The sequence below is a fragment of the Sardina pilchardus genome, chromosome 1, assembly GCF_963854185.1.
Source record: "Sardina pilchardus chromosome 1, fSarPil1.1, whole genome shotgun sequence".
NCBI lineage: Eukaryota > Metazoa > Chordata > Actinopteri > Clupeiformes > Clupeidae > Sardina > Sardina pilchardus.
In genome coordinates, this window is record NC_084994.1 from 12,832,140 (window position 1) to 12,897,257 (window position 65,118).

Here is a 65,118-nt window from a genome sequence, read left to right on the forward strand (position 1 = left end):
CTCACGTCACAGGTGTCTTCAAGAGACAGGGGGAGAGAGAGAGAGTGAAGTACACGCTCACGTCACAGGTGTCTTCAAGAGACAGGGGGAGAGAGAGAGAGTGAAGTACACGCTCACGTCACAGGTGTCTTCAAGAGACAGGGGGAGAGAGAGAGAGTGAAGTACACGCTCACGTCACAGGTGTCTTCAAGAGACAGGGGGAGAGAGAGAGAGTGAAGTACACGCTCACGTCACAGGTGTCTTCAAGAGACAGGGGGAGAGAGAGAGCGTGAGAGAGAGAGAGTGAAGTACACACTAACGTCACAGGTGTCTTCAAGAGAAAGGGGGGAGAGAGAGAGAGAGGTACACGCTAACGTTACAGGTGTCTTCAAGAGACAGGGGGAGAGAGAGAGTGAGAGACTAGACAAGAACATAGGCCTACTCAGAACATAGGCCTACTTTGGACATTTTCACATGTGTCCGAGAGAGAGAGAGAGAGAGAGAGTAGAAGACACACTGGCCTTACAAGTATGACACACATTTAAAGTATGTTAACAGATGAGTCTACTCATTATTGGAAATTGTAGGTACTACTAACACTGAACATCTGATGTTTTTGGTTTAACAAAATAGGCCTACACAAGTTCCATATAAAATGAGATGTCATTTGCACGTCTAGGCAACAAGTTGTGCAATAGCTAAAGGACCTGCGCAGCAAATTCTTTGCATTCTCGCTCTGTTACATACTTGTGCTGCTGTTATAACCTTATTAATTTTAAGCGTGCCATGGTTTGGTAAAAGGTGCCGTGATGCATGCAGGTTACCTGATTTGATCTCGACCGGTGTGGCAGAGTCTACCTCATGTTTAGGTTTCCCCGGCGGCGGCACCCGTATCGGAATGATGAGAGGCACGGTGACGCTGCCTGCGGTCATGTTTGTCAACGAGACCCCCTCACCAACTAACACAGCTGAAAAAACAACGCATTTGAAGTTTTATGCCCGCAAGTAAACCTATTAAACGAATTCAAAAGACAGCTCGGGAATGTAGACCTAGCTGATGGATTCCGACATGCATAGTCCACGCAGCAACACATTGCTTAAGTTATAGACGTCTTCCAACTGGCCTTTCATTTCAAAATGTAGCCTGGCTATCACGAATGCAGCCTACGTTAACGCTTCATCAAGAAACCGCAAGAACAAAATAGTAGCCACATACCGGCACATGCAACTTTGTATCTGAAAGGGGGGAAAAAACACCCGATGCTACGTCGATAGCGTTGCAACTGTTGCCCGTCAGTGAAGTCTACTGTTTTCGGTCTCTCGTAGCAACGCACCCAACAAAACTAAAATCAGACAGCAGCATGCGCGCATGTCATTGGTGGATCGCTGGCCTACTCATAGGCACCCTAGCAACAAGCTGAACCAATGGCTACATTTCATCAGTTTGGTTTAATTTGGAGAGCTCATGTTTTTAGAGTGAAAAGTCATGTCCATAGCATGATGACATTGTATTTATTGTCAGACTATTAACCCATTTTTTGACAAAAATATTATTATTAGCCTATTATTCTAAAAATATAAGCAATTGCTGTTTTTATGCTTTAAGTAGCCTATCATGCGCACAGTCTAAAAGCATGCATTAGGAAGAATTATGCCTTTGTTATAACAGACAGTCAGGTAGACTGGAGAATAGTCTATTCTAATAACTGCTGCCATACAAGTAGGCTACATATGGAATTAGTTGATGTTTGAAGGGTGAAACAGGGTACATCATCAGATCAGCTGAAGGACACACAGAGACCAAAGAAGGAAACACTTCATTAGATCAGCTGAAGGACACAGAGATGAAAGAATGTTGCTAATGTGTGTCAGACAACCAGGTCCACCACAGGAGCCTGTACTTCTCATAATATTATATAATATTATAATGTTATAGGCGTCAGAGAAGCTGTGTGTGCAATGAGGCAAGAGCTGCTGATATGAAGACAAAGTTGTGATCAGGCTAGTATGATATCGCACAGATATGAGGGTCACTTTCAAGTGTCCTCTTTATCAAAAGAAGAAAAGCACATTTTATTTTTCTGTACCTATACTGTAGGCTATATGGAGACGTGTGTTTGCTATGAGACTATGTATCTTCCACAGCAGTGAATATTGTATCGTTAGGCTACTTTATATTTGTTGAGGGTAGAAAACACAAGTGATCAATTTGCCACATGCAGACTTTATTCATGAATATTAAATCTCCTTAAATTTGTTCTTAAAACAAAAGCACCACTTCAGAAAGCTTTGTGAATCCGGCCCTGGGAGAGCTTACAGTCTACTGGACCTAAATGGTTCTCATGTTTATTTTAAGGTCAGCCCTCCACTACCAGCAGTCATTGATTCTCTCAGGTCTGGAGTAGTCTGTGCACAAAACACAATCTGTGCGTAAAACCTACGCTGCGGCCCCAGTAAAGGCCCCCAAGAAGAGGGCGCCCCAGCCCAATAGAACTGGTCCAAGTGTGTCGGGGTGGACCTGCTTCAGGACCTTGTACACAATAGATGGCATAGCTCTCCTTCCTGGATTTTCTGCGCTTCTTTCCTCCCTTTCCTGCCGTCTAGCCGTGTTATATGGCTTTCTTGAGCTCTTCTTGGGAGCTGGTTTGGCTGGATCTGGCATGTTGATTTCACTACTGTAGTTAATGGAAGTGGAGCTATTGGGGGGAAGTTGCCTGGTATATGTGCCGGGTCATATGCAAATGGAGGCCTGTATCACTTGACACACCCAACACTTGAATGTTATGTAATTTCCCCCTGGAGCCAAATACACCAATACGATTGGTCATTTTGTATCGAGGGGGGCATCACACACAAAATGTCAGTTCACACCGTCTTATTATGACTGCCACGCATCAGGTTCATAACTCACATTGCTGAACGTAGGGAAATTCAGCAGATCCAAGCTGATGCTTTTCTTTGCATGCAGACCCCAAAGACGGAGTTGTATTTCGGATATGTCCCTAGATGGCCACCGTTATTTTAAAATGGTGCATGTAGATGGAGATTCAACCCAAGCTATACACAGTATAGTATATACAGTATATACACTAGGGTTTAACATGACGTCGGTCCAATCTCTGTAGCTATAACAGCTTCAACTCTTCTGAGAGGGTTTTAGGAGTGTATGGGAATTTTTGACCATTCTTCCAAATGTGCATTTGTGAGGTCACACACTGATGTTGGACGAGGAGACTCAGTCTGCACTCTAATTCACCTCAGAGGTGTTCTGTTGTGTTGAGGACAGGACTCTGTGCAGGCCAGTCAAGTTCATCCAGACCAAACACTGGTGCACAGTCATGTTGGAACAGGAAGTGGCCATCTCCGAGCTGGGCTTGGCGTCTTAGTTCCAGTGGAATGAACTCTGAATGCTTCAGCATTTACCAAGAGATTTTGGACAACTCCATGCTCCCAACTTTGTTGGAACAGTTTGGGGATGGCCACTTCCTGTTCCAACTTGACTGTGCACCAGTGCGCAAAGCAAGGTCCACAAAGACAGAGTTTGGTGTGGATGAACTTGACTGGCCTGCACAGAGTCCTGACCTCAACCAAACAGAAGAACTCTGGGATGAATTAAAGCGGAGACTGAGAGCCAGTCTCTTCATCAAACATCAGTGTATCAGTGTATCACAAATGCGCTTCAGAAAGAATGGTCAAAAATGCCCGTAAACACACTCCTAAACCTTATGGAAAACCTTAGAAGAGTTCAAGCTAAAGCTGCAAAGGTTGGAACAATGTCATATTAAGCCCTCTGAATTAAGAACAGGATGTGACTGAAGTTCATATGGGGGTCAAGACAGGTGACCCAATACTTTAGGCAATATGGTGTATATGTAAATGACCATTTCTAAGACAATAGGTATGCTTTGAACTGGTAGTGGTGGGTAATTTCATGAATGAGGGCATATTTATGAATGGGACATGTTGATTTTGTTAGCAAACAAGTGAAAATGTTACACAGTGTCCTTTTTTATTTATAACAATCTCTGTTAAAAAATAATTTCATTACAAATATTTACTGATACAAATGTATTTTTTTCTTTTTTTTTTTTTGTCATGAAGCACTGTTTAGAATGTACGACGGCGTACTTTTTTTTCAGAGGTGGGGGGACAATATTCCGAGAAAAAAAGTCACAAATTTGCCACTTTATAAAGTCGCAAATTTGCCACTTTATAAAGTCGAAAATTTGCCACATTATAAAGTCTGTGTGTAACAGTGTAACCGGTCGTTTCTGCTCTGCGTTGTGATTGCTTGCTTGATAGAGTATGAAAGCGTGACGCCGACACAGCTGATTGTATTCTCTTTTTGATAGTTTACTGGAAAATGTTGTAGGGATGGGATGTTATAGGATATGGGGAGGCTGACATGTCATTCCAAACTCGGGTCATTTATTTTCCTGACGTTGCACATGCTAGTAGTAGCAGGAGGTGTCCACTTGAAAAACAATAAACTCACTGCTAAATCAGTCAATCGCTCGTCCACTCGTCAATCACACACTCTCTCGCACACACACACACACGCACACACACATACACACACGCGCACACGTGCACACACACACACACACACACACACACACACACACACACACACACGACAAGAGACACAGGGTAAACAGACACAGCAGTCCAACAAGGGGGCTAGCCTACAGCCTCGGCGCTACACTTTTCCCAGGGTAATTTTGAGCACACAATAAAAGGAAGCAACCCCCAACAAATACATTAGAAGTATACAATTTGCTAGGAATTCGAGATGAATTCAACCAATTAAACACAAAAACCCTGCCTGGCTTATAGCCTAGCTTCCCATTTGATCCAGCAAATTTCCGACTTCATAAAGTGGCAAATTTGCGACTTTTTTCTCAGAATATTGCCCCCCCCCCACACACACACCTCTGAAAAAATACGTGGCCCTAATACGGCGTCGTAAGAATGTCTGTGTATTTACATGTTACTTTAAAACATATTACTTCAAATAGTAACGTAATGAAACCTGTACACAACTGAAAGGGAAAGCTAATGAAAGGATGACAGGACTGGAAAACAGAAAACTCCCATTGAGTATACAGTATGTGTCTTCAACATCACACTATGCACACTGTGAACACATGTTTCATGTTGAATACAATGGGGGTGGATTCATTAAACTCCATGTATTTGTATATGTTTACAGTTTGGATGTTTCTTCAGTTTAGAGAGCAGCTGCCGTACTGAGGGTCCAGGCCGATTCTTCCCCAGCCAGAGATCTCTGAGGGCTGATGGGTTTGATCTCAGTGCTGATGCTAACATTCTGAAACCTTCAGCTGTTATACTGCAGCGCTGCAGGCTGTAGGAGAAAGAAGGAAACAAAAATCATTAGACCAGCTGAAGGACACACAGAGGCAGAGGTACTAACGCTTTTAAATGAAAAGACGAATGAGAAGCGCCCAGTGACCAAAGAAGGAAACACTTCTTCAGATCAGCTGAAGGACACACAGAGACCTAAGAAGGAAGTTGTTAACACCTCATGTGTTCTGTAAATGCTGCACATGAAACTGCACGTTTGAGTGTCAAATGTTTAAGCAGTTCAAACTGTGTGTGAGAGAGTGAAATGTTTTAGCAGGAGAAATGGATGCCAATATCCAAAATGTGTCATCAATTTTGCAATAACCTATTAAATGCTATTGTCTGTGGTGTGTGTGTGTGTGTGTGTGTGTGTGTGTGTGTGTGTGTGTGTGTGTGTGTGCGCGTGCGTGTGTGCGTGCGTGCGTGCGTGCGTGTGACTAATAGAGAGGCATATACTGTACAGTGAAAGTGAAAAGAGGTGATTATCCCTGCACAGTCATTTACAGGGCCAAGAGTAGGTGTGTATGTAGGCTGTAAAGAGAAATAGGATAAATACTTCATCTTAATTTCCATAACAATAAAATAGTACTGTATTCATCTATTCAATATAGATTGCAGGCAAATAATACAGTATGTGCACATGAATGCAGATGAGAGAGAAATTAGTTTTATTCATGACTTGAAGCTGCAGCAGGAAAGTCTTGCAGATTGAGGGGAATTGGCCACCATTTTGAATGTTTACAAATCTCACGCCCCTCCCCCGACACTACCGAGCACCCTCCCATTGAGTTTGTGCTCGTTAGTGACTGTGTACGAACTGTGATTGACAGTCAGATGTCACACAGCCCTGCGCTTATTGGACCAGAAGAACCGGGAGCGGTGGATATTTGCAAAACAAATAACAGGCTCTAGGTGGAGGTAAAAGTAAACCGGCTGATTTATGTTGTGTTTTTGGAGTATACTGTCGGTTTCAGTCAATATGATCAAAAACATCTTGCCTACTGCAGCTTTAACAGTAACCCTGTGTGTGTGTGTGTGTGTGTGTGTGTGTGTGTGTGTGTGTGTGTGTGTGTGTGTGTGTGTGTGTGTGTGTGTGTGTGCGTGTGTGAAAGAGAGAGAGAGAGAGAGAGAGAGAGAGAGAGAGAGAGAGTTAGAGAGATGAAGGAGAAAAGGCAGAGAATTAAGAAGTGTTTGAATGTTAACCGATTTCATGTGAATGTATACAGTAACACATGTTTTTGTGTAAAGTTTTTCAATTCACTGAGCAACTCAGTATTGGTCTTGTGATACTCACTCTAGTTTCTCCAGTTTACAGTTGGGATCCTCCAGAAGAGAAGAAAGATGCTTCACTCCTGAGTCTGTTGCTTTATTCCCCTCCAGATACAGCTCTCTCATGTGTGAGGGGTTTGATCTCAGTGCTGATGCAAGAGCTGTGAAACCTTCCTCTCCAATGCTGCAGTTATTCAGGCTGTAAAGAGAGGTAGGAGAAATACTTCATCTTAAGCCCTATTCGCACGGGATTAGTATTACCTGTGGACCTTTGGTGATTTGTGATAATTGCGGAGAATGCCTGAGATCTTAGTCCCGTGCGAATGTGCCATGTCTGTAATTTGTGAAGTAAAAATTCCGCCGCAAATTACCTACTGTATTTCGCCAAACACAGACGTCCGGTGATAATACTAATCCCGTGCGAATCTGCATCTCAGTGATTGCTACTGCAATTGCATATCTTTTCTACTTTCTGCGTTGTTTTCGGACGTTAGCATACGACATATCCGGGTGTAATGTCAGTGAAAATAGAGTGATTTACAGACTTTGCTTATCCCGTGCGAATGCGCTGCAAGTAACTCAGAGGTGGGGCGATAATTTGAAAATGACCAGAGGTCCACAGGTACTGTAATACTAATCCCGTGCGAATAGGGCTTTGATTACATTGCATGGCAATGCAATGTACTGTTATCCCTGTTCTTCTTATTATCGGGATTATTCTTCTTCCGACCAAAATCAACGATTTATAACACTAAAACCACTTAACCGTTTGACGCAGGGGGTCAGGATTTGACTAATTAGCTTCGCCGATTAGCAAGGCACTTCCTCGTCACCATTTTCCAGAAATACATCATGTCCGGTGCCGTTTTCCCTGCGTTTTCCTCATGTTGATTGGTGGCTGTTCCACTCTCAGCTCATGCACGATCTTAGTGTGGGCACGAGCTCTCCTTCTGTACCTTACGTCAATCAGTAACCTGGCACTTCATTGGCTAAGTAAAACGGCACCGGAAACAAGCCCCTTGAAACCAAGGGGGCAGGCATATTCCCGGAAGTACAAACACGAAATGAGCTGGTGATCAACGCTCTGCTAACTCCCTTGGACGGCCATAGATTTCAGATTTTTTTGCGATCCCATAACTTCATGTAACATGTGCCCTTTGTCTCCCTTATAGCTTCTGTGTATTCTATATAGGGTATCGAAGGCAAAAATAATTCACTTCTTCCCCGTATATTACGTTGGTTTCCCGTAAAGAAGTATATTAGCATGTCGGTTGTAGGGAAGCTAACGTTCGCCCGTAATGTTTGGATAAGAAGCTGAGTGAGCCTGCACGAAAACCATGACGGAGAGTCATTCGCAAGATCAGTGAAAATGCGTGTAGCCTACGGTAGCCTACTGTTTGATATGGTAAAGCATTACCTAGAGGCAAGTACACATAATAATAATATTAAAAAACGAACGTTAACAATTTCAGAGGTTTTCGATCTATCAGACGAGTTACAGCAGGCTAATGTCACGAACTGAGTATGAGTCTGCGCAGTACGACGGAAAGTAAACGGAATTTTGTTTCAGCCCCCTTCCATCGAGAACAACGGAGTCTGTTTGTCCATTTCTTTTAGGTCTATGCTTGAAACGCCATGTTGAAGCCTGAAAAAATCGTTCAATTTTGGCAATTTTCACTAGCCTAGCATTCTCATTGAAATGAATGGGGGCGGGACTTGTTCACTTTCTCCAGTTCTTATAATACCTCCATGGTTCGACGTCATCTAAGCACTCCTACAAAGATCTTGTAACGGAGATTTGACGATTGTATTTTTGACATTTGTGAACTTCATACTTTTTGAGATATTTACGATAAAAGAGTTTAAAATTCCCATAGAGTTTACATTGAGACCCTTTGGCAGCAAAGATTAATTGTTACGTCAGTGCTCAGCTGTCAGTAATCAAGGATCTTTGCTGCGCTAAACACAGTCGTTTCAAGTACAAACTGCATTGCTATCATTTTCACGTTTGTTTGTTAGCAAGCTAGTCGTCTCAGCTATAGGGACTTGCCAGCCAGGCAATCATTTAAAGCTTTCGGTATCATTCACAAATTAAAAACCTTTGTTAACAGCTTATTGTACATTCCTATTAGGACAACCACACACCTGGAGACACTTCGAAGAACATACTAGCTCATCCTGTAATATAGCCTACATAAAATATCCTACTGTAAGCTAACGTTACATTTGCTAGATATCCTACCTGTTGCTGCATAATCGTTGATTGGCGTTGTTTGAGATTGTATTCCGTATTCCAATGGTGTCTAAGTCTATAGCCTATGGCCTAGGCCTACTTTTAACCTGCATTAATATGAAGGCTATAAGCTATCCTACCGGTCGTTTCACTGTAGGCTTCTCAAATGTCAGCTCTTGCAACTCGTTTGAAGTTGGCAACTTCATTTCAGTCTTTTAAATTCTAATAAATGAAGAGTTATTTTCCATAATAGCCTATCCACAATTTTGATGCATTTTCATAAATCACTTTTTAAATGTGACTTCCCAAGTAATTTCAGTGGGATTGTAATTGGGTTATTGTTATTTATCTATTCTTCTGTGTTGTCTTTTTAACTATAGGCCTAATACAATGTTTACACAGTCAGCAACCTTTTTGCATTTACATGCAATGGTAATTCCTTCCATGGAATTACATTTTCTAGTTACCATATTACAATCAGTCAGTACTATAATTCCTTATTAAATACCGTTGTGTGGACAAGTAATGTTAACCAATTTCTTGTGGATGAACACAAGAACCAATTTCTTGTGGATGAACAACATCAACGGGTGTCTTTGTGTAAAGTTTTAAAATACACTGTCAAATTCACTGATAGTAGCTCAGTATTTTGTCTTGTGATACTCACTTTAGTGCCTCCAGTTTACAGTTAGGATCTTCCAGAAGAGAAGAAAGATGCTTCACTCCTGAGTCTGTTGCTTTATTCCCCTCCAGCCACAACTGTCTCATGTGTGAGGGGTTTGATGTCAGTGCTGATGCAAGAGCTGTGAAGCCTTCCTCTCCAATGCTGCAGTTCTTCAGGCTGTAAATAGAAGTAGGAGAAATACTTCATCTTCATTTCCATTACAATCAAATAGTTTTGCAATTATCTATTGAATACGGTTGTGCAGGCAAATAATATGTGCACATGGATGCAGATGAGAGAGGGGACTTGGCCAACATTTTGAATGTTTACAACTCTCATGCCCCTCCCCCAACACCACGAGCAGCCTCCTATCGAGTTTGTGCTCGTTAGTGACTGGGCACGAACTATGATTGACAGTCACATCTCACACAGCCCTGCGCTCATTGGACCAGAAGAAACGGGAGCGGTGGATTTTTGCAAAACAAATAACAGGCTCTAGGTGAAAAAAAAAAAACAGTACAGATTCTCAGCTCCTCCACGTGTGTCTTAGACACCCTGCCTACAAATTTCTTCAAAACTGTTTTTCACCTTATAGCCTCAGATGTCCTTCACATTGTAAACACATCACTGCTGTCTGGCACTTTTCCTAAGTCACTAAAAACAGCTGTTGTAAAGCCACTGCTCAAGAAGAATAACCTGGATGCCTCCATTTTAAACAATTACAGGCCCATATCCAATCTACCTTTTATTGGCAAAATTATTGAAAAAGTAGTCTTTAATCAACTAACCACCTTCCTAACATCAAATGGGTATTTTGATTACTTTGTCTGGCTTTCGGGCAAATCACAGCACTGAAACAGCTCTCATTAAGGTTTTCAATGACATACGTCTCAACACAGATTCTGGTAAAACATCAGTCCTAGTGCTACTGGACCTTAGCGCAGCATTTGACACTGTTGATCACAATATTTTACTACACAGACTAGAACACTGGATTGGATTTACAGGCATAGTTCTAAACTGGCTCAAATCATATCTACAAGAAAGGAGCTTATTTGTTGCCATCGGCAACTGTACCTCAACACCAACATCCTTGACCTGTGGTGTTCCCCAGGGGTCGATCTTGGGGCCACTATTATTCAACCTCTATATGCTCCCACTTGGAAAAATCATCAAAAATAATTTGATTTCATATCATAGCTATGCAGATGACACACAAATTTACTTAGCTCTGTCACCAAAAGACTATGGTCCCCTTGAATCTCTATGTCAGTGTATAGAACAAATCAACACTTGGATGGCTCAAACTTTTCTTCAGCTGAACAAAGAAAAAACTGAAGCAATTATATTTGGAAAAAAGGAGGAAAGGATTAAGGTTGCCACTCTCCTTGAAACAAAAGGATTGAAAGCAAAGGATACTGTTAAAAATCTCTGTGTATTAATCAACAGTGATCTAAATTTCAACAGTCACATGAAAATGATAACTAAATCAGCTTTTTATCACCTCCAAAATATTGCCAAACTGAGAGGGCTAATGTCAAAACATGACTTAGAAAAACTCATTCATGCATTTATCTCTAGCAGGGTTGATTACTGCAATGGGCTTTTCACAGGCCTTCCTAAAAAGACTATCAAACAGCTTCAGATGATTCAAAATGCAGCAGCTAGGGTTCTCACAAAAACAAAAAGAACTGAGCACATTACTCCAATTCTTAAATCTCTGCACTGGCTTCCAGTATGTCACAGAGTTGACTTTAAAGCACTTCTAATTGTTTATAAATCAGTAAATGGAGCAGGACCTAAATACCTATCAGACATGTTTCAGCAGTATACACCTTCTCGTCCTCTGAGGTCTCAGGAGAAAAACCTCTTAGTAAAACCTGCTGTTAGAACTAAACATGGCGAAGCAGCATTTAGCTGCTATGCGGCTCAGCTTTGGAACCAACTTTCTGATGACATTAAAAAGGCCCCAACTGCAGCCTGTTTTAAATCTAGACTTAAGACCAAATTGTTCTCAGATGCTTTCTGCTAACTGTCTCTTAATTATTCCATCTGGAGTCTTTTATGTTAATTATTCCTTATTGATTTGATCTTGATTTATGCTTTGTTTTTATTTTCTATTATGATTTTTTATTATTATTACAGTGCATGAAAATGCACTGTACTGTTCTTCCTAGTCTTCTTATTATTACAGTGCATGAAAATGCACTGTACTGTTCTTCCTCGGTCTTCTTCTTCTTCTTATTATTACAGTGCATGAAAATGCACTGTACTGTTCTTCCTAGGCTTTTTCTTATTATAGTGCATGAAAATGCACTATATTGTTCTTCCTAGGTTTCTTATTAGAGTGCATGAAAATGCACTCTACTGTTATCCGATTTATTCTTATTATTGATATTCTTCTAACGCTTTTTGTGCGTGCAATTCAGCTTCAACCGTTTAACGTAGAAACTTCATTCAAACTGCGCTGCGTAGGTCTTACTTAGGTGACTTCAGCTATGTATTTTTAGGGCCCGAGCACCGAGGTGCGGCCACTGAAAGTGGCTGCACCGTAGGTGCAAGGCCCTATTGTTTTTGCTCAGATTATTAGGGCCCGAGCACCGAGGTGCGGCCGCTGTAGCAGCGGCTGCACCGTAGGTGCAAGGCCCTATTGTTTCTGCTCAGATTATTATTATTATTATTATTATTATTATTATTATTATTATTCTTTTTCCGTCTTACCTGTTTTTTTTTTTTCACCAACTTGGCATGCTCTAAAACTCTTGTAATTTGGCAGCCATTTGTAGAATTGCAATCGAAACTCAGAGACAGAGCTTTGGCCTAGGGTGTGGCTCAGGGACTCTATAGCGCCACCTAGCGCGGTTTCTGTTGTGTTTGACACATACATGCACGAAAATGAACCAAATTTGGTGGGCATATGTGTTGTACTAATCTGAACAACTTTTACATTTAAATGATATAGTAAATCTTAGAGGAATTTGAGTTATGATTATGATTATGATTTTTGCACATCACGTATTTTGAAACACTTCTCCTAGACGGTTTATCGAAATCATGTCCTTTCAGCAGTAAAATGATCTTGAGGGGTTGCCCGAGAGGAATTGCGACCAGATTTTTGAATTTCAAAAGTATATTGAAATGGCGAAGGTTTGAATCTAGGTGTCTTATAAAAGAAACAAAAAGTTGGTGTTATAGGCAGAAAACAGTGACTAATTTGGATGAAATTTGATGGAGTATGAGTTAGTGTGTTTGTAGTGACAGTCATATACAAAGTTTTGAATTTGGTGTTGTTTGTGATTTTTAAAAGCGCATTAATGATTGTGGTGGATACAGTTTTAGCTAAAATATTTTGAAGCGAGTTGATGAATGATTATAATCATATCAAGCTATGCTGCAATTTTGATTTTAACCATGTTAACAAAAAGTGAGTTATTTTTAATTTCATATTTGCCCAATCACACAGCCCCTCCTCTCTGTCCTTCTCTGCCTCTCTCTCTGTTGCAACTAACAGACACACGCACGCACTCTCTCACCCCCCTTCTCGGGTCCTCCCTAACTAACACACACACATTGACACACGCGCGGCTTTCTAGAGACACAGACACAGACACAGACACAGACACACACACACACACACACACACACACACACACACACACACACACACACACACACACACACACACACACACACACACACACACATTGACACACGCGCGGCTTTCTAGAGACACAGACACAGACACAGACACAGACACACACACACACACACACACACACACACACACACACACACACATTGACACACGCGCGGCTTTCTAGAGACACAGACACAGACACAGACACACACACACACACACACACACACACACACACACACACACACACACACACACACACACACACACACACACACACACACACACACACACACACACACACACACACACACACACACACACACCGTGGGCAACCGTGGCCTACTGGTTAGGGCTTGGGGCTTGTAGCTGGAGGATTGCCGGTTCGATCCCTGACCAGTCCACAGCTGAAGTGCCCTTGAGCAAGGCACCTAACCCCTGACTGCTCCCTGAGCGCCGCTGGTTGGGCAGGCAGCTCACTGCTCTGAGTATAGTATATTAAAAAGTATACAAAAGTATATTGAAATGGCGAAGGTTTGAATCTAGGTGTCTTGTAAAAGAAACAGAAAGTTGGTGTTATAGGTAGAAAACAGTGACTAATTTGGATGAAATTTGATGGAGTATTAGTTAGTGTGTTTGTAGTGACAGTCATACACTGTATGCAAAGTTTTGAATTTGGTGTTGTTTGTGTTTTTAAAAGTGCATTAATGGTTGTGGTGGACACAGTTTTAGCTAAAATATTTTGAAGCGAGTTGGCAAATAATTATAATCATATCAACCTATGCTGCAATTTTGAAATTTTGACTTTAGCCATGTTCACAGTAAGTGAGTATTTAGGTTTATTTGTGTTTGCATATGTCTTATACTCCATCCATTTAGCTGAGCAGGAGTAGGTGCTCTCCCTCTCAGCTGCATGTCTCTCTCGTCCCCTGCTACTTCTCTACACAGACTCACAGACACTCTCTCACCCCTCCCCCGTCATTCTCTCTCTCTCTCACGCACGCACGCGCGCGCACACACACACACACACACACACACACACACACACACACACACACACACACACACACACACACACACACACACACACACACACACACACACCCACACACACACACACACACCCACACCCACACCCTCCCTCTTTCCTCCCTCCCTCCTTCCCTCTGGGCAGCCGTGGCCTACTGGTTAGGGCTTGGGGCTTGTAACTGGAAGGTTGCCGGTTCAATCCCCAACCAGTCCACCACTAAAGTGCCCTTGAGCAAGGCACCTAACCCCTCACTGCTCCCCCAGCACCGCTGGTTGGGCAGGCAGCTCACTGCTCTGGGTCAGTGTGTGATTCACCTCACTGTGTGTTCACTGTGTGCTGTGTGTGTTCACTAATTTGGTTAAATTGGGTTACATGCAGAGAAATAAATTTCCCTCACGGGATCAAAAAAGTGTATATTCTATTCTATTGATCCATTTGTCTCTACCCCCTCTGTCTGTGTCTGTCTAGTGTTATTGCTATCGATAGTCAGAGATAGAGCTCTGGCCTAGGGTGTGGCTTAGGGACTCTATAGCGCTACCTAGCATATTGTCTGTTGTGGCTGACACATACATTCAGGAAAATTGACCAAATTTGGTGGCCATGTGTGTTGCTCATGCACATGCCCACCAACACGCACATGTTGCTTTGTTAGATTCCGAAATCTCACAGGTCTCCGCACCGCTGGTGCTCGGGCCCGCCATCGCCGCTTGCGGCTATATTTATTATTATTATTATACTTCTATTCCTCTTACTCTTAACTTTTTCGCCCTTTTTCACCAACTTGACATGCACTAAAACTCTTGTAATTTGGCATCTAGATGTGGAATTGTTAACTGTACTTAGAGACAAATGTTTGGCCTAGGGTGTGGCTCAGGGACTGTATAGCGCCACCTAGCGCGCCGTCTACTGTGGTTGACGCATACATTCACGGAAATGAACCAAATTTGGTGGACATGTGTGTTGTATTATTCTGAACAAGTTTTACATTTAAACTATATAGTGAATATTAAAAGAATTTGAATTATGTGAGATTTTCTGATTTTTGCACATCATGTATTTTGAAATACTTCTCCTAGACGGTTTATCGAAACTATGTCATTTCAGCAGTAAAATGATCTTGAGGGGTTGCCCAAGAGAAATTGCGACCAGATTTTTGAATTTCAAAAGTATATTGAAATGGCGAAGGTTTGAATCCAGGCGTCTTGTAAAAGAAACAGGAAGTTGGCGTTATAGGCAGAAAACAGTGACTAATTTGGATCAAATTAAGTGGAGTATTAGTTAGTGTGTTTGTAGTCACAGTCATATACAAGTTTTGATGTGGCATTAATTCTGTCACTCAATAGTGTATTAATGATCATGGTTGACACATAGTTTTACCTAAAATATTATGAAGTGAGTTTACAAATATTAATACTCATATGAACCTATGCTGAAATTTTGGCATTAGCCACATTAACAGAAAGTGAGTTATTCAGGTTTTCATATGACTATGGTCTCTCCTATCCGCTCCTTTCTGCCCGCGCGTGTTACACACAGAACTACTGTCTTAGCCCCATGACCCCCCTCTCTCCCAGCTGGATGTCTCTAACCTCCCCCGCTTGCTACACAGAGACTCAGACACAGACACAGACACAGACACACACACACACACACACACACAGAGTCAAGAATGACAGTGTGATGCAAAGTAAAAGGTAAAGAAAAGATCATGTGTATGAAGATTTTACTCAGGTTAAGTCATTTTTGTGATTGAATTGGGGAGTGACTAAGTCAGACCCAAGTTCTAATCCTCGTAAAAATGCTTGGTTGGAATGGCATGTAATAACCAGAATACAGTAAAGTCATGTATTTTGAAACACTTAGACGGTTTATCGAATCAAACCAAGGGTTTATCGAATCATATCATATCAGCAGTAAAATGATCTTGAGGGGTTGCCCAAGAGGAATTGTGAAGTATATTGAATGGTGAATGTTTGAATTGGGGTGTCTTTTAAGACACAAAAAGGCCGCAAGGGGCATTGATGGGCCCAAGCACCTGCGGTCCGTGACCCAAATGGGACTCCTGGTCACTCAATCACTCACTCACACACACACACACTCTCACTCACACACACACACTCTCCTCACTCACTCACTCACACACACACACAAACACACACACACACACACACACACACACACACACACACACACACACACACACACACACACACACACACACACAACCTCTCACTGCTCTCCCAGCACCGCTGGTCAGTGTGTGATTCACCTCACTGTGTGTTCACTGTGTGCTGTGTGTGTTCACTAATTCGGTTAAATTGGGTTACATGCAGAGAAATTAATTTCTCTCACGGGATCAAAAAAGTGTATATTCTATTGATCCATTTGTCTCTACCCCCTCTGTCTCTCTCTCTCTCTCTCTCTCTCTCTCTCTCTCTCTCTCTCTCTCTCTCTCTCTCAGCTGCATTGTTCCCCCTCCCCCGTTCTTTCCACACAGACACACACACACACACACACACACACACACATATACACACACACTCTCTCTCCCTTCCTTGATCCACATGAAAATGAATGGCCAGATTTGCCATGAGTCGGTCAAGAATGACAGTGTGATGTAAAGTAAAAGGTAAAGAAAAAGTCATGTGTATGATGATTTTATTCAGGTTAAGTCATTTTTAGTGATTGAATTGGGGACTGACTAAGCCAGACCCAAGTTCTTATCCTCACAAAAATGCTTGGTTGGAATAGCATGTAATAACCAGAATACAGAAAAGTCAAACAATCATGACTTAGTTATGTTTTGTTTACATCAAGACACACACACACATTAAATACAGCAACAGGTTTTATGAATTCAATGATCTGAAGCAAAGATATTGATGTAAGCCTTACAGATGCATGATTTACAGTACACCAATCAACACACTGGTTATCTGGTGTTAGTGCTACCACTAGTCAGAGACAGAGCTCTGGCTTAGAGTGTGGCTTAGGGACTCTAGAGCCCACCTAGCGCATTGTCTGTTGTGGTTGACACATACATTCACGAAAATGAACCAAATTTGGTGGGCATGTGTGTTATTGCTATAGCTATTCAGAGACAGCGATCTGGCCAAGGGTGTCTTAGGGACTGTATAACGCCACCTAGCGCATTGTCTGTTGTGTTTGACACACATTCACGAAAATGAACCAAATTTGGTGGGCTTGTGCGTAATTGCTATCGATAGTCAGAGATAGAGCTCTGGCCTGGGGTGTGGCTTAGGGACTCTATAGCGCCACCTAGCGTGTTGTCTGTTGTGGTTGACACATACATTCAGGAAAATTGACCAAATTTGGTGGGTATGTGTGTTGCTCATGCACATGCCCACCAACACGCACATGTTGCTTTGTTAGATTCCGAAATGTCACATGTCTCCGCACCGCAGGTGCTCGGGCCCGCCATCGCCGCTTGCGGCTATATTTCAACTTTGTAACTTTTATACTTTTTGAACTATTAAATAAAAACTATTAAAATTTCCCCATAGACTTAACATTACATTATGACATCATAATAGGGCAATTAGAATCTTATGCCAGGTGGCCAGTCCAGGTGCAGCAGCTCTCTCTCTCTCTCAGGCTTTTAAGCATACAATCTCATTAAGACTACAGATCCTGTTTCACTACTTCCTCTGTCCACAACTGTTTCAAAATAAAAGTCCTTACTGCAATAATACACTATTAAATCATTTAACCATTGAAACTGCTCAACTATTTAACTGTTCAACCATTCCAACTGTCAGTTATCATCAACTATGCCTCCAGTCAACTACATGAAACCTCCATGTACCTAGCAACCAACATAGCAACCATTAAAATTAAGCGTTTATGACCGTTTCCATAGCAACCAACATGATTTTACTACAGTAACTTCTTGTTTCCTGATAGTGGCCACCATAGATACCCTATCAACAAATGTTTCAAAATAAAAGTCCTCACTAGCAAGTTAGCTAGTTAACATGGTTAGCATTGTTAGCATAGTTAGCATTTTTTGCATAACTGCTAGAAATGATTAGCTAAGTTAGCTAATCAACCTGGTTACCATTGTTAGCACAGTTAGCATTGTTAGCATAGTTAGCATTTTTAGCATAACTGTTAGAAATGATTAGCTGAGTTAGCTAATCAACCTGGTTAGCATTGTTAGCATAGTGAGCATTGTTAGCATGTTTAGCATAACTGCTAGAAATCATTAGTTCAGTTAGAACTGTAATGTTTAAGCTTTAAACTGTCTACCTTCACACTATCAGCTTTCTTTAAACTATGCAACCACCATGTTTACCCTAGCTACACCTTAGTAACTATATCTACATTATCTACTGTATCTATACATTTTTGCATTTTCATGCACTCGTAATTTCCCTGGAATTACATTCTCTAGTTCTTATTATTCTTCTTCTTCTAACGCAGTTAATGCAGCTTCAACCGTTTAACGTAGAAACTTCATTCAAACGCTGTTGCGTAGGTCTTACTTACGCCATGTGGGCTTTATTTTTTTCAACTTTGTAACTTTTGTACTTTTTAAACTATTAATTAATTAAAATGACAATTTCCCCATAGACTTAACATTGCTCATTATGACATCATGGCAGCAATTAGAATGTTACACCAGGTGGCCAGTCCAGGTGCAGCAGCTCTCTCTCTCTCTCTCAGGCTTTACACTGGCTCTCTTGAGACTACATTTTCTGTTCCCCTGTATCAACTGTATCAACATAAGTCTTCCTAATTCCATCCAACTTTCTATCCATTCATCTTCTTCAAACCATTCACTCATCCACCCATTCTAAACAGTCTGCCTATCAACATCAATTAGACGATCTACATTCAACTTTTAAACAATCTACTCTGTCTCAGGCTTACAATCTGGCTCTCTTAAGACTAGCCAGTTAAATTGATTACACCTGTATCTGTATCCACTACTCTCAGTAGAGAGCTGTGTGTCTCCACTCTACAAGAATATAAGGCACATTCCATCCAACTTTCTATCCATTCATCTTCTTCAGACCATTCACTCATCCACCCATTAAACTGTCTATCAACATCTATTAAACAATCTGCCTATCAACATCCATTAAACTCTCTGTCTATCAACATTAATTAGACTATCTACATTCAACTTTTAAACAATCTACTCTGTCTCAGGCTTACACTCTGGCTCTCTTAAGACTAGCCAGTTAAATTGATTACACCTGTATCTGTATCCACTACTCTCAGTAGAGAGCTGTGTCTCTCCACTCTACAAGAATATAAGGCACATTCCATCCAACTTTCTATCCATTCATCTTCTTCAGACCATTCACTCATCCACCCATTAAACTGTCTATCAACAGTGATGATTGATTACACCTGTATCAACTACTCTCAGAGAGCTGTATCAGTGTCTCTCTTAACAAGAATATAAGGCACATTCCATCCAACCTTCTATCCATTCATCTTCTTCAGACCATTCACTCATCCACCCATTAAACTGTCAATCAATATCTATTAAACAATCTGCCTATCAACATCCATGAAACATTCTGTCTATCAACATTAATTAGACTATCTACATACAACTTTTAAAGTATTTACTGTGGGTGCCTCTCAAGCAGCGTTTATATGTCCTCCCTCGCTCCTCGATCCTCAATGATCTACATAAAGAAAGATAGAAGAAGGGCTAGACTATCCCATTGTTGCCGCTCCATCATTCTTCATGTAGATCAGTGAGGATCGAGGAGCGAGAGAGGACGCGTAAACGCTATATGAGAGGCACCTTCTGTCTCAGGCTTTAAGCATACAATCTCATTAAGACTACAGATCCTGTTTCACTACTTCCTCTGTCCACAACTGTATCAAAATAAAGGTCCTCACTGCAATAATACACTATTAAATAATTTAACCATTGTAACTACTCAACTATTTAACTGTTCAACCATTCCAACTGTCAGTTATCAACTATGCTTCCAGTCAACTACACGAAAATTCCATGTACCTAGCAACCAACATAGCAACCATTAAAATTAAGCGTTTATGACCGTTTTCATAGCAACCAACATGATTATACTGCAGTAACTTCTTGTTTCCTGATAGTGGCCACCATGGATACCCTAGCAACAAATGTTTCAAAATAAAAGTCCTCACTAGCAAGTTAGCTAGTTAGCATGGTTAGCATAGTTAACATTGTTAACATTTTTAGCAAAACTGCACAAAAAACATCAACTAAGTTAGCTAATCAACCTGGTTAGCATTGTTAGCAATTTTAGCATTGTTAGCATTTTTAGCATTATTTCTAGAAATCATCAGTTAACCCGTTTAATCCCAAATTTTTCCCAGACATGAAAATATCAAAATCATGTGTCTTGAGTAACCCTTTGAAGTAATCAATTACTATTTTTTAAAATTTTAATAAAAAAGTGGGTGAAAAGGAGTGTTTTATTTCCGGTCACAATTGTGACCGCTAGGCAACTACAGAGTCAGATTTTGGGGATTTTCTCTTTTTTTGATACATTTCTTTGCCCAATCATCTAATTTCCAATAAATTCCAAACAGAGATGATATGGGGACATTGTCCCAGGTCTGTTATTTACATTTAAATGTGTATCACAATACAGTACTCAACATTGCCTCTGCAATTCTCTACTATATTCTAAGTGTGCCGATTTTTACATAGAGAAGCCATTATATCACACTATTATACATAGCTATTGTAATAGCTGATTTTCTATGCTGTTCTTTATCTTAATTTTACTTTCAGTCATTACCTGCACATATCAGATCTAACTGACTGTCCAGATTTGATAATCATACCTCAAAAACAGTAAATCATTGTCCTCATTGACTACTATTTTACATATGTCACATATACAAACTAGGTGGTGGGGGGTATAATCAACTCGCCAGTCAGCCTGTTAGAGGCATAATGCCTAAATGTATGCTGAGACCAGCAATAGACATGAACAACCTTACCATGTTTACATAGAAAAGCCATTATATTATCTATATCAACTATATACCACAATGCAACAACCACCACATGTTGCAAAAAGAGATGTCGTTTGTCTGTTTATTATTGTAAATCAAGTTTTTAAGCCAAGTATACTTGCGTACACAAGAAATGTGGTTTCTGCATTTATCCCATCCGTGAATTAGTGAACACACATGAAGTGACATCCTAAATTACCTGGTCCCTTTGCTCCAAAGGCCTCATATTCATAAGGCTCTATGTCCCCAGTGTCCTATATCCTGGGACCTATGCTCATTCGGGTATCTACTATGTGCTTTATAATGCTGGAGGACCCTGGAAACATACAATGCTTGACCTGGAGAACACAGGACCCCTGTCCCTGATCCCAAATAACCCTGAGGAGCATAGGAGCCTGCTCTGACCTCAGTTATTGGCCTAATCTAGTGTCAGAACGGTGTGATATCCATTATATTGCTCAATTTAATTCATTTTACTACTGGATTAAGTAAGGTTCTAAATACATAATAGGACACAGTCTGTAACGTGGACATACAATAGTGTCAGGACAGATTGATGAGACAATTATTTTTGATCACATGAAGCTGTGCTTATGGTTTGTCTGCCTGGCCCCTGTGACATAGGCCCTTTACTGTGCATAAGTGTGTGTGTTGGGGGTGGGTTGGGGGGCTGTTGGGAAAGGGGTGGGGAATATATTTTCTGGTAAGGTTGTTCATGTCTATTGCAAGTCTTTGCATACATTCAGCCAATTTGCCTTCAACAGGCTGACTGGCGAGTTGATTACAAACCCCACCACCTGTGACATATGCAATAGGAATATATAGGAATATAGTCAATGGGGACAATTATTTACTGTTTTTGAGGTATGATTGTAAAATCTGGACAGTCAGTTAGATCTTATATGTGTAGGGCATTACTGAAAGTAAAATTAAGAAAAAGAACAACATAGAAAATTAGCTATTACAATAGCTATGTAGAATAGTGTGATACAATGGCTTCTCTATGTAAAAATCGGCACACTTAGAATATAGCAGAGAATTGCAGAGGCAATGTTGAGTATTGTATTGTGATACACATTTAAATGTAAATAACAGACCTGGGACAATGTCCCCATATCATCTCTGTTTGGAATTTATTGGAAATTAGATGATTGGACAAAGAAATGTGTCAAAAAAAGAGAAAATCCCCAAAATCTGACTCCGTAGTTGCCTAGCGGTCACAATTGTGACCGTCTTCATGTTCACTCATGCTATGAGAACGCTGAACAAAGTTCACATATTTCATTTGCATCCCTCCATACTAGACACCTTAAAGATTATGTGTACCCAAACTCTTTGCCCTATTTTTACATAAACATACTTTTCTAAGCTTTAGTTTGGGAGCTTGTGGGTGGAAATTTTCTGTTCAGGGTGCAACCAAAACATAAGCAGCTCTGACCATGTGACAAATTACACTACACATTTGGCACTTCACATATTTAACTGAGACCCTTTCAGGTTTCCATTTTTGGGGAAAATGTATTGATACTTCATACAATGACATCTGTAAAGGCACAGAAGCAAAAAAAAAAAATCGGTCACAATTGTGACCGTTGGGATTAAATGGGTTAAGTTAGCTAATCAACCTGGTTAGCATTGTTAGTTTAAGTTAGCATTGCTACCATAGTTAGCATTGCTAGCATAGTTAGCATTTTTAGCATAACTGCTAGAAATCATTAGCTAAGTTAACTAATCAACCTGGTTAGCACTGTGAGCATAGTTAGCATAGTTAACATTTTTACCATTACTGCATGAAATCAGTAGCTAAGTTAACCAATCAAACTGGTTATCATTGTTACCATTAGGGGTGTCACGATACCAAAAAATCAGTAGTCGGTGCCAATACCAGTAAAATTACACGATTCTCGATGCCAAATTCGATACTATCGTTAAAAAAAAGGATTTTCTAAAATCCCATGTACTTAATGAATTTCTTTATTGAAATATTTGCAGAATACTGAAATATAATTTCTATAACATACAGAGCATAACAGAATACAGTATCCAATTGCGAGCATATCACATAGGCTTACACATAATTAATTAAATCACTTTTCTAATGGATTGTATAAAAACAACTTGCATCGCCTTTTTATCGCTCTGCTTTCATATAATGTGAATGATTTTTTTTTACAAGATGTAAAGTCTTTATTTGAAACACACACACATTCTGTAACTATTTATACATTCTTTATGAAATTTCTGATCTTCATTAGCAGCAAACTTTATGCAGATTATAGCCTACTATTCATATTACAACTCCACCTCTTAAATTCAGCTGTCTGGTTGAAGCCTCAACATTTTGTAAACAAAGTAGCAGGCTACCCAGCAAACAATTAACGTTCTGCTAACTTTCACTAACGTTAGCTTTTGGTTCCCCTATGGTTCGTTTTTCAGCAACCTACTAATAACGTTTAGAGAACGTTATCTCCAGGTTGTCAAAACAAATAACGTTCCCCTAACGTTTTTACAACTAAAGAAAAAAACGTTATATTCTGGTTGAATCCCAGCAAGCAAATAACGTTAGCCGCTGGTTCTCCTGTGGTTAGTTTATCAGTAACCTTCTAATACCCTGGAGAGAACGTTAGCTCCAGGTTATCAAAGTTTCCCGAACGTTATTACAACTAAAGAAAAAAACGTTATATTCTGGTTGCATTTCTCTTTTCACACAACGTTGCTACTTAGTTGTTTTTAGGTATCTTATTTGTATAACCATATCGGTATTCTCTGATTATGTGCGTGGGGTTGATTGATGAAAATCGCCCCAGAGTTTCTATGAGTTTCCAATTGAACACGGCCAGCAGCCACACTGCAAAGTCGGAATAATTTGTTGCAAAATCGACATATAGCCCTATTCTATTCTTCCCCCTTCTGTTGGATTGATATTCGGCCGACCAAAGCCAGCCCGTCAGCTAAAGGGACCAGCGCGAGAAGCTAGGTTGAGAAACTTTCATCTCCGTGAGTTCTTGTTGGTGTTTTAGCAGACTCAACCTCGCTAACTTTAAGACATTTGGATAACACAGAGATAAAGTTACTCACGTAGGCTGGCTGTATGGTATCGATCACATTCTTCACATCGTTCTCCATGCACTTGTTCCATTAAGTCCAACAGGCTTTTAAAAAACACTGTAGCCTACAGGGTAAACCGGAAGAGCTAGCTAGCCATAGTCCCAGGCAGGCACACAACGATTTCATGCTAACTAATCTGACGAATAGCTTTGGATTAATCCATAATCGATTAGAGTGGCACCTGAAATGCATTCATGTTTTTAAAGCTTTATTTGTTATGAAAATATGATGATGAGGACTCCAATGAATTATTTCTCAAACGTTGAGACTGCATCTTAAACAGCACAATGTTCCCGGGGGAGAATTGTTTTATATTAACACGTATATAGTCCAAGTTATAGCCTATGTTACTGTGCTGTTCACTCAGCCTATCCCACAATTCCCAGTCCCAATTTAAAACAAAATAAACCAAAATCCATCATAATTCTGAACCGAGGACTTTTAATGGCATACGATGCAATAAAAACAGCCAGTTTTGAATGTTGAAACAGTGTGTTAGGCTAGCGCCTGCTCTGCTTATGTTTTGATCTGACTAATCGTTTATTATAGGAAAATACACCGTAGACAAGAAAGTATTAGACCTAACCGCATTTAAATACTTAGCTGACAATTTGACATGTTAACGGGTCGTATTCGTCGCAGTTCAGCAAGCAGCTAAGGGTAAGTGAAGATTCATATACTAGTCATTGCCTTAGCCATCAGGGACGTTCGCTCTCCCAGGTTACAGACAGGCTGTCGTCGCAGACGGCGAGTGTGCAGCGAGCCATGCAAGGATGTCACGATAATTCTACATATTTTTTCCCCCTTTACACTTTGTTGCTGGGAGGTTAGGGGAACGTTAATGCAACCAAATATAGTAAAGTTCCCTAAAGGGTAGGAGAACGTTCTGCTAACCAAAATAAACAACCAGAAAAAAACGTAGTATTTTCGTCAAGAAAACTTTCCTGGGGAACCTTGTGGCAACTTTCGCAACTTTCAGGCAACGTTTTCCTAACCAGGAAAAAAACGTTCTAAAAACGTTCTCCTAACCAGAAATTGTTAGCTGGGTAAGCTTATCAGAGTGTTCAGTTTCCCCACATGTGTTTAAGTTTCAAGGTAAGCTACTTTTTCTCCTTGGGACAGAACCTTTTAAGTCTTGGAGTTGAAAAACATTGGTATTGAGATGGTCAGTCAACTTGAATGCAAGAGTTTTAATGTCTGCAGCATAGACTAGCTAATGATGCTAACCGGATTTTAAACAGCAATTTAGCTAGTCGTCTTCTGTGCGTCATTGCGTTCACGATTGTGAATGTTTTATTTGGATTAAATGTGCATGTCGTGGGCGGGTGTCCATTGAGCACGTACGAGAGCGGGCCAAGGAGAACAAGGTAACTTTACTTTACTTTTACTGTTTGGTAAAGTTGCACGTATAATCTACAAAAGTTGCGGAAGAACTATGCTTCCACCCGGGCAGCGTCAGGTGCATCAGTACGACCACGCTTCCAGGAATGATCTGGTTGGTTTTCATGGAGACAGACGCTATGTGCACGGAGGGGCTGAGTGTGTGTGCATATGTGTGTGCATGAGAGACAGACGCGTGAGTGACAGAGAGGGAGAGCAGGGAAAGGAAATTCAGCTTAACGAATGTTGCGTGTTTTTCAATACCGTTAAAAAATAGATAAATAAATAATAAAAAAGTAACGAAACAATATGTGGCGGCCGGTGCTGAATCTGTGGCGCATCGCCACAAAGTAGTCTAGCCTATGTGTGGGAAACACTGTAGCCTATTGCCCCCATCAGTTCCGGAAGAGTCGCAGCACCGATGCTTATGCTGGCGTCGGTGCTTACGGTGCTTCAAAAAAATAGGCATCGCCGGTGTTTTTTCATTTTAGAATCGAGAGGTATCGCAAGTATCGGTTCTCGTGACATCCCTAGTTACCATAGTTAACATTTTAACATGAATAGTAATCATTAGTTAAGTTAGAACTGGGAATGTTTCAGCTTTAAACTGTCTACCTTCACACTATCAACTCTCTGTAAACTTAGTAACCATATCTACATTATCTATCTATTTTTGCATTTCATGCACTGGTAATTCCTTGGAATTGCATTTCTAGTTATTATTCTTCTTCTAACGCAGCCAATTCAGCTTCAACCTCTTAACGTAGAAACACCATTCAAATTTTGTCGCGTAGGTCTTACTTACACGATGTGGGCTTTGTATTTTTCAACTTTGTAACTTTTATACTTTTTAAACTATTAGTTAAAAACTATTACAATTTCCCCCATAGACTTAACATTGCTCATTATGACATCACGGCAGCAATTAGAATCTTACTCCAGCTGGTCAGCCACCTGGGCACCAACTGTCAGTTTCTCTCAGGCTAGAGCATACAATCTCATACAAGTGCATACAATCTCTCTGAAGACTACATATTCTGTTCCCCTGTATCCTCTGCGCACAACAGTATCAAAATAAGTCCTCCTAATTCCATCCAACTTTATATCCATTCATCTTCTTCAAACCATTCACTCATCCACCCATTCTAAACAGTCTGCCTATCAACATCAATTAGACGCTCTACATTCAACTTTTAAACATTCTACTCTGTCTCAGGCTGGCTCTCTTAAGACTAGCCAGTTAAATTGATTACACCTGTATCTGTATCCTCCACTACTCTCAGTAGAGAGCTGTGTCTCTCCATTCTACAAGAATATAAGGCACATTCCATCCAACTTTCTATCCATTCATCTTCTTCAGACCATTCACTCATCCACCCATTAAACTGTCTATCAACATCTATTAAACAATCTGTCTATCAACATCCATTAAACTCTCTGTCTATTAACATTAATTAGACTATCTACATTCAACTTTTAAATTATTTACTCTGTCTCGGGCTTTAAGAGTATTCTGGCTCTCTTAAGACTAGCCAGTTAAATTGATTACACCTGTGTCAACTACTCTCAGAGAGCTGTATCAGTGTCTCTCTTAACAAGAATATAAGGCACATTCCATCCAACCTTCTATCCATTCATCTTCTTCAGACCATTCACTCATCCACCCATTAAACTGTCAATCAATATCTATTAAACAATCTGCCTATCAACATCCATTAAACATTCTATCTATCAACATTAATTAGACTATCTACATACAACTTTTAAAGTATTTACTGTGGGTCCCTCTCAAGCAGCGTTTATATGTCCTCCCTCGCTCCTCGATCCTCAATGATCTACATAAAGAAAGATAGAAGAAGGGCTAGACTATCCCATTGTTGCCGCTCCATCATTCTTTATGTAGCCTAGATCAGTGAGGAGCGAGAGAGGACGCGTAAACGCTATGAGAGGCACCTTCTGTCTCAGGCTTTAAGCATACAATCTCATTAAGACTACAGATCCTGTTTCACTACTTCCTCTGTCCACAACTGTTTCAAAATAAAGGTCCTCACTGCAATAATACACTATTAAATCATTTAACCATTGAAACTACTCAACTATTGAACTGTTCAACCATTCCAACTGTCAGTTATCATCCACTATGCCTCCAGTCAACTACATGAAACCTCCATGTACCTAGCAACCAACATAGCAACCATTAAAATTAAGTGTTTATGACCGTTTCCATAGCAACCAACATGATTATACTGCAGTAACTTCTTGTTTCCTGATAGTGGCCACCATGGATACCCAAGCAACAAATGTTTCAAAATAAAAGTCCTCACTAGCAAGTTAGCTAGTTAGCATGGTTAGCATAGTTAGCATTGTTAGCATAGTTAGCATTTTTAGCATAACTGCAAAAAAATCATCAACTAAGTTAGCTAATCAACCTGGTTAGCATTGTTAGCATTTTTAGCATTACTGCCAGAAATCATCGGTTAAGTTAGCTAATCAACCTGGTTAGCATTGCTAGCATAATAAGCATTTTTAGTGTAACTGCTAGAAATCATTAGCTAAGTTAGCTAATCAACATTTTAACATGAATAGAAATCATTAGTTAAGTTAGAACTGGAACGTTTCATCTTTAAACTGTCTACCTTCACACTATCAACTCTCTGTAAACTATGCAACCACCATATTTACCCTAGCTACATCTTAGTAACCATATCTACATTATCTATCTATTTTTGCATTTTCATGCACTGGTAATTCCTTGGAATTGCATTTCTAGTTATTATTCTTCTTCTAACGCACGCAATTCAGCTTCAACCGTTTAACGTAGAAACTTCATTCAAACGTTGTTGCGTAGGTCTTGCTTATGCCATGCCTGCTTTGTATTTTTCAACTTTGTAACTTTTATACTTTTTAAACTATGAGTTAAAAACTATTACAATTTCCCCCATAGACTTAACATTGCTCATTATGACATCACGGCAGCAATTAGAATCTTACGCCAGGTGGCCGGCCACCTGGGCACCAACTGTCAGTTTCTCTGGCTTTAAGCATACAGTCTCTCAGAAGACTACACATATCCTGTTAAACTGTTTCCTCTGTCCACAACTGTTTCAAAATAAAAGTCCTCAATGCAATAATACACTATTAAATCATTTAACCATTGAAACTACTCAACTATTGAACTCTTCAACCATTCCAACTGTCAGTTATCATCCACTATGCCTCCAGTCAACTACATGAAACCTCCATGTACCTAGCAACCAACATAGCAACCATTAAAATTAAGTGTTTATGACCGTTTCCATAGCAACCAACATGATTATACTGCAGTAACTTCTTGTTTCTTGATAGTGGCCACCATGGATACCCTAGCAACAAATGTTTCAAAATAAAAGTCCTCACTAACAAGTTAGCTAGTTAGCATGGTTAGCATAGTTAGCATTGTTAGCATAGGTAGCATTTTTAGCATAACTGCAAAAAATCATCAACTAAGTTAGCTAATCAACATGGTTAGCATTATTAGCAAATTTATTATTGTTAGCATAGTTAGCATTTTTAGCATTACTGCTAGAAATCATTGGTTAAGTTAGCTAATCAACCTGGTTAGCATTGTTAATAAAGTTAGCATTGCTAACATAATTAGCATTTTTAGCGTAGCTGCTAGAAATCATTACCTAAGTTAGCTAATCAACATTTTAACATGAATATAAATCATTAGTTAAGTTAGAGCTGGAATGTTTCATCTTTAAACTGTCTACCTTCACACTATCAACTCTCTGTAAACTATGCAACCACCATGTTTACCCTAGCTACACCTTAGTAACCATATCTACATTATCTATCTATTTTTGCATTTTCATGCACTGGTAATTCCTTGGAATTGCATTTCTAGTTTTCTTTATTATTATTCCGCTGACAGCTTTTTCTAACCGCAATTTCTCTTCAACCGTTTAACTTAGAAACTTCATTCAAACTTTGTAACGTAGGTATTCTAATGGATCGGGTTGCTATGACTTTTCAACTTTGTAACTTTTATACTTTTTGAACTATAAATTAAAAACTATTAAAAATTTCCCCATAGACTTAACATTGGCCTCTATGACATCACAATCGGGTCGTTGAGCAATTAGAATCTTATGCCAGGTGGCCAGCCCCACCTGCAGCAGCCCTCTCTCTCTCAGGCTTTAAGCATACAATCTCTCTGTGAAGACTACATATCCTGTTAACTGTTTCCTCTGTCCACAACTGTTTCAAAATAAAAGTCCTCACTGCAATAATACACTATTAAATCATTTAACCACTGAAACTACTCAACTATTTAACTGTTCAACCATTCCAACTGTCATTTATCATCAACTATGCCTCCAGTCAACTAAATGAATCCTCCATGTACCTAGCAACCAACATAGCAACCATTAAAATTAAGCGTTTTTGACAGTTTCCATAGCAACCAACATGATTATACTTCAGTAACTTCTTTATTCTTGATAGTGGGCACCATGGATACCCTAGCAACTACTGTTTCAAAATAAAAGTCCTCACTAGCAAGTTAGCATTGTTAGCATGGTTAGCACAGTTAGCATTGTTAACATAGTTAGCATTTTTAGCATAACTGCTAAAAATGATTAGCTAAGTTAGCTCATCAATCTGGTTAGCATTGTTAGCATTGTTAACATAGTTAGCATTTTTAGCACAACTGCTAAAATGATTAGCTAAGTTAGCTAATCAACGTGGTTAGCATAGTTAACATAGTTAGCAATGTTAGCATAGTTAGCATTTTTTAGCATTACTGCTAGAAATCATCAGCTAAGTTAACTTATCAACCTGGTTAGCATTGTTAGCATAGTTAACATTTTAGAATACCTGTTAGAAATTATTAGTTAAGTTAGAACAGGAATGTTTAAGCTTTAAAATGTCTACCTTAACACTATCAACTCTCTTTAAACTATGCAACCACCATGTTTACCCTAGCTACACCTTAGTAGCCATATCTACATTTTTTTGCATTTTCATGCACTGGTAATTCCTTGGAATTGCATTTCTAGTTATTATTATTATTACTATTACTCTTTGCCCATCTATGCTTTTATCTGCTATAATTACTGTTTGGTTTTTGTTTATGTAAAGCACATTGAATGACCTCTGTGTATGAAATGTGCTATATAAATAAACTTGACTTGACTTGACTAGGTCGAGGTAAGTGTGTGTGTATTTTTTTCTTTTGTAAAACCGGCTGATTTATGTTGTTCTGTCAGAGTATACTGTCCGTTTAAGCTAATATCAATTATCCAAAACATCTTGCCGACTGCAGTTTTAAAAGTAATCCCTGAAATGTGAATGAGTGTTATGTGTGTTTTGTGTGTAAATGTCTGTGTGTGTGAGAGAGAGAGAGAGAGAGAGAGATGAAGAAGAAAAGGTAGAGAGATAAGAAGTGTTTAGAGTAATGTTAACCGATTTCTTGTAAAATAAATATCAATGGGTGTCCTTTAAAATCCACTGTGGAATTCACTTTATAGCAACTCAGTATTTGGTCTTGTGATACTCACTTTAGTTCCTCCAGTTTACAGTTGGGATCCTCCAGAAGAGAAGAAAGATGCTTCACTCCTGAGTCTGTTGCATTATTCCCCTTCAGCCCCAGCTGTCTCATGTGTGAGGGGTTTGAGCTCAGTGCTGATGCAAGAGCTGTGAATCCTTCCTCTCCAATGCTGCAGTTATTCAGGCTGTAAAGAGAAGTAGGAGAAATACGTCATCGTAATTTCCATAACAATCAAATAGTACTGTCATTATCTATCGAATACAGTTGTGTGGACAAATTATATGTGCACTGGGATGCGGATGAGAGAGAAAATATTTTTACTCATGACTTACTGTAACACTATGCGAATGAGTGTTATGTTGTGTGTGTGTGTGTGTGTGTGTGTGTGTGTGTGCGTGTGTGTGTGTGTGTAAGAAACAAAGAGAGAGTGAGTGAGATATATGAAGAAGAAAAGGCAAAGAGATAAGACGTGTTTAAAGTAATGTTAACCAATTTCATGTGAATGAGTGATTTTGTGTAGTTTTAAAATTCACTGTCAAATTCACTGATAGTAACTCAGCATTCGGTCTTGTGATACTCACTTTAGTACCTCCAGTTTACAGTTGGGATCCTCCAGAAGAGAAGAAAGATGCTTCACTCCTGAGTCTGTTGCTTTACTCTCGGTCAGCCACAGCTCTCTCATGTGTGAGGGGTTTGATCTCAGTGCTGATGCAAGAGCTGTGAATCCTTCCTCACCAATGCTGCAGTTATCAAGGCTGTGAAGACAAGTAGAAGAAATCCTTCATCGTAATTTCCATAACAATCAAATAGTACTGTCATTATCTGTTGAATACATTGGGGTTTGATCTCAGTGCTGATGCAAGAGCTGTGAAGCCTTCCTCTCCAATGCTGCAGTTCCTCAGGCTGTAAAGAGAAGTAGGATGAATACTTCATCTTAATTTCCATAACAATAAAATAGTATTACAATTATCTATTGAATACGGTTGTGCAGGCAAATAATATGTGCACATGGATGCAGATGAGAGAGGGGACTTGGCCAACATTTTGAATGTTTACAACTCTCATGCCCCTCCCCCAACACCACGAGCACCCTCCTATCGAGTTTGTGCTCGTTAGTGACTGGGTACGAACTGTGATTGACAGTCAGATCTCACACAGCCCTGCGCTCATTGGACCAGAAGAAACGGAAGCGGTGGATTTTTTCAAAACAAATAACAGGCTCTAGGTGGAGGTAAGTGTGTGTGTATTTTTCTTTTGTAAAACCGGCTGATTTATGTTGTTCTGTCAGAGTATACTGTCCGTTTAAGCTAATATTAATTATCCAAAACATCTTGCCGACTGCAGTTTTAAAAGTAATCCCTGAAATGTGAATGAGTGTTATGTGTGTTTTGTGTGTAAATGTCTGTGTGTGAGAGAGAGAGAGAGAGAGAGAGAGAGAGAGAGAGAGAGATGAAGAAGAAAAGGTAGAGAGATAAGAAGTGTTTAGAGTAATGTTAACCGATTTCTTGTAAAATAAATATCAATGGGTGTCCTTTAAAATCCACTGTGGAATTCACTTTATAGCAACTCAGTATTTGGTCTTGTGATACTCACTTTAGTTCCTCCAGTTTACAGTTGGGATCCTCCAGAAGAGAAGAAAGATGCTTCACTCCTGAGTCTGTTGCTTTACTCCCCTCCAGCCCCAGCTCTCTCATGTGTGAGGGGTTTGATCTCAGTGCTGATGCAAGAGCTGTGAATCCTTCCTCTCCAATGTTGCAGTTCTTCAGGCTGTAAATAGAAGTAGGAGAAATACTTCATCGTAATTTCCATAACAATCAAATAGTACTGTAATTATCTATTGAATACGGTTGTGTGGACAAATTATATGTGCACTGGGATGCGGATGAGAGAGAAAATATTTTTACTCATGACTTACTGTAACACTAACCCTTTACATGTGAATGAGTGTCATGTCTTGTTATGTGTGTGTGTGTGTGTGTGTGAGTGAGAGAGAGAGAGAGATAAGAAAAGGCAGAGAGATAAGTGTTTAGAGTAATGTTAACCGATGTCTTGTGAATGATTATCAATGGATGTCCTTGTGTGTTTTAAAATCCACTGTGAAATTCACTGCAGCAACTCAGTATTTGGTCTAGTGATACTCACCGTAGTTCCTCCAGTTTACAGTTGGGATCCTCCAGAAAAGAAGAAAGATGCTTCACTCCTGAGTCTGTTGCATCACTCTCCTCCAGATACAGCTCTCTCATGTGTGAGGGGTTTGATCTCAGTGCTGAAGCAAGAGCTGTGAATCCTTCCTCACCAATGCTGCAGTTATCCAGGCTGTATAGAGAAGTAGAAGAAATACTTCATCGTAATTTCCATAACAATCAAATAGTACTGTAATTATCTATTGAACACAGTTGTGTGGACAAATTATATGTGCACTGGGATGCGGATGAGAGAGAAAATATTTTTACTCATGACTTACTGTAACACTAACCCTTTACATGTGAATGAGTGTAATGTCTTGTTATGTGTGTGTGTGTGTGCGCGCGCGTGTGTGCGTGCGTGCGTGCGTGCGCGTGTGTGTGAGTGAGTGAGTGAATGATGTCAAGAAGAAAAAGCAGATAAAAAGTGTTTGAAGCAATGTCAACCGATTTCAAGTGATCAAGTAAAAACAAGGGTGTTTTTGTGTTAAGTTTTAAAATTCACTGTCAAATTCAATGATATAACTCAGTATTTGGTCTTGTGATACTCACTTTAGATTCTCCAGTGTACAGTTGGGATCCTCCAGAAAAGAAGAAAGATGCTTCACTCCTGAGTCTCCTGCTTCACTCCCGGTCAGCCCCAGCACTCTCATGTGTGAGGGGTTTGATCTCAGTGCTGATGCAAGAGCTGTGAAACCTTCCTCTCCAATGCTGCAGTTATCCAGGCTGTAAAGAGAAGTAGGAGAAATACTTCATCTTAATTTCCATAACAATCAAATAGTACTGTCATTATCTATCGAATACAGTTGTGTGGACAAATTATATGTGCACTGGGATGCGGATGAGAGAGAAAATATTTTTACTCATGACTTACTGTAACACTAACCCTTTACATGCGAATGAGTGTTATGTCGTGTGTGTGTGTGTGTGTGTGTGTGTGTGTGTGTGTGTGTGTGTGTGTGTGTGTGTGTGTGTGTGTGTGAGTGAAAGAAACAGAGAGAGTGAGTGAGATATATGAAGAAGAAAAGGCAAAGAGATAAGACGTGTTTAAAGTAATGTTAACCAATTTCATGTGAACGAGTGATTTTGTGTAGTTTTAAAATTCACTGTCAAATTCACTGATAGTAACTCAGCATTCGGTCTTGTGATACTCACTTTAGTACCTCCAGTTTACAGTTGGGATCCTCCAGAAGAGAAGAAAGATGCTTCACTCCTGAGTCTGTTGCTTTACTCTCGGTCAGCCACAGCTCTCTCATGTGTGAGGGGTTTGATCTCAGTGCTGATGCAAGAGCTGTGAATCCTTCCTCACCAATGCTGCAGTTATCAAGGCTGTGAAGACAAGTAGAAGAAATCCTTCATCGTAATTTCCATAACAATCAAATAGTACTGTCATTATCTGTTGAATACATTGGGGTTTGATCTCAGTGCTGATGCAAGAGCTGTGAAGCCTTCCTCTCCAATGCTGCAGTTCCTCAGGCTGTAAAGAGAAGTAGGATGAATACTTCATCTTAATTTCCATAACAATAAAATAGTATTGCAATTATCTATTGAATACGGTTATGCAGGCAAATAATATGTGCACATGGATGCAGATGAGGGAGGGGACTTGGCCAACATTTTGAATGTTTACAACTCTCATGCCCCTCCCCCAACACCACGAGCACCCTCCTATCGAGTTTGTGCTCGTTAGTGACTGGGTACGAACTGTGATTGACAGTAAGATCTCACACAGCCCTGCGCTCATTGGACCAGAAGAAACGGAAGCGGTGAATTTTTTCAAAACAAATAACAGGCTCTAGGTCGAGGTAAGTGTGTGTGTATTTTTCTTTTGTAAAACCGGCTGATTTATGTTGTTCTGTCAGAGTATACTGTCCGTTTAAGCTAATATTAATTATCCAAAACATCTTGCCGACTGCAGTTTTAAAAGTAATCCCTGAAATGTGAATGAGTGTTATGTGTGTTTTGTGTGTAAATGTCTGTGTGTGAGAGAGAGAGAGAGAGAGAGAGAGAGAGAGAGAGAGAGATGAAGAAGAAAAGGTAGAGAGATAAGAAGTGTTTAGAGTAATGTTAACCGATTTCTTGTAAAATAAATATCAATGGGTGTCCTTTAAAATCCACTGTGGAATTCACTTTATAGCAACTCAGTATTTGGTCTTGTGATACTCACTTTAGTTCCTCCAGTTTACAGTTGGGATCCTCCAGAAGAGAAGAAAGATGCTTCACTCCTGAGTCTGTTGCTTTACTCCCCTCCAGCCCCAGCTCTCTCATGTGTGAGGGGTTTGATGTCAGTGCTGATGCAAGAGCTGTGAATCCTTCCTCTCCAATGTTGCAGTTCTTCAGGCTGTAAATAGAAGTAGGAGAAATACTTCATCTTCATTTCCATAACAATCAAATAGTACTGTAATTATCTATTGAATACAGTTGTGTGGACAAATTATATGTGCACTGGGATGCGGATGAGAGAGAAAATATTTTTACTCATGACTTACTGTAACACTAACCCTTTAAATGCGAATGAATGTCATGTCTTGTTATGTGTGTGTGTGTGTGTGTGTGTGAGTGAGAGAGAGAGAGATAAGAAAAGGCAGAGAGATAAGTGTTTAGAGTAATGTTAACCGATGTCTTGTGAATGATTATCAATGGATGTCCTTGTGTGTTTTAAAATCCACTGTGAAATTCACTGCAGCAACTCAGTATTTGGTCTAGTGATACTCACCGTAGTTTCTCCAGTTTACAGTTGGGATCCTCCAGAAAAGAAGAAAGATGCTTCACTCCTGAGTCTGTTGCATCACTCTCCTCCAGATACAGCTCTCTCATGTGTGAGGGGTTTGATCTCAGTGCTGAAGCAAGAGCTGTGAATCCTTCCTCACCAATGCTGCAGTTATCCAGGCTGTAAAGAGAAGTAGAAGAAATACTTCATTGTAATTTCCATAACAATCAAATAGTACTGTAATTATCTATTGAATACAGTTGTGTGGACAAATTATATGTGCACTGGGATGCGGATGAGAGAGAAAATATTTTTACTCATGACTTACTGTAACACTAACCCTTTACATGTGAATGAGTGTAATGTCTTGTTATGTGTGTGTGTGTGTGTGTGTGTGTATGTGTGCGCGCGCGTGTGTGCGTGCGTGCGTTCGTGCGCGTGTGTGTGAGTGAGTGAGTGAATGATGTCAAGAAGAAAAAGCAGATAAAAAGTGTTTGAAGCAATGTCAACCGATTTCAAGTGATCAAGTAAAAACAAGGGTGTTTTTGTGTTAAGTTTTAAAATTCACTGTCAAATTCAATGATATAACTCAGTATTTGGTCTTGTGATACTCACTTTAGATTCTCCAGTGTACAGTTGGGATCCTCCAGAAAAGAAGAAAGATGCTTCACTCCTGAGTCTCCTGCTTCACTCCCGGTCAGCCCCAGCACTCTCATGTGTGAGGGGTTTGATTTCAGTGCTGATGCAAGAGCTGTGAAACCTTCCTCTCCAATGCTGCAGTTATTCAGGCTGTAAAGAGAAGTAGGAGAAATACTTCATCGTAATTTCCATAACAATCAAATAGTACTGTCATTATCTATCGAATACAGTTGTGTGGACAAATTATATGTGCACTGGGATGCGGATGAGAGAGAACATATTTTTACTCATGACTTACTGTAACACTAACCCTTAACATGCGAATGAGTGTTATGTTGTGTGTGTGTGTGTGTGTGTGTGTGTGTGTGTGTGTGTGTGTGTGTGTGTGTGTGTGTGTGTGTGTGTGAAAGAAACAAAGAGAGAGTGAGTGAGATATATGAAGAAGAAAAGGCAAAGAGATAAGACGTGTTTAAAGTAATGTTAACCAATTTCATGTGAATGAGTGATTTTGTGTAGTTTTAAAATTCACTGTCAAATTCACTGATAGTAACTCAGCATTCGGTCTTGTGATACTCACTTTAGTACCTCCAGTTTACAGTTGGGATCCTCCAGAAGAGAAGAAAGATGCTTCACTCCTGAGTCTGTTGCTTTACTCTCGGTCAGCCACAGCTCTCTCATGTGTGAGGGGTTTGATCTCAGTGCTGATGCAAGAGCTGTGAATCCTTCCTCACCAATGCTGCAGTTATCAAGGCTGTGAAGACAAGTAGAAGAAATCCTTCATCGTAATTTCCATAACAATCAAATAGTACTGTCATTATCTGTTGAATACATTGGGGTTTGATCTCAGTGCTGATGCAAGAGCTGTAAAGCCTTCCTCTCCAATGCTGCAGTTCCTCAGGCTGTAAAGAGAAGTAGGATGAATACTTCATCTTAATTTCCATAACAATAAAATAGTATTGCAATTATCTATTGAATACGGTTGTGCAGGCAAATAATATGTGCACATGGATGCAGATGAGAGAGGGGACTTGGCCAACATTTTGAATGTTTACAACTCTCATGCCCCTCCCCCAACACCACGAGCACCCTCCTATCGAGTTTGTGCTCGTTAGTGATTGGGTACGAACTGTGATTGACAGTCAGATCTCACACAGCCCTGCGCTCATTGGACCAGAAGAAACGGAAGCGGTGGATTTTTTCAAAACAAATAACAGGCTCTAGGTGGAGGTAAGTGTGTGTGTATTTTTCTTTTGTAAAACCGGCTGATTTATGTTGTTCTGTCAAAGTATACTGTCCGTTTAAGCTAATATTAATTATCATCTTGCCGACTGCAGTTTTAAAAGTAATCCCTGAAATGTGAATGAGTGTTATGTGTGTTTTGTATGTAAATGTCTGTGTGAGAGAGAGAGAGAGAGAGAGAGAGAGAGAGAGAGAGATGAAGAAGAAAAGGTAGAGAGATAAGAAGTGTTTAGAGTAATGTTAACTGATTTCTTGTAAAATAAATATCAATGGGTGTCCTTTAAAATCCACTGTGGAATTCACTTCATAGCAACTCAGTATTTGGTCTTGTGATACTCACTTTAGTTCCTCCAGTTTACAGTTGGGATCCTCCAGAAGAGAAGAAAGATGCTTCACTCCTGAGTCTGTTGCTTTACTCCCCTCCAGCCCCAGCTCTCTCATGTGTGAGGGGTTTGATCTCAGTGCTGATGCAAGAGCTGTGAATCCTTCCTCTCCAATGTTGCAGTTCTTCAGGCTGTAAATAGAAGTAGGAGAAATACTTCATCGTAATTTCCATAACAATCAAATAGTACTGTAATTATCTATTGAATACGGTTGTGTGGACAAATATGTGCACTGGGATGCGGATGAGAGAGAAAATATTTTTACTCATGACTTACTGTAACACTAACCCTTTACATGCGAATGAGTGTCATGTCTTGTTATGTGTGTGTGTGTGTGTGTGTGTGTGAGTGAGAGAGAGAGAGAGATAAGAAAAGGCAGAGAGATAAGTGTTTAGAGTAATGTTAACCGATGTCTTGTGAATGATTATCAATGGATGTCCTTGTGTGTTTTAAAATCCACTGTGAAATTCACTGCAGCAACTCAGTATTTGGTCTAGTGATACTCACCGTAGTTTCTCCAGTTTACAGTTGGGATCCTCCAGAAAAGAAGAAAGATGCTTCACTCCTGAGTCTGTTGCATCACTCTCCTCCAGATACAGCTCTCTCATGTGTGAGGGGTTTGATCTCAGTGCTGAAGCAAGAGCTGTGAATCCTTCCTCACCAATGCTGCAGTTATCCAGGCTGTATAGAGAAGTAGAAGAAATACTTCATCGTAATTTCCATAACAATCAAATAGTACTGTAATTATCTATTGAATACAGTTGTGTGGACAAATTATATGTGCACTGGGATGCGGATGAGAGAGAAAATATTTTTACTCATGACTTACTGTAACACTAACCCTTTACATGTGAATGAGTGTAATGTCTTGTTATGTGTGTGTGTGTGTGCGCGCGCGTGTGTGCGTGCGTGCGTGCGTGCGCGTGTGTGTGAGTGAGTGAGTGAATGATGTCAAGAAGAAAAAGCAGATAAAAAGTGTTTGAAGCAATGTCAACCGATTTCAAGTGATCAAGTAAAAACAAGGGTGTTTTTGTGTTAAGTTTTAAAATTCACTGTCAAATTCAATGATATAACTCAGTATTTGGTCTTGTGATACTCACTTTAGATTCTCCAGTGTACAGTTGGGATCCTCCAGAAAAGAAGAAAGATGCTTCACTCCTGAGTCTCCTGCTTCACTCCCGGTCAGCCCCAGCACTCTCATGTGTGAGGGGTTTGATCTCAGTGCTGATGCAAGAGCTGTGAAACCTTCCTCTCCAATGCTGCAGTTATCCAGGCTGTAAAGAGAAGTAGGAGAAATACTTCATCGTAAGTTCCATAACAATCAAATAGTACTGTCATTATCTATCGAATACAGTTGTGTGGACAAATTATATGTGCACTGGGATGCGGATGAGAGAGAAAATATTTTTACTCATGACTTACTGTAACACTAACCCTTTACATGCGAGTGAGTGTTATGTCGTGTGTGTGTGTGTGTGTGTGTGTGTGTGTGTGTGTGTGTGTGTGTGTGTGTGTGTGTGAGTGAAAGAAACAAAGAGAGAGTGAGTGAGATATATGAAGAAGAAAAGGCAAAGAGATAAGATGTGTTTAAAGTAATGTTAACCAATTTCATGTGAATGAGTGATTTTGTGTAGTTTTAAAATTCACTGTCAAATTCACTGATAGTAACTCAGCATTCGGTCTTGTGATACTCACTTTAGTACCTCCAGTTTACAGTTGGGATCCTCCAGAAGAGAAGAAAGATGCTTCACTCCTGAGTCTGTTGCTTTACTCTCGGTCAGCCACAGCTCTCTCATGTGTGAGGGGTTTGATCTCAGTGCTGATGCAAGAGCTGTGAATCCTTCCTCACCAATGCTGCAGTTATCAAGGCTGTGAAGACAAGTAGAAGAAATCCTTCATCGTAATATCCATAACAATCATATAGTACGTTCATTATCTGTTGAATACATTGGGGTTTGATCTCAGTGCTGATGCAAGAGCTGTGAAGCCTTCCTCTCCAATGCTGCAGTTCCTCAGGCTGTAAAGAGAAGTAGGATGAATACTTCATCTTAATTTCCATAACAATAAAATAGTATTGCAATTATCTATTGAATACGGTTGTGCAGGCAAATAATATGTGCACATGGATGCAGATGAGAGAGGGGACTTGGCCAACATTTTGAATGTTTACAACTCTCATGCCCCTCCCCCAACACCACGAGCACCCTCCTATCGAGTTTGTGCTCGTTAGTGACTGGGTACAAACTGTGATTGACAGTCAGATCTCACACAGCCCTGCGCTCATTGGACCAGAAGAAACGGGAGCGGTGGATTCTTTCAAAACAAATAACAGGCTCTAGGTGGAGGTAAGTGTGTGTGTATTTTTCTTTTGTAAAACCGGCTGATTTATGTTGTTCTGTCAGAGTATACTGTCCGTTTAAGCTAATATTAATTATCCAAAACATCTTGCCGACTGCAGTGTTAAAAGTAATCCCTCAAATGTGAATGAGTGTTATGTGTGTTTTGTGTGTAAATGTCTGTGTGAGAGAGAGAGAGAGAGAGAGAGAGAGATGAAGAAGAAAAGGTAGAGAGATAAGAAGTGTTTAGAGTAATGTTAACTGATTTCTTGTAAAATAAATATCAATGGGTGTCCTTTAAAATCCACTGTGGAATTCACTTCATAGCAACTCAGTATTTGGTCTTGTGATACTCACTTTAGTTCCTCCAGTTTACAGTTGGGATCCTCCAGAAGAGAAGAAAGATGCTTCACTCCTGAGTCTGTTGCTTTACTCCCCTCCAGCCCCAGCTCTCTCATGTGTGAGGGGTTTGATCTCAGTGCTGATGCAAGAGCTGTGAATCCTTCCTCTCCAATGTTGCAGTTCTTCAGGCTGTAAATAGAAGTAGGAGAAATACTTCATCTTCATTTCCATAACAATGAAATAGTACTGTAATTATCTATTGAATACAGTTGTGTGGACAAATTATATGTGCACTGGGATGCGGATGAGAGAGAAAATATTTTTACTCATGACTTACTGTAACACTAACCCTTTACATGCGAATGAATGTCATGTCTTGTTATGTGTGTGTGTGTGTGTGTGTGTGTGAGTGAGAGAGAGAGAGATAAGAAAAGGCAGAGAGATAAGTGTTTAGAGTAATGTTAACCGATGTCTTGTGAATGATTATCAATGGATGTCCTTGTGTGTTTTAAAATCCACTGTGAAATTCACTGCAGCAACTCAGTATTTGGTCTAGTGATACTCACCGTAGTTTCTCCAGTTTACAGTTGGGATCCTCCAGAGAAGAAGAAAGATGCTTCACTCCTGAGTCTGTTGCATCACTCTCCTCCAGATACAGCTCTCTCATGTGTGAGGGGTTTGATCTCAGTGCTGAAGCAAGAGCTGTGAATCCTTCCTCACCAATGCTGCAGTTATCCAGGCTGTAAAGAGAAGTAGAAGAAATACTTCATTGTAATTTCCATAACAATCAAATAGTACTGTAATTATCTATTGAATACAGTTGTGTGGACAAATTATATGTGCACTGGGATGCGGATGAGAGAGAAAATATTTTTACTCATGACTTACTGTAACACTAACCCTTTACATGTGAATGAGTGTAATGTCTTGTTATGTGTGTGTGTGTGTGTGTGTGTGTGTGTATGTGTGCGCGCGCGTGTGTGCGTGCGTGCATTCGTGCGCGTGTGTGTGAGTGAGTGAGTGAATGATGTCAAGAAGAAAAAGCAGATAAAAAGTGTTTGAAGCAATGTCAACCGATTTCAAGTGATCAAGTAAAAACAAGGGTGTTTTTGTGTTAAGTTTTAAAATTCACTGTCAAATTCAATGATATAACTCAGTATTTGGTCTTGTGATACTCACTTTAGATTCTCCAGTGTACGGTTGGGATCCTCCAGAAAAGAAGAAAGATGCTTCACTCCTGAGTCTCCTGCTTCACTCCCGGTCAGCCCCAGCACTCTCATGTGTGAGGGGTTTGATTTCAGTGCTGATGCAAGAGCTGTGAAACCTTCCTCTCCAATGCTGCAGTTATTCAGGCTGTAAAGAGAAGTAGGAGAAATACTTCATCGTAATTTCCATAACAATCAAATAGTACTGTCATTATCTATCGAATACAGTTGTGTGGACAAATTATATGTGCACTGGGATGCGGATGAGAGAGAACATATTTTTACTCATGACTTACTGTAACACTAACCCTTAACATGCGAATGAGTGTTATGTCGTGTGTGTGTGTGTGTGTGTGTGTGTGTGTGTGTGTGTGTGTGTGTGTGTGTGTGTGTGTGTGTGTGTGTGTGTGTGTGTGTGTGTGTGTGTGTGTGTGTGTGTGTGTGTGAAAGAAACAAAGAGAGAGTGAGTGAGATATATGAAGAAGAAAAGGCAAAGAGATAAGACGTGTTTAAAGTAATGTTAACCAATTTCATGTGAATGAGTGATTTTGTGTAGTTTTAAAATTCACTGTCAAATTCACTGATAGTAACTCAGCATTCGGTCTTGTGATACTCACTTTAGTACCTCCAGTTTACAGTTGGGATCCTCCAGAAGAGAAGAAAGATGCTTCACTCCTGAGTCTGTTGCTTTACTCTCGGTCAGCCACAGCTCTCTCATGTGTGAGGGGTTTGATCTCAGTGCTGATGCAAGAGCTGTGAATCCTTCCTCACCAATGCTGCAGTTATCAAGGCTGTGAAGACAAGTAGAAGAAATCCTTCATCGTAATTTCCATAACAATCAAATAGTACTGTCATTATCTGTTGAATACATTGGGGTTTGATCTCAGTGCTGATGCAAGAGCTGTGAAGCCTTCCTCTCCAATGCTGCAGTTCCTCAGGCTGTAAAGAGAAGTAGGATGAATACTTCATCTTAATTTCCATAACAATAAAATAGTATTGCAATTATCTATTGAATACGGTTGTGCAGGCAAATAATATGTGCACATGGATGCAGATGAGAGAGGGGACTTGGCCAACATTTTGAATGTTTACAACTCTCATGCCCCTCCCCCAACATCACGAGCACCCTCCTATCGAGTTTGTGCTCGTTAGTGATTGGGTACGAACTGTGATTGACAGTCAGATCTCACACAGCCCTGCGCTCATTGGACCAGAAGAAACGGAAGCGGTGGATTTTTTCAAAACAAATAACAGGCTCTAGGTGGAGGTAAGTGTGTGTGTATTTTTCTTTTGTAAAACCGGCTGATTTATGTTGTTCTGTCAAAGTATACTGTCCGTTTAAGCTAATATTAATTATCATCTTGCCGACTGCAGTTTTAAAAGTAATCCCTGAAATGTGAATGAGTGTTATGTGTGTTTTGTATGTAAATGTCTGTGTGAGAGAGAGAGAGAGAGAGAGAGAGAGAGAGAGAGAGAGAGATGAAGAAGAAAAGGTAGAGAGATAAGAAGTGTTTAGAGTAATGTTAACTGATTTCTTGTAAAATAAATATCAATGGGTGTCCTTTAAAATCCACTGTGGAATTCACTTTATAGCAACTCAGTATTTGGTCTTGTGATACTCACTTTAGTTCCTCCAGTTTACAGTTGGGATCTTCCAGAAGAGAAGAAAGATGCTTCACTCCTGAGTCTGTTGCTTTACTCCCCTCCAGCCCCAGCTCTCTCATGTGTGAGGGGTTTGATCTCAGTGCTGATGCAAGAGCTGTGAATCCTTCCTCTCCAATGTTGCAGTTCTTCAGGCTGTAAATAGAAGTAGGAGAAATACTTCATCTTCATTTCCATAACAATGAAATAGTACTGTCATTATCTATTGAATACGGTTGTGTGGACAAATTATATGTGCACTGGGATGCGGATGAGAGAGAAAATATTTTTACTCATGACTTACTGTAACACTAACCCTTTACATGCGAATGAGTGTCATGTCTTGTTATGTGTGTGTGTGTGTGTGTGTGTGTGTGTGAGTGAGAGAGAGAGAGAGATAAGAAAAGGCAGAGAGATAAGTGTTTAGAGTAATGTTAACCGATGTCTTGTGAATGATTATCAATGGATGTCCTTGTGTGTTTTAAAATCCACTGTGAAATTCACTGCAGCAACTCAGTATTTGGTCTAGTGATACTCACCGTAGTTCCTCCAGTTTACAGTTGGGATCCTCCAGAAAAGAAGAAAGATGCTTCACTCCTGAGTCTGTTGCATCACTCTCCTCCAGATACAGCTCTCTCATGTGTGAGGGGTTTGATCTCAGTGCTGAAGCAAGAGCTGTGAATCCTTCCTCACCAATGCTGCAGTTATCCAGGCTGTAAAGAGAAGTAGAAGAAATACTTCATCGTAATTTCCATAACAATCAAATAGTACTGTAATTATCTATTGAATACAGTTGTGTGGACAAATTATATGTGCACTGGGATGCGGATGAGAGAGAAAATATTTTTACTCATGACTTACTGTAACACTAACCCTTTATATGTGAATGAGTGTAATGTCTTGTTATGTGTGTGTGTGTGTGTGTGTGTGTGTGTGCGCGCGCGCGTGTGTGCGTGCGTGCGTGCGTGCGTGTGTGAGTGAGTGAGTGAATGATGTCAAGAAGAAAAAGCAGATAAAAAGTGTTTGAAGCAATATCAACCGATTTCAAGTGATCAAGTAAAAACAAGGGTGTTTTTGTGTTAAGTTTTAAAATTCACTGTCAAATTCAATGATATAACTCAGTATTTGGTCTTGTGATACTCACTTTAGATTCTCCAGTGTACAGTTGGGATCCTCCAGAAAAGAAGAAAGATGCTTCACTCCTGAGTCTCCTGCTTCACTCCCGGTCAGCCCCAGCACTCTCATGTGTGAGGGGTTTGATCTCAGTGCTGATGCAAGAGCTGTGAATCCTTCCTCTCCAATGTTGCAGTTCTTCAGGCTGTAAATAGAAGTAGGAGAAATACTTCATCTTCATTTCCATAACAATCAAATAGTACTGTCATTATCTATTGAATACGGTTGTGTGGACAAATTATATGTGCACTGGGATGCGGATGAGAGAGAAAATATTTTTACTCATGACTTACTGTAACACTTACCCTTTACATGCGAATGAGTGTCATGTCTTGTTATGTGTGTGTGTGTGTGTGTGTGTGTGTGAGTGAGAGAGAGAGAGATAAGAAAAGGCAGAGAGATAAGTGTTTAGAGTAATGTTAACCGATGTCTTGTGAATGATTATCAATGGATGTCCTTGTGTGTTTTAAAATCCACTGTGAAATTCACTGCAGCAACTCAGTATTTGGTCTAGTGATACTCACCGTAGTTTCTCCAGTTTACAGTTGGGATCCTCCAGAAAAGAAGAAAGATGCTTCACTCCTGAGTCTGTTGCATCACTCTCCTCCAGATACAGCTCTCTCATGTGTGAGGGGTTTGATCTCAGTGCTGAAGCAAGAGCTGTGAATCCTTCCTCACCAATGCTGCAGTTATCCAGGCTGTAAAGAGAAGTAGAAGAAATACTTCATCGTAATTTCTATAACAATCAAATAGTACTGTAATTATCTATTGAATACAGTTGTGTGGACAAATTATATGTGCACTGGGATGCGGATGAGAGAGAAAATATTTTTACTCATGACTTACTGTAACACTAACCCTTTACATGTGAATGAGTGTAATGTCTTGTTATGTGTGTGTGTGTGTGTGTGCGCGCGCGTGTGTGAGTGAGTGAGTGAATGATGTCAAGAAGAAAAAGCAGATAAAAAGTGTTTGAAGCAATGTCAACCGATTTCAAGTGATCAAGTAAAAACAAGGGTGTTTTTGTGTTAAGTTTTAAAATTCACTGTCAAATTCAATGATATAACTCAGTATTTGGTCTTGTGATACTCACTTTAGATTCTCCAGTGTACAGTTGGGATCCTCCAGAAAAGAAGAAAGATGCTTCACTCCTGAGTCTCCTGCTTCACTCCCGGTCAGCCCCAGCACTCTCATGTGTGAGGGGTTTGATTTCAGTGCTGATGCAAGAGCTGTGAAACCTTCCTCTCCAATGCTGCAGTTATTCAGGCTGTAAAGAGAAGTAGGAGAAATACTTCATCGTAATTTCCATAACAATCAAATAGTACTGTCATTATCTATCGAATACAGTTGTGTGGACAAATTATATGTGCACTGGGATGCGGATGAGAGAGAACATATTTTTACTCATGACTTACTGTAACACTAACCCTTAACATGCGAATGAGTGTTATGTTGTGTGTGTGTGTGTGTGTGTGTGTGTGTGTGTGTGTGTGTGTGTGTGTGTGTGTGTGTGTGTGTGTGTGTGTGTGTGTGAAAGAAACAAAGAGAGAGTGAGTGAGATATATGAAGAAGAAAAGGCAAAGAGATAAGACGTGTTTAAAGTAATGTTAACCAATTTCATGTGAATGAGTGATTTTGTGTAGTTTTAAAATTCACTGTCAAATTCACTGATAGTAACTCAGCATTCGGTCTTGTGATACTCACTTTAGTACCTCCAGTTTACAGTTGGGATCCTCCAGAAGAGAAGAAAGATGCTTCACTCCTGAGTCTGTTGCTTTACTCTCGGTCAGCCACAGCTCTCTCATGTGTGAGGGGTTTGATCTCAGTGCTGATGCAAGAGCTGTGAATCCTTCCTCACCAATGCTGCAGTTATCAAGGCTGTGAAGACAAGTAGAAGAAATCCTTCATCGTAATTTCCATAACAATCAAATAGTACTGTCATTATCTGTTGAATACATTGGGGTTTGATCTCAGTGCTGATGCAAGAGCTGTAAAGCCTTCCTCTCCAATGCTGCAGTTCCTCAGGCTGTAAAGAGAAGTAGGATGAATACTTCATCTTAATTTCCATAACAATAAAATAGTATTGCAATTATCTATTGAATACGGTTGTGCAGGCAAATAATATGTGCACATGGATGCAGATGAGAGAGGGGACTTGGCCAACATTTTGAATGTTTACAACTCTCATGCCCCTCCCCCAACACCACGAGCACCCTCCTATCGAGTTTGTGCTCGTTAGTGATTGGGTACGAACTGTGATTGACAGTCAGATCTCACACAGCCCTGCGCTCATTGGACCAGAAGAAACGGAAGCGGTGGATTTTTTCAAAACAAATAACAGGCTCTAGGTGGAGGTAAGTGTGTGTGTATTTTTCTTTTGTAAAACCGGCTGATTTATGTTGTTCTGTCAAAGTATACTGTCCGTTTAAGCTAATATTAATTATCATCTTGCCGACTGCAGTTTTAAAAGTAATCCCTGAAATGTGAATGAGTGTTATGTGTGTTTTGTATGTAAATGTCTGTGTGAGAGAGAGAGAGAGAGAGAGAGAGAGAGAGAGAGAGAGAGATGAAGAAGAAAAGGTAGAGAGATAAGAAGTGTTTAGAGTAATGTTAACTGATTTCTTGTAAAATAAATATCAATGGGTGTCCTTTAAAATCCACTGTGGAATTCACTTTATAGCAACTCAGTATTTGGTCTTGTGATACTCACTTTAGTTCCTCCAGTTTACAGTTGGGATCCTCCAGAAGAGAAGAAAGATGCTTCACTCCTGAGTCTGTTGCTTTACTCCCCTCCAGCCCCAGCTCTCTCATGTGTGAGGGGTTTGATCTCAGTGCTGATGCAAGAGCTGTGAATCCTTCCTCTCCAATGTTGCAGTTCTTCAGGCTGTAAATAGAAGTAGGAGAAATACTTCATCGTAATTTCCATAACAATCAAATAGTACTGTAATTATCTATTGAATACGGTTGTGTGGACAAATATGTGCACTGGGATGCGGATGAGAGAGAAAATATTTTTACTCATGACTTACTGTAACACTAACCCTTTACATGCGAATGAGTGTCATGTCTTGTTATGTGTGTGTGTGTGTGTGTGTGTGTGAGTGAGAGAGAGAGAGAGATAAGAAAAGGCAGAGAGATAAGTGTTTAGAGTAATGTTAACCGATGTCTTGTGAATGATTATCAATGGATGTCCTTGTGTGTTTTAAAATCCACTGTGAAATTCACTGCAGCAACTCAGTATTTGGTCTAGTGATACTCACCGTAGTTTCTCCAGTTTACAGTTGGGATCCTCCAGAAAAGAAGAAAGATGCTTCACTCCTGAGTCTGTTGCATCACTCTCCTCCAGATACAGCTCTCTCATGTGTGAGGGGTTTGATCTCAGTGCTGAAGCAAGAGCTGTGAATCCTTCCTCACCAATGCTGCAGTTATCCAGGCTGTATAGAGAAGTAGAAGAAATACTTCATCGTAATTTCCATAACAATCAAATAGTACTGTAATTATCTATTGAATACAGTTGTGTGGACAAATTATATGTGCACTGGGATGCGGATGAGAGAGAAAATATTTTTACTCATGACTTACTGTAACACTAACCCTTTACATGTGAATGAGTGTAATGTCTTGTTATGTGTGTGTGTGTGTGCGCGCGCGTGTGTGCGTGCGTGCGTGCGTGCGCGTGTGTGTGAGTGAGTGAGTGAATGATGTCAAGAAGAAAAAGCAGATAAAAAGTGTTTGAAGCAATGTCAACCGATTTCAAGTGATCAAGTAAAAACAAGGGTGTTTTTGTGTTAAGTTTTAAAATTCACTGTCAAATTCAATGATATAACTCAGTATTTGGTCTTGTGATACTCACTTTAGATTCTCCAGTGTACAGTTGGGATCCTCCAGAAAAGAAGAAAGATGCTTCACTCCTGAGTCTCCTGCTTCACTCCCGGTCAGCCCCAGCACTCTCATGTGTGAGGGGTTTGATCTCAGTGCTGATGCAAGAGCTGTGAAACCTTCCTCTCCAATGCTGCAGTTATCCAGGCTGTAAAGAGAAGTAGGAGAAATACTTCATCGTAAGTTCCATAACAATCAAATAGTACTGTCATTATCTATCGAATACAGTTGTGTGGACAAATTATATGTGCACTGGGATGCGGATGAGAGAGAAAATATTTTTACTCATGACTTACTGTAACACTAACCCTTTACATGCGAGTGAGTGTTATGTCGTGTGTGTGTGTGTGTGTGTGTGTGTGTGTGTGTGTGTGTGTGTGTGTGTGTGTGTGAGTGAAAGAAACAAAGAGAGAGTGAGTGAGATATATGAAGAAGAAAAGGCAAAGAGATAAGATGTGTTTAAAGTAATGTTAACCAATTTCATGTGAATGAGTGATTTTGTGTAGTTTTAAAATTCACTGTCAAATTCACTGATAGTAACTCAGCATTCGGTCTTGTGATACTCACTTTAGTACCTCCAGTTTACAGTTGGGATCCTCCAGAAGAGAAGAAAGATGCTTCACTCCTGAGTCTGTTGCTTTACTCTCGGTCAGCCACAGCTCTCTCATGTGTGAGGGGTTTGATCTCAGTGCTGATGCAAGAGCTGTGAATCCTTCCTCACCAATGCTGCAGTTATCAAGGCTGTGAAGACAAGTAGAAGAAATCCTTCATCGTAATATCCATAACAATCATATAGTACGTTCATTATCTGTTGAATACATTGGGGTTTGATCTCAGTGCTGATGCAAGAGCTGTGAAGCCTTCCTCTCCAATGCTGCAGTTCCTCAGGCTGTAAAGAGAAGTAGGATGAATACTTCATCTTAATTTCCATAACAATAAAATAGTATTGCAATTATCTATTGAATACGGTTGTGCAGGCAAATAATATGTGCACATGGATGCAGATGAGAGAGGGGACTTGGCCAACATTTTGAATGTTTACAACTCTCATGCCCCTCCCCCAACACCACGAGCACCCTCCTATCGAGTTTGTGCTCGTTAGTGACTGGGTACAAACTGTGATTGACAGTCAGATCTCACACAGCCCTGCGCTCATTGGACCAGAAGAAACGGGAGCGGTGGATTCTTTCAAAACAAATAACAGGCTCTAGGTGGAGGTAAGTGTGTGTGTATTTTTCTTTTGTAAAACCGGCTGATTTATGTTGTTCTGTCAGAGTATACTGTCCGTTTAAGCTAATATTAATTATCCAAAACATCTTGCCGACTGCAGTGTTAAAAGTAATCCCTCAAATGTGAATGAGTGTTATGTGTGTTTTGTGTGTAAATGTCTGTGTGAGAGAGAGAGAGAGAGAGAGAGAGATGAAGAAGAAAAGGTAGAGAGATAAGAAGTGTTTAGAGTAATGTTAACTGATTTCTTGTAAAATAAATATCAATGGGTGTCCTTTAAAATCCACTGTGGAATTCACTTCATAGCAACTCAGTATTTGGTCTTGTGATACTCACTTTAGTTCCTCCAGTTTACAGTTGGGATCCTCCAGAAGAGAAGAAAGATGCTTCACTCCTGAGTCTGTTGCTTTACTCCCCTCCAGCCCCAGCTCTCTCATGTGTGAGGGGTTTGATCTCAGTGCTGATGCAAGAGCTGTGAATCCTTCCTCTCCAATGTTGCAGTTCTTCAGGCTGTAAATAGAAGTAGGAGAAATACTTCATCTTAATTTCCATAACAATGAAATAGTACTGTAATTATCTATTGAATACAGTTGTGTGGACAAATTATATGTGCACTGGGATGCGGATGAGAGAGAAAATATTTTTACTCATGACTTACTGTAACACTAACCCTTTACATGCGAATGAATGTCATGTCTTGTTATGTGTGTGTGTGTGTGTGTGTGTGTGAGTGAGAGAGAGAGAGATAAGAAAAGGCAGAGAGATAAGTGTTTAGAGTAATGTTAACCGATGTCTTGTGAATGATTATCAATGGATGTCCTTGTGTGTTTTAAAATCCACTGTGAAATTCACTGCAGCAACTCAGTATTTGGTCTAGTGATACTCACCGTAGTTTCTCCAGTTTACAGTTGGGATCCTCCAGAGAAGAAGAAAGATGCTTCACTCCTGAGTCTGTTGCATCACTCTCCTCCAGATACAGCTCTCTCATGTGTGAGGGGTTTGATCTCAGTGCTGAAGCAAGAGCTGTGAATCCTTCCTCACCAATGCTGCAGTTATCCAGGCTGTAAAGAGAAGTAGAAGAAATACTTCATTGTAATTTCCATAACAATCAAATAGTACTGTAATTATCTATTGAATACAGTTGTGTGGACAAATTATATGTGCACTGGGATGCGGATGAGAGAGAAAATATTTTTACTCATGACTTACTGTAACACTAACCCTTTACATGTGAATGAGTGTAATGTCTTGTTATGTGTGTGTGTGTGTGTGTGTGTGTGTGTATGTGTGCGCGCGCGTGTGTGCGTGCGTGCATTCGTGCGCGTGTGTGTGAGTGAGTGAGTGAATGATGTCAAGAAGAAAAAGCAGATAAAAAGTGTTTGAAGCAATGTCAACCGATTTCAAGTGATCAAGTAAAAACAAGGGTGTTTTTGTGTTAAGTTTTAAAATTCACTGTCAAATTCAATGATATAACTCAGTATTTGGTCTTGTGATACTCACTTTAGATTCTCCAGTGTACGGTTGGGATCCTCCAGAAAAGAAGAAAGATGCTTCACTCCTGAGTCTCCTGCTTCACTCCCGGTCAGCCCCAGCACTCTCATGTGTGAGGGGTTTGATTTCAGTGCTGATGCAAGAGCTGTGAAACCTTCCTCTCCAATGCTGCAGTTATTCAGGCTGTAAAGAGAAGTAGGAGAAATACTTCATCGTAATTTCCATAACAATCAAATAGTACTGTCATTATCTATCGAATACAGTTGTGTGGACAAATTATATGTGCACTGGGATGCGGATGAGAGAGAACATATTTTTACTCATGACTTACTGTAACACTAACCCTTAACATGCGAATGAGTGTTATGTCGTGTGTGTGTGTGTGTGTGTGTGTGTGTGTGTGTGTGTGTGTGTGTGTGTGTGTGTGTGTGTGTGTGTGTGTGTGTGTGTGTGTGTGTGTGTGTGTGTGAAAGAAACAAAGAGAGAGTGAGTGAGATATATGAAGAAGAAAAGGCAAAGAGATAAGACGTGTTTAAAGTAATGTTAACCAATTTCATGTGAATGAGTGATTTTGTGTAGTTTTAAAATTCACTGTCAAATTCACTGATAGTAACTCAGCATTCGGTCTTGTGATACTCACTTTAGTACCTCCAGTTTACAGTTGGGATCCTCCAGAAGAGAAGAAAGATGCTTCACTCCTGAGTCTGTTGCTTTACTCTCGGTCAGCCACAGCTCTCTCATGTGTGAGGGGTTTGATCTCAGTGCTGATGCAAGAGCTGTGAATCCTTCCTCACCAATGCTGCAGTTATCAAGGCTGTGAAGACAAGTAGAAGAAATCCTTCATCGTAATTTCCATAACAATCAAATAGTACTGTCATTATCTGTTGAATACATTGGGGTTTGATCTCAGTGCTGATGCAAGAGCTGTGAAGCCTTCCTCTCCAATGCTGCAGTTCCTCAGGCTGTAAAGAGAAGTAGGATGAATACTTCATCTTAATTTCCATAACAATAAAATAGTATTGCAATTATCTATTGAATACGGTTGTGCAGGCAAATAATATGTGCACATGGATGCAGATGAGAGAGGGGACTTGGCCAACATTTTGAATGTTTACAACTCTCATGCCCCTCCCCCAACATCACGAGCACCCTCCTATCGAGTTTGTGCTCGTTAGTGATTGGGTACGAACTGTGATTGACAGTCAGATCTCACACAGCCCTGCGCTCATTGGACCAGAAGAAACGGAAGCGGTGGATTTTTTCAAAACAAATAACAGGCTCTAGGTGGAGGTAAGTGTGTGTGTATTTTTCTTTTGTAAAACCGGCTGATTTATGTTGTTCTGTCAAAGTATACTGTCCGTTTAAGCTAATATTAATTATCATCTTGCCGACTGCAGTTTTAAAAGTAATCCCTGAAATGTGAATGAGTGTTATGTGTGTTTTGTATGTAAATGTCTGTGTGAGAGAGAGAGAGAGAGAGAGAGAGAGAGAGAGAGAGAGATGAAGAAGAAAAGGTAGAGAGATAAGAAGTGTTTAGAGTAATGTTAACTGATTTCTTGTAAAATAAATATCAATGGGTGTCCTTTAAAATCCACTGTGGAATTCACTTTATAGCAACTCAGTATTTGGTCTTGTGATACTCACTTTAGTTCCTCCAGTTTACAGTTGGGATCTTCCAGAAGAGAAGAAAGATGCTTCACTCCTGAGTCTGTTGCTTTACTCCCCTCCAGCCCCAGCTCTCTCATGTGTGAGGGGTTTGATCTCAGTGCTGATGCAAGAGCTGTGAATCCTTCCTCTCCAATGTTGCAGTTCTTCAGGCTGTAAATAGAAGTAGGAGAAATACTTCATCTTCATTTCCATAACAATGAAATAGTACTGTCATTATCTATTGAATACGGTTGTGTGGACAAATTATATGTGCACTGGGATGCGGATGAGAGAGAAAATATTTTTACTCATGACTTACTGTAACACTAACCCTTTAAATGCGAATGAATGTCATGTCTTGTTATGTGTGTGTGTGTGTGTGTGTGTGAGTGAGAGAGAGAGAGATAAGAAAAGGCAGAGAGATAAGTGTTTAGAGTAATGTTAACCGATGTCTTGTGAATGATTATCAATGGATGTCCTTGTGTGTTTTAAAATCCACTGTGAAATTCACTGCAGCAACTCAGTATTTGGTCTAGTGATACTCACCGTAGTTTCTCCAGTTTACAGTTGGGATCCTCCAGAAAAGAAGAAAGATGCTTCACTCCTGAGTCTGTTGCATCACTCTCCTCCAGATACAGCTCTCTCATGTGTGAGGGGTTTGATCTCAGTGCTGAAGCAAGAGCTGTGAATCCTTCCTCACCAATGCTGCAGTTATCCAGGCTGTAAAGAGAAGTAGAAGAAATACTTCATCGTAATTTCTATAACAATCAAATAGTACTGTAATTATCTATTGAATACAGTTGTGTGGACAAATTATATGTGCACTGGGATGCGGATGAGAGAGAAAATATTTTTACTCATGACTTACTGTAACACTAACCCTTTACATGTGAATGAGTGTAATGTCTTGTTATGTGTGTGTGTGTGTGTGTGTGCGCGCGCGTGTGTGAGTGAGTGAGTGAATGATGTCAAGAAGAAAAAGCAGATAAAAAGTGTTTGAAGCAATGTCAACCGATTTCAAGTGATCAAGTAAAAACAAGGGTGTTTTTGTGTTAAGTTTTAAAATTCACTGTCAAATTCAATGATATAACTCAGTATTTGGTCTTGTGATACTCACTTTAGATTCTCCAGTGTACAGTTGGGATCCTCCAGAAAAGAAGAAAGATGCTTCACTCCTGAGTCTCCTGCTTCACTCCCGGTCAGCCCCAGCACTCTCATGTGTGAGGGGTTTGATCTCAGTGCTGATGCAAGAGCTGTGAATCCTTCCTCTCCAATGTTGCAGTTCTTCAGGCTGTAAATAGAAGTAGGAGAAATACTTCATCTTCATTTCCATAACAATCAAATAGTACTGTCATTATCTATTGAATACGGTTGTGTGGACAAATTATATGTGCACTGGGATGCGGATGAGAGAGAAAATATTTTTACTCATGACTTACTGTAACACTTACCCTTTACATGCGAATGAGTGTCATGTCTTGTTATGTGTGTGTGTGTGTGTGTGTGTGTGTGAGTGAGAGAGAGAGAGATAAGAAAAGGCAGAGAGATAAGTGTTTAGAGTAATGTTAACCGATGTCTTGTGAATGATTATCAATGGATGTCCTTGTGTGTTTTAAAATCCACTGTGAAATTCACTGCAGCAACTCAGTATTTGGTCTAGTGATACTCACCGTAGTTTCTCCAGTTTACAGTTGGGATCCTCCAGAAAAGAAGAAAGATGCTTCACTCCTGAGTCTGTTGCATCACTCTCCTCCAGATACAGCTCTCTCATGTGTGAGGGGTTTGATCTCAGTGCTGAAGCAAGAGCTGTGAATCCTTCCTCACCAATGCTGCAGTTATCCAGGCTGTAAAGAGAAGTAGAAGAAATACTTCATCGTAATTTCTATAACAATCAAATAGTACTGTAATTATCTATTGAATACAGTTGTGTGGACAAATTATATGTGCACTGGGATGCGGATGAGAGAGAAAATATTTTTACTCATGACTTACTGTAACACTAACCCTTTACATGTGAATGAGTGTAATGTCTTGTTATGTGTGTGTGTGTGTGTGTGCGCGCGCGTGTGTGAGTGAGTGAGTGAATGATGTCAAGAAGAAAAAGCAGATAAAAAGTGTTTGAAGCAATGTCAACCGATTTCAAGTGATCAAGTAAAAACAAGGGTGTTTTTGTGTTAAGTTTTAAAATTCATTGTCAAATTCAATTCATTGTCAAATTCAATGATATAACTCAGTATTTGGTCTTGTGATACTCACTTTAGATTCTCCAGTGTACAGTTGGGATCCTCCAGAAAAGAAGAAAGATGCTTCACTCCTGAGTCTCCTGCTTCACTCCCGGTCAGCCCCAGCACTCTCATGTGTGAGGGGTTTGATCTCAGTGCTGATGCAAGAGCTGTGAATCCTTCCTCTCCAATGTTGCAGTTCTTCAGGCTGTAAATAGAAGTAGGAGAAATACTTCATCTTCATTTCCATAACAATCAAATAGTACTGTCATTATCTATTGAATACGGTTGTGTGGACAAATTATATGTGCACTGGGATGCGGATGAGAGAGAAAATATTTTTACTCATGACTTACTGTAACACTAACCCTTAACATGTGAATGAGTGTCATGTCTTGTTATGTATGTGTGTGTGTGTGTGTGTGTGTGTGTGTGTGTGTGTGTGTGTGTGTGTGTGTGTGTGTGTGTGCGCGTGCGTGCGTGCGTGTGTGCGTGCGTGTGTGTTAGTGAGTGAGTGAATGATGTCAAGAAGAAAAAGCAGAGAGATAAATAGTGTTTGAAGTGATGTCTAGCCTAATTATCTATTGTGATCAAGTAAAAACAAGGGTGTTGTTGTGTTAAGTTTTAAAATGCACTGTCAAATTAAATGATATTTATTTGGTCTTGTGATACTCACTTTAGTTTCTCCAGTTTACAGTTGGGATCCTCCAGAAGAGAAGAAAGATGCTCCACTCCTGATTCTCCTGCTTTACTCCCCTTCAGCCACAGGCTTCTTATATGTGAGGGGTTTGATCTCAGTGCTGATGCAAGAGATGTGAAGCCTTCCTTTCCAATGCAGCAATTATCCAGACTGTGAAGACAAGTAGGAGAAATACTTCATTTTAATCCATAACAATCAGTAGTACTTATCTATAGATTACGGTTGTGAGGACAAGAGGATGCAGATGAGAGACATTAAATAACTAATGACTTAACCCTTAGATGCATAAGTGGGGTCAAAAATGACCTCAGAGGTTGTTTTCTTGCAGTATCTTCTTAATTTTACATTTTTTTCATTTAACCTTCCATGTATTCCTCAAATAGGTTGTCTTTGACATGAGGCCATTTGGATTTGTGTCTAATTGTTATATTTTTAAAGTAATTTCATGTTTTGTATCAGTGTCACCGATCCGCATAGGTGGGGTCAAAAATTACCCCAAGCATTTTCTTTGGAATTTCAAAAGTTAACCCTAGGATCTTTTGATTTTTATCAACTGTGGCAGTCAGGTATACATTTACTGTTGATTATCACATCTCATGTCAGCAGTCTCACCATCCTGAAGGCTATTTTTACACAACAACATAAATCTAAGTATCATCATATAATGTGGCGGCCAAGCGTTCATAGCGACGTCGCTTTTTGATCCTTCGATGTCCGCTCTTCCTATCATTGTGAAGCAGAATTCACCAAGCGATATTTCCAGAGGGATTTGTTGATATAGCGTTCTTGGCCTGAGTTGTATGACTTTTATGCCTAAAAATAGGGCGAAAATCCATTTTTTAAGCCAATTGGCAGTATTTTCTGATTTACTGGATAACAACAGAAGATATTCATAATCACCTCAGTAAATGTTTTTTTATTAATTTATTTTATTAACTGTGTGTGTGATTTGGTTTATATTGCTGTGTACTTTTGTTGTGTTTCCTAATTGAATCACTGATTGCTGTGTCTGCCTAGTGACATGTGACTAGTACTATTCCTAACACGGACTTCCATTGGTGTGCACAAATGACTCGTTTGCCTCTTTGCCATGAACCAATTACGAACAATTATTGCCTAGCCCAGGGGTCGGCAACCCAAAATGTTCAAAGAGCCATTTTGGACCAAAAAAACAAAAAACAAATCTGTCTGGAGCCGCAAAAAATGAAAAGCCTTATGTAAGCCTTATATGAAGGTAACACAGGCTGTAAGTGTATATTATCTATATTAGCCTACTATCAAAATGACTAAGTAGGCTACAACGAGGCTACATAATGAGCTTTCATGATTAAATGTTTTTCCCTACAGCGCATCTCGGAGAGAATGACACACCACGTGACTACTCCGCTGGTGCTTTAAGTTCAACTTCGTGTAATCACCGTCCGTGAACCGTTGCTTTCCACGTTTTAATATCTCTCAGGTTGCAACAAAATTTCTCCAGAAGTAGGCTACTGCAATCACACTTTTTCTCTCAGTCCCAACTGGGTAGTCGGCTGCAAATGTAGCATGCCTTCCCTGAAAATGTCTTTCTAAATGTCTCTCTTTTTGTTGTTCGCCAACTTCTCATTACAAAGCAAGCAAACATGCAGGCAATCCTTCCGCAATGGCAATGAAAGCAAATGATTCGGTCATTTCTGCCTTAAATTCTCTGATCTCATCGGCTATCTTTCTCTTTTTCCCTTTGGGATCCATGCCATGGCCATGCTGACACCCGCCGGTTTGTTTACAACCACAGCCACCTGCATGGCACGGCGCCGCCCTGAAACGTGTGTCGCAGGCTATCAAATCTTCGTTGACAGAAATGTTGAACTTTAATATTTATTATTCACATTTTTACAACATTGGAAAACGTTAAGAATGTTTGTCCTGATACAGAAACCATATTAAAACAAACAAACAAAAATCCCCCCATTCATTTTCATACATTTTTGAAGACGCTCAGGGAGCCACCAGGGTTGCGCTAAAGAGCCGCATGCGGCTCCAGAGCCGCAGGTTGCCGACCCCTGGCCTAGCCTATCAGGGATGAACGGAGGTGTATAAAGGGGGAGGAATACAGACTTACAGGAGATTCGGGCGGAGACAACAGGACGGATGCAGGCCTGGCAGCTGGGACGAGACTGGAGTTGACCAGGCCACGAACGTCGACCACGAACGCAAGCCACGAACGCCGACCACGAACGCAAACCACAAACGCAAACCACGAACGCAAGCCACGAACGCCGGCCACGAACGCAAGCCACGAACATCACGGGAGCTGTGAAGATCCGACGTTGCCTAAAATCCACGCTCTCTATCTCCAACAACAGGAAAGTCCGATCTTCATCCTGGTTGTATCCAGTCCATGACTGCCGTGTCTCACTAAAGTTGCTAGGCTCTAATTATTGTTGTTTGCTGCCCGAGGTGCCTTGGGTTTGCCGGTTCTGGTTTGAAACGCCCGACGTCACCGGGGATTCCCCATCGTCACGAGGGGGCGTGGTCTACACGTCACGCATCGGGATTCCCCATTGCAGACTGCCCTCCTGGATTTCTGTTGCTCCATACAGCAGCAGCCATTGGGAACTGTGACGGGGACTTATAGAGTGAAACATTTTAGAATATTGTTTTAATGCTGATATTAACTTATTGACTTAAATAAACAATATTGTATTTTTATACTTATTTGACTTGTATTGCTTCTGTGTTCTGGGCACCTGGACTTGGGGGAGTAAGGAGTGAGTACGGGGTACATTGGTGGCTGACACTCCGCCCCTTTTCTGGCGTAGTCGGCAGGATGCCCAGTGACACAGAAGACGGCCCTGGTGCTAGATGTAATGTACCTCCTGCTTCACCCTTAATTATGCCCTGGTTTTATAGCGCACCCTGGCTCCCAAAATTTAATAGGGAGCGGCGGCGATTTGGGGAATGGTGCGCCCAGGTGCAGGCTATGTTGCGTGCGCAACCACTGTCAGGAGAACAGCAAGCTGACTTTGTGTTCAGTGCATTGGAGGGGGAGGCTCGGCAAGAGGTGGCCCTGCTGGATGTTGAACGCCGGAGAACTGGTGACCTCATCCTAGCTGCCCTGAAGGACCTCTATGGGGAGACAGTCAACGTGTCCCAAGCCAGAGCATCCTTCTTCAAATGCCGTCAGCATATGGATGAAAAGGTGGGTGGTTTCATTCTTCGATTAAGGGAATGCTATGCCAAGTGGAAAAGATTAGATCGAGACGCAGCAGGAGGAGAAGATGAGGTACTCCTAGATCAGTTCGTACTTGGGGTGAAGACCGGACCTGTGAGAACAGAGTTACAGCGCCACCTGCGTCGGCGGCCTGGGCAGGGTTTTCAAGACGTGATCGCAGAGGCCCGTGCCTTAGAAGAAGAACTTGAACCTGGGCCGGAGGAAGAAGGCCAGGTGAACGCAGTACGAGCCGCCCGCACCCGTGCATCAGCCAGACTTGACCAGGGTGAGGAGCCGTCTCGACAGCAGATGGAAGACTGGAAGGAACAACTGCGCTGTGAGCTGCAGAAGGAACTGAGCGACCAGGTGAGAGCTTTGGGTGCCCAGTTGCTGGAGCAGATGCATGGGCCTACAGCCTCCACTACCAGGCCTGTCGACAGCCCCAGGGCACCGCCACCAAACCCAGCCATACCATCCTCAACCCGAGAAGAGCCTGGCCGGATGGCGCGATACCAGTGGGACTCCCAGGGCCGACCCATCTGTCTGGATTGTGGTGAGTCTGGTCATTTCCAACGCCATTGTCCGAAACGGCAAAGCCCATCGGCGGTTTTTCAGAACCCCCCACCGCAGCGGGCCGGACGGTGGGGGAGGTGAAGAACTCTCCAGCTTCCTCCCTACGGCCTGCACTGGTAGGTACTGAGACAAGCCAGAAGAGGACGTCTTGGCCCCTGACCTTTTATGCCCGAAGGCCTGGATCTACGAGAGACCAGGAGCCCTTAGCAGTACCGGATGACCCTCCTGCCAGGATTGATGGCCCTCTTCAAGACTCGCAAGCCAACGCCGATCCTGGGCCGTCCAGTCCCCAGGTTAATGCTGCTCCTCGAGGTAGTACTGATTCGCCACCCCTGCACCGCTCCACACGCCCCACACAAGGTAATAAACCTGATCGTTTTGGTCCATGATAGTCGGGACGACTATGCTCAAGGTGGGGGGGATTTTGTCAGCCAGTTGGGACTGTATAAGGAATAGTATAGTATTTGGATTGCTGTGATTCACTGTGTGTGTGATTTGGTTTATATTGCTGTGTACTTTTGTTGTGTTTCCTAATTGAATCACTGATTGCTGTGTCTGCCTAGTGACATGTGACTAGTACTATTCCTAACACGGACTTCCATTGGTGTGCACAAATGACTCGTTTGCCACTTTGCCATGAACCAATTACGAACAATTATTGCCTAGCCTATCAGGGATGAACGGAGGTGTATAAAGGGGGAGGAATACAGACTTACAGGAGATTCGGGCGGAGACAACAGGACGGATGCAGGCCTGGCAGCTGGGACGAGACTGGAGTTGACCAGGCCACGAACGTCGACCACGAACGCAAGCCACGAACGCCGACCACGAACGCAAACCACAAACGCAAACCACGAACGCAAGCCACGGACGCAAGCCACGAACGCCGGCCACGAACGCAAGCCACGAACATCACGGGAGCTGTGAAGATCCGACGTTGCCTAAAATCCACGCTCTATCTCCAACAACAGGAAAGTCCGATCTTCATCCTGGTTGTATCCAGTCCATGACTGCCGTGTCTCACTAAAGTTGCTAGGCTCTAATTATTGTTGTTTGCTGCCCGAGGTGCCTTGGGTTTGCCGGTTCCGGTTTGAAACGCCCGACGTCACCGGGGATTCCCCATCGTCACGAGGGGGCGTGGTCTACACGTCACGCATCGGGATTCCCCATTGCAGACTGCCCTCCTGGATTTCTGTTGCTCCATACAGCAGCAGCCATTGGGAACTGTGACGGGGGCTTATAGAGTGAAACATTTTAGAATATTGTTTTAATGCTGATATTAACTTATTGACTTGTATTGACAATATTGTATTTTTATACTTATTTGACTTGTATTGCTTCTGTGTTCTGGGCACCTGGACTTGGGGGAGTAAGGAGTGAGTACGGGGTACATTGGTGGCAAAGTTACCCAGCCGTGTGGCTGACACATTCAGTCTATTTCTAAAATGATAGGCTACCAGTTTTTAATGTCCCATATCTACAGCAAGTACCCTATCATAATAACAGATTAATTACAGTACCGGAGAGACTTTTCAACAATTAAAAAACAGAGGTGTATATATCGGTATCGGCATTGGCAATCGGCCAAAATGAGCTTGTAAATATCGGCATATCGGCTAAAATTCAATATCGTGCAACCCTAGAATGTGTGTGTGTGTGAGGGAGAGAGAGAGAGAGAGTGTGAGTGTGAAAAAGAGAGAGAGAAAAAGAGAAAGAGAGAGATCAAGAAGAAAAGGCAGAGAGATAAGAAGTGTTTAAAGTAATGTTAACCGATTTCATGTAATTGAATAAAAAGTTGTGTGTTTGTGTAAAGTTTCAGAATTCACTAAAAACTCACTGATAGCAACTCAGTATTTGGTCTTTTGATGCTCACCCTAGTTTCTCCAGTTTACAGTTGGGATCCTCCAGAAGAGAAGAAAGATGCTTCATTCCTGAGTCTCCTGCTTTACTCCCCCGCAGCCACAGCTCTCTGATGTGTGAGGGGTTTGATCTCAGTGCTGATGCAAGAGATGTGAAGCCTTCCTTTCCAATGCAGCAATTATCCAGACTGTGAAGACAAGTAGGAGAAATACTTCATTTTAATACATAACAATCAGTAGTACTTATCTATAGATTACGGCTGTGAGGACAAGAGGATGCAGATGAGAGACATTAAATAACTAATGACTTAACAGTAAACCTTAACATGTGTATGAATGTTACGTGTGTGTGTGTGTGTGTGTGTGTGTGTGTGTGTGTGTGTGTGTGTGTGTGTGTGTACCCAGACCACCTCGGGGTAAGTGCCTTGCTCAAGGGCACAACATAAACTGTGATTGAATATCTTTTCAGGCTACTGCATGCTAGCCCAGCTCCTAAACCACTATGCTACCACCACCTCACTCACAAAACTAATGTGCTTATTTTGTTCATATATCCACTGGTAATTCATATTATTCCTGCCAGTTATACTCCTCGGTATACTTTAAATGTCATAAACTGGTTACGTTCATTTTGAATGCTCACTCTGTAGTCTGGATTCTACTTCAACGTCTCTCTGTGACAATGTGGCACATTGCAATACAATCAAACTAAAACCAACCCTAATTTCTGCAACCAACCTTAATTTCTGCAGTTTGCAGTGGGGACTGGATAAACTTTTAGAGAGAAGCTGAACTCCAGAATCTCCCAGGTCATTGGTACTCAGGTCCAGCTCTATCAGGGAGTTTGGTGACTGTAGAACCGAAGCAATATCTCCAAGGGATTTGTCATCAGGGAGTTTACATTCAGCAAATCTGCAACACAGAGTGAGATACATTGAAGACATACAGTTAGGAACAACATTATTCATACCCCTGGCAAACATTAATTTGATGTTGATTTTATCTTGGCCAACATGCTTGTTCTGACTGAAATCAGATATATCTGTAAATGTAATATTTGCTGACAGACCAATACCAGTCAACAAGGCTATAATGGTCAACATAAAAAAAACAGGATTATCTATAAGACAAAATCCGATTTGAATTTATAGCAGCTAGTGCTGTTGTTAACGAGACAGAAATGGGAATCTTTTGGGAAAAGCTTGGGAGTTTTTTTTTTCTCACCTTTCTCTTTATCCTGCATTGAGGGGAGCTACACGTACAGTATGCTATCGAGCATTCTGCCGCAACTACACGTTTATAAAATGGGTGGATCAGACCACCGGTTTTACACCACTAGTTCCCCTGGCTAGTTTTAGTTTATATTTTAAAAGATTATACTTCTTCACTCAACTATAGCAGGAGTGTCATTAATAAGTAAGGTAACTTTTATTTATATAGCGCATTTTTGTATGCACAGAGTGCAACCGAAAGTGCTCCAAAAACAAACTTGTTATGTCATTGTAACGATGCGTGCCCGAGCGGGTGGATTGGTCAGACTGAATGATGGACAGATGCAGAAGTCCAAAGAGGAATTTTCTTTATTATTATGTAAGCTGCCGGCAGGTGATGCGAAAAGACAAACAAACAAAACTGATACAAAACGAAAAACAAAAACTGGGACAGTGCCCCCTAGTCTCACTATAGCATACCTCAGAGGTCTTTGTAGCAGGACCTCTCACACCTGAGGAGGAATCTTATTACAATTACCTCTCTGAACACCCCTGCCCACATACGCGCTCCCAAAACCGAGCGCGAAATATGCACACAAAATGCGGTAAAAAATGGTCAGCGCCGAGAGTTTTTTCCCGCCGAGGGCGCTCAGCGCTGTGAACGCTGAGCTACATAGGCTTTATATTGAAAATGGTCGCCGTCGGCGCAAAAAACGCACTTGGTGGACACAGCACCTTACTCAAGAAAACCTCTCTCTATCCGGCTGCTCAAGTTGAGAACTACCGTCCTGCCTCACTCCTACCTTTCCTATCCAAAGACATAAAACAAGCAGTCTCCAAACAGGCTGCCACTGGACCGAAATGGCTCTGCTGTCTGTAACAGTACCCTAAAGGAAGCCAGGGTGACCGTTTGGTCATCGGCACAGCTTAGATTATTCAAAAGGGTGTCAAGAACTTTCAACTCAAAGTCCGCTCGCTCACACCGACCGAAACTCACAGTTTTACTGTAAGTGCTGTTCCCCCTCAGCTGTTTCCAAATGCCCAGAGTTCAATTCCAAAGAATTAGAGAGGATAGGCCAGTAGTAGCCAAGATGTTTTTCCTTCCTCTCTCCCAGCTCACTGCAGCTGTTGTCTGATTAACTGAGCGGGGTTCTACTCATTTCTGATCCCTGCTGCCCTAATCACATTTGCATGAACAACGTGTGTGTGTGTGTGTGTGTGTGTGTGTGTGTGTGTGTGTGTGTGTGTGTGTGTGTGTGTGTGTGTGTGTGTGTGTGTGTGTGTGTGTGTGTGCACTTTTGTGAGTGTACAACTGCATGTGCGTACATTGACACGAATAACTTTCATAAATCCTTAAAAGAGAAACTTTGCAGGTTTGGCGATTTCTTTCATTCTTTCATTCCCGTTGTTTTCTAGTTTTACACTTGCAGGTTTCTCTGCAGAGCTTCCCCTACATCTTTAGCATGTATGTTTTACAACACTCCTCAATTGGGCAGTCTGCCTTTTCATGAGCATGATCGCAAGGCTGCGAGAGTTTCTGTTTGTCAGTGCACCGGCCTGCTGGCCCAGAGTTGCAAGGGAGTTTTTTCGGCTCACAGACGCTGGGTGGAAGCGAAACGGCACCATTCAACCCGAAAAAAGACATATAACCATTCCAATGACTGAAGCTGTTCAGTTAAGATAAATTAAGCTAAAAACCTGCATAGTTCCCCTTTAAGGCTGATGACTCACTCTGCATCAGGTGGGACTGGTCCAGTGCTGAGGTTGGGCAGACCACCTCCCTTGGACCAGTCACTACTCATGGACACACCGCTGGGCACTGGAGATGGAGGTCTGTGTGTCTGTGGTCTACAAACACAAACAGACACAAGAAACTAGTCAGCACAGAAGCATTGGGATGATTACATTTATTCACACTTGACATGAGCCCAATATCCACAGCCATGGAAAATGACACAGAACTACAAGAAATCAAATCAAAATCATCGACTGAAAGTGTTCACGATTTATGATGTAACCACAACATCTTCACATGCAGAATGTGTGTCTCTCAGTAGGTAGTTTATGTGAACATCCCA

At 40.8% G+C, this 65,118-nt stretch overlaps 3 protein-coding genes across 3 annotated transcripts in view; all 3 read right to left on the bottom strand.

Moving 5' to 3' along the window:
• Positions 1-1,287, bottom strand: part of dzank1 (double zinc ribbon and ankyrin repeat domains 1) — a 14,634-nt gene extending 13,347 nt beyond the window's left edge. The window contains exons 1-3 of the mRNA XM_062531513.1: positions 1,196-1,287; positions 804-947; positions 1-16 (exon numbers count right to left, since the gene is read on the bottom strand). The exon at positions 1-16 is cut by the window's left edge and continues 141 nt beyond it. Of these exons, the coding sequence (XP_062387497.1) occupies positions 1-16; positions 804-912 (125 nt within the window). The 5' untranslated portion in view covers positions 913-947; positions 1,196-1,287. The remainder of the gene's footprint in view (positions 17-803; positions 948-1,195) is intronic.
• A 34,964-nt stretch (positions 1,288-36,251) lies between these two features.
• Positions 36,252-39,609, bottom strand: LOC134076453 (ribonuclease inhibitor-like). Its single transcript, XM_062531525.1, has 6 exons — positions 39,442-39,609; positions 38,849-39,022; positions 38,299-38,472; positions 37,297-37,470; positions 36,752-36,869; positions 36,252-36,260 (listed from the first exon to the last, which is right to left on the bottom strand). Exons 1-6 carry the CDS (start codon positions 39,540-39,542, stop codon positions 36,252-36,254), a joined length of 750 nt encoding a protein of 249 aa, XP_062387509.1. The 5' UTR covers positions 39,543-39,609.
• Positions 39,610-43,372: 3,763 nt separating this feature from the next.
• On the bottom strand, positions 43,373-49,059 carry LOC134076463 (ribonuclease inhibitor-like). The gene is made up of 9 exons (XM_062531537.1): positions 48,892-49,059; positions 48,299-48,472; positions 47,749-47,922; positions 46,743-46,916; positions 46,132-46,305; positions 45,563-45,736; positions 45,010-45,183; positions 44,461-44,578; positions 43,373-43,390 (listed from the first exon to the last, which is right to left on the bottom strand). Exons 1-9 carry the CDS (start codon positions 48,990-48,992, stop codon positions 43,373-43,375), a joined length of 1,281 nt encoding a protein of 426 aa, XP_062387521.1. The 5' UTR covers positions 48,993-49,059.
• Positions 49,060-65,118: the final 16,059 nt, after the last annotated feature.

Bases quoted from the DNA above. Each gene is read 5' to 3' on its own strand.
- LOC134076463 (XM_062531537.1), bottom strand. From the start codon at position 48,992: ATGAGAGTGCTGGGGCTGACCGGGAGTGAAGCAGGAGACTCAGGAGTG. The intron at 48,473-48,891 runs GTGAGTATCACA...TTCTCTATACAG, and splicing joins TGTACACTGGAGAATCTAAA to CCTGGATAACTGCAGCATTG. The intron at 47,923-48,298 runs GTGAGTATCACT...TTCTATTTACAG, and splicing joins TGTAAACTGGAGAAACTACG to CCTGAAGAACTGCAACATTG.
- LOC134076453 (XM_062531525.1), bottom strand. From the start codon at position 39,542: ATGAGAGTGCTGGGGCTGACCGGGAGTGAAGCAGGAGACTCAGGAGTG. The intron at 38,473-38,848 runs GTGAGTATCACT...TTCTATTTACAG, and splicing joins TGTAAACTGGAGAAACTACG to CCTGAAGAACTGCAACATTG. The intron at 36,870-37,296 runs GTGAGTATCACA...TTCTCTTTACAG, and splicing joins TGTAAACTGGAGGTACTAAA to CCTGAATAACTGCAGCATTG.